The 72,089-nt window shown below is 36.1% G+C and overlaps 3 protein-coding genes across 3 annotated transcripts; 2 read left to right on the forward strand and 1 right to left on the reverse strand.

The window, feature by feature from the left end:
- The first annotated feature begins 12,593 nt into the window (after positions 1 to 12,593).
- LOC131593730 (uncharacterized) lies at positions 12,594 to 13,991 on the forward strand. Its single transcript, XM_058866201.1, has one exon. The coding sequence runs from the start codon at positions 12,594 to 12,596 to the stop codon at positions 13,989 to 13,991; it is 1,398 nt and encodes a 465-aa protein (XP_058722184.1).
- Positions 13,992 to 45,486: 31,495 nt separating this feature from the next.
- On the forward strand, positions 45,487 to 46,425 carry LOC131622112 (EPIDERMAL PATTERNING FACTOR-like protein 6). The gene is made up of 3 exons (XM_058893163.1): positions 45,487 to 45,614; positions 45,905 to 45,948; positions 46,191 to 46,425. The coding sequence occupies exons 1-3, from the start codon at positions 45,506 to 45,508 to the stop codon at positions 46,416 to 46,418; spliced, it is 381 nt and encodes a 126-aa protein (XP_058749146.1). The 5' UTR covers positions 45,487 to 45,505; the 3' UTR covers positions 46,419 to 46,425.
- Positions 46,426 to 59,714: 13,289 nt separating this feature from the next.
- On the reverse strand, positions 59,715 to 60,095 carry LOC131593746 (uncharacterized mitochondrial protein AtMg00860-like). The gene has a single exon (XM_058866202.1). The coding sequence runs from the start codon at positions 60,093 to 60,095 to the stop codon at positions 59,715 to 59,717; it is 381 nt and encodes a 126-aa protein (XP_058722185.1).
- Between the last annotated feature and the right edge of the window lie 11,994 nt (positions 60,096 to 72,089).

Genomic DNA, 72,089 nt, shown 5'->3' on the forward strand with positions numbered 1-72,089 from the left:
TCTCTCCCTCGCCAGTTGTGCTAGATCAAGTATGTCATTGGTAATATGGAAAACATAAAATATGTATAAAACAAAAAAAATTGAATTGAATTTAAAACCCAGTCAACGAGTGGGTCCCAGTTCCGCGCATTAGCCAATAACAAGAAAGGGAGATGGGAAGACCTTTTGACTACCCAATGCTTGCACGCCGCGTGTGGAGAGAGAGGTCATAGGAATTGACCGTCCAATGGAACGTAGCCACACTTGGGGTCAAATGGTCTCTGTGTACTGTTCATCACCTTCCCTATCTCACTTGCGGAATCACACGCGAAATCTCCTGCGATTTTACCTGCGGATTTTTCCGCAGGTTTTCCTTCCTCCATAGCAGCAACTTTAAACCTGCGAAACAAATCGAAAACAAAAAATGATGCCGAAAGAGCCTGAAAAGCATGATACGAATAGATGCAACCTTATGCCCTTACAATGGCACTTTACTATTCTTGCGAGAAAAGCTTGAAACAATGGCTCTATCTAATCCTAAATATGATCACAAACACGTTAAAAGCACCAAATTATATTGAAACGCAAGAGATAGCAAGAAACGGAATTACAACTTTGAACAAATAAGAACAACACAGGTTATAGTATCTACGTGACATGGGATTCATGCATTAGTCCATACTAACTCTAAATTACCTCAGGGAGAGAAGTATGATGCTGGTTTCGATTGAAGGAGGCTGCTGAGAAGAATTACTCATGCCCTAGCTTTTTTGAGTTTGAAACCCTTATTCCTCACTCAATTTTTCGTCCTCCCAGCCAACCCCTTTATTCTGAATATATTCTTCTATTTATAAAGGTCACATTAGGGTTAATATGTGGGCTTGGGTATCTTTGGTTTTGTTAACTTAAACTCTTGAAAATATATCATACAAGTTCCTATTTTAAGAGATTTTCTTCACAGCCTAACTTTACACGTTTTTGTCCTTCATAGTGTTAATTGGGCTGCAAATATGACCCAATACCAAAGCCATAGATCTTATCCATCTATTTTATATTTTTATTTAATTTATTTGCATTTTATTTTGACTAAAATTCAAATAAATATAAATAAAAATGATGAAAATATGGGGATGGATTTAGAGGTCTTTATTTGGATCATGAATATGTTTGAATTGAAAATTTTAGGCCCATTAGCTCAAAAACCAAGTTTTGGGTAATTAGGGTTTCGTGCATATCTTGAAAATTGCCTAACTTCAACCATGTGTATCTCTCTCAATTTTCATCACATGAATGCATTCTCGGACTTTTTAGAAAGCTAAAAGAGTCCTTTAAATGACCTTTTTGGTTTCATCTCAATTGAAGCTGCCATGCTCAAGTTATGAGCTTTGACTCAAAAGGTGTTTTTATTGACTTTTGAAAGGGACCTGTAATGTTTTTGTCCATATCTCCTAAAAGGTGCATTTCTTGATCTTGGGCCCAACATCAAAGTTGTAGAGGATGAAATTTCCTTGAGAATAGGCTTTGGTTGGAGAATTTCTGATGCTCCATGTGGAAGTTATGCCCAATCAAAGTTGTGTTGACTTTCTCCTATAAAAAACCCTAATTTGAACCTTTAAATTTGTTCATCTCTGAGTTTTTATTAATGGATCATGATCAACCTTTGATCAATTGATGGATATAGCCTCACATACCTGATGTTGACCAAAAATCTTGATGCTTGACTGTATTTTGACTATAGTTGACTTTTAGGTCAACATAGTCGATCATTGATCATCGGAGCCATTGAATGAGCAATCCTTGGAATATAAGCTTGAATTTTGACATGGAGGTGCCTTGATACATGTGAGGCACCTTGGGATCCATTTGAGACTTTAGACACTCGAATTCCTTTGATAACCTGCAAACCCTAGTTTTGAGACCCTCGGTTAGGAGAGAGTTGCTTAAGAAGAACCCCTGAGCCTTGAGTTATTGGAGATGAAAAGAGGAGGGTAAATTTTGGGGTATGACAGCTATAAACCTCAATACTTAGCCATTAACCTTTACTTTAAACATAAAACCTTAGGAAAGGGTTGAGGGTGCCTAACACCTTCCATCGACCTGATTATAATAATCTTACCCCGACCTCTTAACTGCGTAGGGTTTCCTATTCGCCCATCAGAATAGGTGGCGACTCTAAAAGCTTAATTTTTAGGGCAGGTTGCTACAGCTGGCGACTCTGCTGGGGACTATAGTGATAACAAAACTGTAAATTATTATGCTCCTATAAGTTTTAGCAGAGTTTAGGTTTTTGGCAAAACATTTAGGTTTTTGGCAAATTTTTTAGGGTTTGGCTAATTCGCCATGTTAGGGTTGTTTAATTTTCATAAATATTTAAATTTTTATTTTTATTTATTTATTTACCTTTCCATCTATCTACGTAAATTAAATAAATATATATTTTTAAATATTTGTTGCCCTAATGCAATGTCTGAATTATAAGCGGCCGTATTTCGAGGTTAGTTTTTAAATATTTAAATTTAAATTTATTTATTTATTTACAGCTTTAAATTACAGTAATTTAAATTCTTATTTAATTACTGTCGTACTATATTTTTTAATTATAAGCGGTCGGATTTCGAGGTTAGTTTTTAAATATTTAAATTTAAATTTATTTATTTATTTACAGCTTTAAATTACAGTAATTTAAATTCTTATTTAATTACTGTCGTACTATATTTTTAATTATAAGCGGCCGGATTTCGAGGTTAGTTTTTAAATATTTAAATTTAAATTTATTTATTTATTTACAGCCTTAAATAACAGTAATTTAAATTTTTATTTAATTGTTGTCGTACTATATTTTTAAATTATAAGCAGACGGACTTCGAGGTTAGTTTTAAATATTTAAATTTAAATTCATTTATTTATTTACAGTCTCAAGATACAATATTTTTACAATAATTTAAATATATATTGTTGTAATTACTTATTTATTCCTATTGCCTTTTTATTCTAAATTGTTGTCTTTTATATATCTTTGGGATATATATATATATATATATATATATATATATATATATATATATATATATATATATATATATATATATATATATATATATATGTTGTTGTTAAAACCTAAATGTGGAAGTTATCCTTAAGATCAGGTTGTCTTTTATATATCTTTGGGATATATATATATATATATATATATATATATATATATATATATATATATATATATATATATATATATATATATATGTTGTTGTTAAAACCTAAATGTGGAAGTTATCCTTAAGATCAGGGGGGACTTGAATCGCCTACGAGTCTCATTGATGACTCCACTCCGAGTGGGTTGAATATTCGGAAATATCCAAAACGAGGTTTGACTTTGTTGAGGGCAGGACTGAATATTTAGCTGATCTCTCCGAGAACCTACCCCAAAAATTCGAACCTCATGGATAAAATGAGTTGTTCTAAAATCCGAAGAGACAAAAAGTCTCGGAGGCTACGAACGATCCCATGAGACCCGTGTCTAGGACATGCCAATGGAAAGGGTAGGCTCCCTAAAGCCGCTACGCCAAACCTATGAACCTAGGACTTTTGTGCCTCTGTGCTCATTATATGTTTGCAATTTATATACTTCGAATATCTAGGCGTTTCAATTTTGCAGGTACCCCTACGTGTTCCCTAGCCTGTAGGAACTCTAATTTCTAAGACCGTGTCTTTCCCATGAAGGCGTCACCATCTATGCATTCCCTAGCCTGTAGGGATTTTATTTTTATATCCTTGTATTCTTGCAACTACGTGTCATTCCCACGAAGGACATATTCGCTTACGCACGTCGATTGGCCTCTCGATGGCCATGAGACTTAGTGACGATCATGAACGGTCACCCCGCGCCTGCATATACGCACCCCCTAGCCCGTAGGGATTTTCTTTTTACATCTTTGTATTTTTACAACTACGTGTCCTTCCCGCGAGGGACATCTCCATTTACGCACGTCGATTGGTCTCTCAATGGCCATGAGATTTAGTGACTGTCTCGAACGGTCCCCTCGTGCTTCAATCTACGCATTCCCTAGCCTGTAGGGATTCAATTTCTAAAATCGCATCCTTCGCACGAAGGACATTTCCATTCATGCACGTCGATTGGCTTCCCGATGGCCATGAGATCAAATGATCTTCTCGAATGGTCACCCCGTGCTTATTCCCGCGCACCCTCTAACTTGTAGGGTTTGAGTCTCCATCTATACATTTTTCATCCCTAGCTTGTAGGGATTTCTATTTATCCAATATCGTCCTTAGATAGGTTGTGTTCCGCGTAGAGAACCTTCCCACGAGGGACAACTTCGTAAGTACACGTCAAACGACCTCTCGAAGGTCATGAGACTTGGTGACTGTCTTGAACGGTCATCAGCTGCTACTAAGGGATTCCCATTAACGTGTCATAATATCTAGCTTGCAAGTAATTCATTAGAGTCTAATGTCATCCCTAAATCCTCATAAGCTATCCTTAGGATTATATATGTTGTGCATTTGCATTACATGTAAGGAGCCACCATGCATAAGTCTCCTGCATACGCATGCATTTGCATTCCCATACATTTACATTTGCATTTCTATCTCCGCCCGCATCCTAACTTGCTGTGCTAGCCGGTTTCCTACAACTATGGAGAAAGCAGAATAAAAGATCTTGGTCTTGCTAAAAAAGAGGATGTCTTCCACTATGCCAACCACGTGTTCATGCCTTTTTCGAAACAAGATTATAAATACAACAAAGGTTATCGTCGAGCAAGGGTTAGTTAAACAAAGAAGTTCCCTCATTGATACACTCAAGGGATATCTAGTCATAAGGGGTTCATCTACGAACAGAGCAAACTTGCAAGAACGCTCTACAATAACCTGAGGGCAAGGATTAGTCCAGCTGGGGCAATATCCCGAACAAAGATGCATAACTACGATGGAGGGAGGTCGACATATGTTAACTCCACACCAAGGGGCAAAAGGGTCATAAATTTTATTTATCAATTTACAAACGCTGAAGGTTGCAAACGGTGTGATACTATCGTGAGAAAAAGCAAAAGAGGTTCAGTCAAAGGAGACTCATGAAGTTCCGATACGACGAAATCCCACCGCTAACAATTTATTCCCGACAGGTTTGACGTGCCAAAAGAAAGTTCGAGATTACCCTTTACTTCTACAAGTTCACGAATTAAGGAGTAAAACAAAGTCAACAGATTCACAAAGGAGATTGCCCTTAGGATTAATAGGTTTATCACTTCAAGTTGTAACTTCTACGATCACAGAATGTTATTTGATGTAAAGCGTTGTACCTTTTGAATAGTAATTCAATAAAATAATCATGCATGTTTTGAAATCAATTCATTCGCTCACTACTAGGACTTTCCACTCACACCCTTCTATTCTATTTCAATTTCGACTTTCAATTATTAACAAACTTAAGGGAGAATGACGAATACAAATAACTAAATCTCGCTAAATATATGCTTTCAAGGTAAGACCGAACCAACGATGTATAGGCATTGTTTCAATTCCCAAACAGCGGAGACATAAGGATGTTAATCCCTTGTCACCCCCTAGAGCCAGGAGTTGGAGTTTGTTTCTACTTTTCAAATAAACCTTGATTTCAACCAGGGGCAGGGTAGATTTCGATTAATTCAATGGCGTACTTTGGTTGTCAAGAGAATCAACCAATCCGAGTAAGGATCCAAGTACAGTTCAAGCATAAAAGGTTCAAGCATATCTTCTTCCTCGCATTCATCCAAGATTCAGGAAGCAATGAAGGTAACATTCACAACATCTTCTTCCTCAATATATCATTCAAGATCGAGGATGTATCAAAATCGAAGCTTACAAGTCAAAGTCAACATGGCAGTCAAAACATTCAATATCCAAGGATCAATATTTCCAAAGGAGTATTCAAAAGAAAAACACCCGCTAAGTCAAAATGGAAAATTCCATGAAAACAAACCAAATGACTTAGGTAAAATTTAGGGCATCCCGATGGATCAAATTCAAAGGAATTGGTTCATGCAAAAATAAGGGATAAAAACAAAACAAAGGCAAAATACAAAGTACAATCTTTTGACTGCAAAATCATCGAAGTTTCTCATCTATGCTTGGATCTTTACAACTTTTTTTTTCTTTCTTCATCGATGCTTGGATCTTTACTAAGGCTTTCTGCTTAACATCGAAACTAAAATGATTCTCTTACAAGCAAAGCACATTCATTGGCTTAAGCGAATTTTTAGGATTTGGAGAACATCGAGGAGAAATGGGTGGGTTATATAAATATTGAGCCTTATATCCATTGTTTCTTTAAACCATGAACCAAGCCAAGATACAACATTCAAAAGTCCTAATTGAGGCGAGGTTAACAATGAAAGCATACTAAGCAGGGTTTGTTATACTGACTCCTAGGTTTGTTAAAACTCTTTCTAATCACTATGCTTCTTCAAGCATTCATTTCTAATCATCCAGTCCTAATTCATAACGGACTTCGATTTCAAAACTTGCATACGCATCACATTGGATTTACTTCTCAAAAGGTACAACGTCATCTACGAACAAACACTTAGCACTCAAGGAAATCTCGAAATTGGTTTAAACAAAGGAGATCATTTCCAATAAAGACTCTTGAATGGGGAGACCACGTCCAGAGGGTTTTTCTAAACAGGGGCAAAATTTCAAGAATTACAGGAGCATACAATCAAAGATCCTACTAACTAGGGGCATTCATCCTAACTTTCAATCGACCTAGGTCACATCTCGAAGCAATAACAATCAGGGGCATGTCAAACACGGGAGAAATTTATAAGGATAGAACACCATGGATAACCCTTCATATCCTGGAAATCAAGGGCATACCCTTCAATCTAAACGTCGAAGCATATGACAAGGTTATTTCCTGGGGCACTTCCCTCATAAGCATCTTTTTACACGAAAATAATGGGGGCAATGGATACCAAATCCATAAGACGCACAACAAAAGGAAATGCGTCTTCATACTTTACAACCTCGAACTAATATTTCTCCTAAGTACGATCATCAAAGTTCAAAAGCAAGTATTTGAAAATCACGCTTGCATCTAACAATCATCCGAGATTAGCAGGCTATATATGCTTTGGTTATCAACAACCTATCATGGGAGCATCATGAAAATACATATAAATCATGCATTACATACATTGGTTGATACATTACACCATACCTCTCCAGGTAGTCTTCTTTAAGACATTCTAAGAACCTTTTTAGGTGGCCTTTTTCTAAGACATCCATTATCCTTTCAAAGGACCTTTTTAGGTAGTCTTTTTAAGACATATCTTTCAGCCTTTCCAGGAAGTCTTCTTTAAGACATTCCTTATCCTTCGCTCAGAACCTTTTCAGGTATTCTTCTTTAAGACAAATTGCGTCCTTTGCTAAGAACCTTTTCAGGTAGTCTTCTTTAGGACAGATGATCATATCCATTCTGGAAACCTTATCAGGTAGTCTTATAGAAGACATTACTTCATTCCACTCATTTCCTCAATCAAACATATGCATGAGCATAAGCATTATCCCATACATCAGAACATCCGAGCCATTACTCTGGTGCTAAATCACATTGTCCACCTGCTTCCCGGTAACCTTACCGATGCCAGTAACCCTACTGAGATATTCTTCCCAATCTCCTGATTGATGCTTTCCGGTAACCTTACCGATGCTAGTAACCTTACTGAGATATTCTTCCAATCACCTGATTGATGCTTTGCGGTAACCTTACTGATGCCAGTAACCTTACTGTGGGCTTATTTCCAATCACCTGATTGATGTATCCTGGTAACCTTAGCGATGCTAGCAATCTTGCTGTACATTTCATAAAACATATACATACGCATTAGCATATACATATCATTTAGTGCATTCAAATACTACAAAAATGCAGTTTTCGACCCACGAGTCGTGAGTTGCCAACTCTCGTGTTGTGATCGATCTGTTCCGACCCACGTATCATAAATTTCCAACCCTCATGTTATGATCGATCTACTCTCCGACTCTCGAGTCGCGAGTTTCTAACCCTCGTGTTGATAGGTATTTTCTCCGACCCACGAGTCGTAAAACATTTGACATGCTATTGTCTCCGACCCACGAGTCGTAAAACATTTGACATGCTATTGTCTCTGACCCGCGAGTCGTAAAACATTTGACGCGCTATTTTCTCCGACCCACGAGTCGTAAAAAATTTGACGTACTATTTTATCCGACCCGCGAGTCGTAAAACGTTTGACGTGCTATTTGCTCCGACCCTCAAGTCGTAAAACATTTGACGTGCCATTTTCTCCGACCCTCGAGTCGTGAGTCTCCAAACAAGTGATGTGTCCCAACTACTATTCCCAACTTTGACGACAAGGAAGTGGTCTTTACCACAAAACCTGTTTCCCAACTGCTACTCCAAATTGATGACAAGGAAGTGGTCCTTACCACGTAACTTGTTTCCCAACTGCTACTCCAAATTGATGACAAGGTGTCGCACCCTAAATTTTGACCTAAGTTTTTTCATCTGATTCATTCACATTAGCATCGATCAATTCATCTACATCCATATTAAATTTCGACTTCGCGCGTTGCGTTTATTTTATTTTATTTTATTAGTGTTGAAATTCACAATTAATTTGTCATCATTTCAATTAACAATTTATTTTCGCGTTGAATTCATTCACAATCATATTTTGCATATTGAGTTCGATTTTTGCATCTTGAATTCAATTTTATCATGACATGTTTTATATACTTTTTAATAAATTAACTTGTTTTTTTCCCTTTTTTGAATTCTATTTAGATTAGTTAATGATTAAATTATCATTTAATTGTTATCATCAATTTGAATTAGAAATAAAAAAGAGACTATATGATTCATTGATTTAGAATAGGGATAATTGTTACAGTTTTTTATTAAGTGAGGCCCATTACAACAAATACAATATGGCCCATCACATAAAAAAAAAATAAAACAAAAACAAAATCAAAAAACTCTGATGCATCTCACGTGATACCCCACCGAACTTTCTTATTTTCCTCTGCTGCATCTCCATCCCATGTGATACCTGCTACACAAAACAAAAACCCTGCCCCATTACTTGTAGCAACGGTCCAATACTTGCACAAAAATGGACAATCACAAATATGCAACATAAAGCATAGATCAGTATTCCATAATTGTTCAAAATTCAACAACATTTCCCCCCAATTTTCATCTCAAATTCTCATCAAAACCCTAAACTCCCATCTATATAAACAGCCATTCATCATTCACACAGGGGAGGAACGAACAACTCTGTAAAATTCTCACTCAAACCACAAACCTGCCCAGAAATCTCTCACACCAATTCATTAACCTCTCACGAAAAACTCACGCATCCCTCAAAACTTAGTTTCATAACCATCAAACCCTCCATACCTCACCATAACCAACGAATCACTTAACTGAACCACATACCACCATCATAAATCGCAAACGCACACACACCACACTCAAGCCAAGCCGCATCGACAACAACAAAAAGCCGACCTCACCTCACTCTCAGCGCACAACCGAACCTCCATCAACACACACATTCAGAAACAACAACGCCGCCCTCACGACCTCACAAACCCGCAAACCGTCATCACACAACCTCACAATACTGACGCACAACATAATGCTTACACCACAAATGTAACAACGTGTTTCCAAAGGCAAACCGTAGAACAGAAGACGAAATAGAAGAAGAGGCACAGTCGCAGCATATCAGAAGCTCAGAAAGAAGATTTGAGAAGAGTAACAAGTATTTACCTTTATTTTGCTTTAAGTTCATGCTTGCAACACCATGTAATATCTCTGTAATCATCACTGATTTAATGGATTGGGGTTATTGTGGGATGAATGCGGATTAGGTTTTCTTGATTGTTTGATTATTTGCCTGCACGATTTTGTCTAGTGTTTGAATCAAGTACGAATTCGAGAGAAAGAGAGTGGGGAGTCTTACTCAATTTTCGTGAGAGAGAAGGGATTTTCACGTGATGTTTTTTTTCCAGAAAATAACAAAGAGGCAGCGGCGCCTCATGCTCATTAGGTTTTTTTTCTCTAAAATCTGATGTTGGTTTTGGGCCAAAGGATTGGGCCCTAATCCGGTTTCCAGTTCACTCTTATTTACACCATCAGCGAATTTCACACCCCCTCTGGCCCAAGTTGCATCTTTTTATCTTTTGTGTTTTCTTTAATTTTTTCTAGTTTGTTTTATAAAAGTAAGAAACTTTGCATGAAAAAAATAAAATAAAGTCCTTAGGTTCTTCTCTAAAAAAAACAAAAATCCAAAAATCATTTTTGTTTAGAATTTAATTTAGGTTATTGTTCTATTCTTTAAAAAAATTCATATTAAATCCTAAAAAAACATTTTCATTCACTAATACTCGATTCAATGTCGAGATCACTTCAAACAATTTCACAATAAATTTTGGTCAACACTAAGTTTCTTTTTCATAATCAAAAATGCTTTTAATAATTGAATTGAATTTTGTCAATAATGGATGAAAGGAAGGGTTTGTACGTACTTGTACAAGTTGTTCTAAAGCATTTGGGCGATGGCCGTTAAGCCTTTGTTTGAATGCTTAGATTCTATTAAGGACTCATTCAAACTCGATTTGCCTCTTTCTTTTATAAAAACTCTAAAAAATAATTTCAACTCATCAAATCATTCCTTTCCTCGCCCAAGTGCGAACCTTTTCATAACAAATCTTGGTCAATACCAAGTTCCTTTTTTCAATCAAAATGCTTTTACAATTGAATTGAGTCGAGTCCACAATGGATGAAATTAGAAGGGTTTGTACGTACTTGTACAAGTGGTTCTAAAACATTTAGGCGATGGCAGTTAAGCCTTTGTTTGAATGTTTGTGTCTCATTAAGGACTTCTCAAAACTCGCGTCGTTTCAATCTCTTTCACCACCCAAGAGGGGTTTGTACGTACTTGTACAAGTTGCTCTTTCAAGCATTTAGGCGATGGCCGTTAAGCTTTTGTTTGAATGCTTGTATCCCATTAAAAAAACTTCATAAAACTCAATTTAGCAAATGCTCTTTCAAGTATTCTAGGCGATGGCCGTTAAGCCATTGTTTACGTACTCGAATTCCATTTTTTCATAAAAACACCTATTTCAAACTCATCTTTTGTTTCCCCAAGCGCATATTTCGCCCAAGTGCGAACATTTCAAACAAAGTCTTTTTTCGCCCAAGTGCGATTAGACCCATCAAAATTTACCAACAAATTCGTAGTTCTTCCGAACTACATTCGCTCTGATTCTTCCATTGAATATATGTAGGCACAAGACTCAAATGTCTTGGCGAGCACACTAAATAAAAAACATAATTTCGTAGCCTCGAACTACGAACGCTCTGACTTTCCCCATTGGGAATACGTAGGCACAAGACTCAAATGTCTTGGCAAGCAGAATAATATAAAAAACCCAAATCCCGTTTCTTTCTTGTCCATATAATAATTAGGATGCAAGTAGATAATAAGCTAACAATCAATCACAAGACTAACTAAATGGGTCCCATCGAGTACGATGGAGGTAAGGGGTGCTAATACCTTCCCCTTGCCTAACCGACTCCCGAACCTAAATTTGGTTGCGAAAACCATCTTTGTCCATATCATTTGTGGGTTTTATCAATATTTTCCCTTTCCCATTGGAATAAATAAAATTTGGTGGCGACTCTGTTTGTTACAATTTCGTGGCGATGATTTTTTGACCCGCGACAGCTGGCGACTCTGCTGGGGACTTCCAAGAGAGTCAACCTTAATTTAGTTTCTTTTGCGATTTTGTTTTCATTTATTTACTTGCTTCTTTATTGCCTTTATTATATCATTGTTTGATTTCTCATCATTATGGTTGGAATCTTTCTATTGTTTGCACTTTATGGACAAAGCTCTACGCCCGAGCTCAAGAAACACATAAGATAAGATGGTGGTTTAGTATTAAACTTGCTTGACGTAGTGTCGAGTAGGAGATACTAATACCCCGCCTAGAGTAGGTCCTTTGAGAAGATGTCTTTGGTTGAGTAAGTTATTTACTTGAGCGATGATGTTTTCAATTTGGATCGTTAACTCTGGGGACCTTTAGAAAAACCCTAAAACCATGACTTTTAGGAAATGGTGGTTTCGCACCCAACTTGCGTAACGTAACTATTACTGTGGGTAAGTGTGAAAACCACACTCAGAATAGGCTTCGTTTCAAAACACAGTTGGATGGTAAGTTATTTGCTAGATGACTGAGTTTTCAAAAGGAGCTTGTAACTCTGAGAACCGCGTCTAGAAGCTTTTCAAGATAAAAACCTTAGAACGATCCTGTGGTGAGCCAGTGTGTGCCAAGTAATTTGAATCTTTCTGTATACAGTTGATTGGAAATTCATTATTTGTGAATCATACATGATATGACATTGCATTCATTTTTGCATTAAAAACAAACAAAAAATCTTCATGCATCTGCATTCATTTGCATCTCAATCCAGTACTCATACATCTATTCCTCCAACAGTTTAACAAGGCAAGCTGATTCCCCGACATCCTTATTAGACACGTAGTGTTTCTCGAAAAAGAATGGCTGACCAAGAGCAACACAACATGGAAGTTAGGATGGAAATCGACGAGCTGAAGGGAAGCATCACCAAGCTCACTGAGATGATGCAAGTGATAATAGCTAGGGATGCTGAACCCCAAAGAACTATCATAGCTGAAGTCTCCGAAGCTGTTGAGGATCTCATTCCCGTTCAGAGGCCACCTTCTACCTGGCCAAAATTTTGTTTACCACCTGGTTATACTCCCCCATTTTTGAGTACTTTGGGAGTAGGACTTTCTGCGCAACAAATTGCACCAATACCAGTCGTCGCTGAACAGTCACCGATTGTTCACATTACTGTTCAACCTACTTTTAACAATCCTCCTTTTGTCTATCATGTTGATGATTCCGAACGTGGTGATCAAGAACACAACCACGAGGTGGAGGAAGTGAAAGAAAAGTACAATGTCCTCGAGAAAAGTTTGAAAGTCGTTGAAGGAAATGACATTTTTGGATTTGATACCATGGACCTCTGTTTAGTTTCTGACTTGATTGTGCCTGCAAAGTTCAAAGTCCCTGAGTTCGAGAAATACAAGGGGCACACTTGTCCTAAAGATCATCTGACTATGTACTTTCGCAAAATGGCTGCCTATGCCAACAATGACAAATTGCTCGTCCACATCTTTCAAGATAGCTTAGCTGGAGCTTCTCTGAAATGGTACATGAGTTTGAAGAGGGATCATATCCAAACATGGAGAGACTTAGGCGAAGCTTTCCTGAAACAATACCAGTACAACATGGACTTAACCCCTGATCGCAGACAACTTCAGACTATGACCATGAGAGATAGGGAAACTTTCAAAATGTATGCCCAACGCTGGAGAGAGCTAGCTGCTCAAGTCGAACCTCCTCTTGCTGAAAAAGAGCTTACTGGTATGTTTATGGATACCTTGCAGCCAGTCTTCTATGAGAAAATGATTGGAAGTGTATCTTCTAGCTTTGCTGACCTGGTCACCATTGGAGAAAGGGTCGAAGAACGTTTGAAGAATGGCAAGATTGTCAACGCTGCTGAATCTTCCAATAACAACCAAACAAAGAGATTCCCTGGAAACTTCCATAGAAGGAAAGAAGGAGAAACTAATGCTATTGTGACTGGTGGTGAAGGAACTCAAAATCCACAACCTTACCAAGTTCCAACTTATCCACAAGCACCATTCATGCCTTACTATCAATATCCACATGTTGCAAGTGCTCAACATCAACAACCATACTTCCCAATGCCATCGCATCAACAACCATGGAACGCTTCTCATCAGAATGCATCACAAAGTGCTCCTCATAATTCTCAACAAAATCAGAATAGGCAGCAGAATCAGAATAGGCCTCAGAAAGATCCACCAAAGGAGCCTCGCCGCATCGACCCAATTCCAATGACTTAAACTAAATTGTGGCCTGCATTAATCCATAAGTCGTTGATAGCTCCTAGGCCAACTAAAGCTCCAACGCCACCATTCTCTAAAGGATATAATCCTAATGCTAAGTGTGCTTTTCATAGTGGAGTAGTTGGTCATTCCATTGAAGACTGTTGGGTTCTGAAGGAGAAGGTTCAAGACCTGATCGAAAGCAAGATGCTCACCTTTCGAGATATTAATCCGAATGTGGTCACTAATCCCCTACCTCGGTGAATGCCAAGTCAAAAGGGATGTTCCTAAAGCCAGATATCAGACGGGAAAGCTTATCCTTGTTGCTGATAGTTACTAGGCCTTTGTCATTTTTATTCTTTCAATTCTCCTTGTTTGTATTGTGCTTTGTTGCATTTGAATTCTGTAATCTTTAATCATAATTTTAATGAAATGAGCATTGCATTTGTTTTGAATCAATCATAATGTGTTTTTCTTGCTTTAATTCCGTATCACTTACACAAAATCAAAATTCAAAAAAATATTTTGCTTTTCCACTTCACTTTCTTTGTCAGCTTTCTGTCTAAGCAAGATTTGAGGGAGAATGATGAAAAACGAATACCCAATTTGCATCAATATGCTTTCAAATAAAACTTTGTTGATGATGTACAGGCATTCTTTCAAATCCTCAAACGCTGGAGATATAAGGAAGATAATCCCTAGTCAACCCCTTTGAGCCTTAGAAGTAGGTGTTTTCTTTTTGCACGAAATTTAAACCCTTAATCAAAAACCTGGGGCAGGGTAGTTGTTCAGTTAAAATGACTAATGCATCTGATTTCCAAGAGAATCATTTCATGGGAACCATTCCCGACCAAAGGTTCAACCGCATCCTCTCTTCGTACACAATGTCGAAGTAGTAGTGAAAATTCAAAACCTACAATAGTTGTTTCTCTTAAACCATCAATATGGCAATCACAACGCTCCAATTCTCATATCGTTGAACGAATGTCATACAAGTTTGTTAAAAAAAATAAAAAATAAAAATCAAAGAAAACCCCGCTAAGTCAAAACCTAAAAAAGGAGACTTAGGAAAAAAAATAGGGATATAAAAGTCAAAAAAAAAGGGACATCAAAAGATCATTGTCAAAAGCAAGAACAAACTTGTGTGACTTTCAAAGAAGAATAGGTGACTGCCACCTTAGAACTCATTGGTTCTCAAACATCTTCTGCAAATTCTCTTGGAAGTCGAATACTTGTAAGAGTTAACTGAACTTAGGACTGGAGTACATCACGAAGAATGCGTGGGTTAAAAATAAATTTTTTGAGCCTATATCCTTTGTTTCTTAAACCGTGAACCTGACCACGTTACAACCTCCAAAAGTCCTAATTGAAGCAAGGTTTCTTTTGAAAGCATAACTAGAGCAAGGTTGCGTTAACCTGACTCCTGAATATTTGCTAATCATTTGTTTTGATACCACGATATCACGCCATCTTTCACAACTTGAATTTCAAACTCCCATTGCATCCTCATTGGGATCTGTTCATCGTATACCGCAGTTTCATTTCAATAAATGATTTGTTTTTAAAACTTGCATGCACGTCGCATTAAAATTACCATTTTGAATATAATAGTTTCATTTGTAAATAAGCACTTTCCATTCAAGGAAGTTCCAACAATGGAAATCATTCGAAGAGCCTAAAGTGGCATCAGCAAAGTCACATCACTTCAAAAGTCCATCATTCAGGGGCATTTCATTTCAAAGTTCCCAAGGACTGGGGCATGTCATCTCAGGATCATCAGTTTGAATCAAAAACTTCGTTGAAGCAAAATTCTCCATAGACTCAGCATTCTGGGGGAAATCAAGGCCAAGACATTTCCTTCAAACAATCCAAGCAGACTATGCCATATCAAGTAGTCCTCAAACTCAGAATTGGTGTCGGGAATTATGCTTGCGCAAACCTTCTACCAAAAGACCTTTTCCACCTCATAAAAAAATTATTGCCCTCCACTGGGGCATCCCTTCAAATATTTCAAACCACAAAATTCATTCATAGCATGCATTCATCGATCATGCATATCATTCATGGGGCAATCTCCCACAATATCAAATCAAAATTTCAATCTTGCTCGGTTTCTTCCATTGAAAATCAAGCCCGGTCCTCATAAACATACAAAAAATGCATTGCCCGATGGCAGACATCCAGTAAATTCATTACTTGCATTGATCAACCATCATGCATCATTACACGTGCATCAATTTGCACAAAGAGAAAGAAAAACAAAAATGTCTCATACATAAACACAAAGAATGCATAGGGGATCATTATCTTCTTATTAACTTGAGCCAACCCATTGGTTGAAATCAATCATCAATTCTCTTGTCTTTTGAATCAACCCATTGGTTGAGAATAATCCTTCCCTTGTTGTCATCCCATTGGTTGAAATTTATCATTTACCCCCTCAACTCATTGGTTGAAATTTCATTCTTGTTTTCTGGCTAACATAAGTCAACTCATTGGTTGAGATCAATTTCTTTATAATTTCATCAGCTCATTGGTTGATAACGAATTGTTGTTTACCTACATTAACTTAGTGGTTGATGTTAGTTATGTCTTTTTTCACCTCATTGGTTGAGAACAAATTGTTGTTTACCTTCATTAACTCGTTGGTTGATGTTGGCGTTTCCTATTTTAATCGTACTCGACTCATTGGTTGAGAACGATGTGTCGACTTTCATCAGCTTAGTGGTTGATGTTAGTTTTGTGTTTTTAATCAACTCATTGGTTGATAACGAATTGTTGTTTACCTACATTAACTTAGTGGTTGATGTTAGTTATGTATTTTTTCAACTCATTAGTTGAGAACGAATTGGTGTTTACCTTCATTAACTCGTTGGTTGATGTTGGCGTTTCCTGTTTTAATCGTGCTCGACTCATTGGTCGAGAACGATGTGTCGACTTTCATCAACTTAATGATTGATGTTAGTTTTGTGTTTTAATCAACTCATTGGTTGATAACGAATTGTTGTTTACCTACATTAGCTCGTTGGTCGATGTTGGTTGTTTCCTTGTTTTAATCAACTCATTGGTTGATAACGAATTGTTGTTTACTTACATTAACTCATTAGTTGATGTTGGCATCTATCTGTTTTAAATCGTACTCAACTCGTTGGTTGTGGACGACGTGTCGATTTTCATCAGCTCATTGGTTGATGTCAGTTATGTCTTTTAAAGTCAACTCATTGGTTGAGAATGATTTTTGGCACCATTGCCTTTCCCCAGCAGGTGTTCTCATTGGAACTCCTTGACAAGTCATTTCATAATCCCCACAGAATTTACTTTTTCGTCTTCATATCCTCAACAAGAATTCATGCATCCATGCATTCATGACATTTCATTGCATCAAGGGCCAAAATTCAGGTCACTTAGTATTTAATTACCTTTCGCCTTTGATATCCCTAAGATCGAAGTCGTTCGAGCTATCTGGCAAAAGATAATTAAATAGGGGCATCTGTCGCACCCTAAATTTTGACCTAAGTTTTTTCATCTGATTCATTCACATTAGCATCAATCAATTCATCTGCATCCATATTAAGTTTCGACTTCGCGTGTTGCGTTTATTTTATTTTATTTTATTAGTGTTGAAATTCACAATTAGTTTGTCATCATTTCAATTAACAATTTATTTTCGCGTTGAATTCATTCATAATCATATTTTGCATATTGAGTTCGATTTTTGCATCTTGAATTCAATTTTATCATGACATGTTTTATATACTTTTTAATAAATTAACTTGTTTTTTTTTCCTTTTTTGAATTCTATTTAGATTAGTTAATGATTAAATTATCATTTAATTGTTATCATCAATTTGAATTAGAAATTAAAAAGAGACTATATGATTCATTGATTTAGAATAGGGATAATTGTCACAGTTTTTTATTAAGTGAGGCCCATTACAACAAATACAATATGGCCCATCACATAAAAAAAAAAAAAACAAAAACAAAATCAAAAAACTCTGTTGCATCTCACGTGATACCCCACCGAACTTTCTTGTTTTCCTCTGCTGCATCTCCATTCCATCCCATGTGATTAGGGGTGATCAAAACCAAACCAACCCAATAGAAAACCGCAAACCAAACCGAAACCGCAAAAAACCGCATTTGGTTCGGATTAGTTTGGGTCATCTTTTAACAAAACCGCATGGTTCGGTTTGGTTTGCGGTTTGTATTTTATAAACCGAACCAAACCGAATCAAACCGCATTATGTTACAACCTAACTTTTACTTAACTCACATCCAACCCAAAATTAAATCTATAATACCTTAACCTTATGATTACAAACAATTTTCTCATCCTTATACATGATTTTAGTCCCGATCTTCTCAAATCTCTAATAGCATTATCGCGTCTTCTTTGCCACATACATCTTCCCTCTTTTTCAATAATCTCTACTCTCTTATATTCTTTCTTTTTCACCTTCTCATTTTTAGTCAAATGTTCCCTATTTCAGTTTCGTTTTTATCGCACATCTTCTTCTCTAATCTCTCAACTCTTTTGTTTTTTCTTTTTCACCTTCACTAATCTCTCGTATCTTTTTCTTTTTTTTTCATTCTAATAATTTTTATATTGTTTTATACTATTATTTTATGTTTATTATTCCACTTTTGTCTAATTTAATTTTTACATATTAAATAGAAAGTTATTGTCAAAATATGACGGGTTTTGTTATTATTTAATAGTGTATGAATGTCTAAATACCAAGTTATGTTATCATCTATATGTATATGAATGGTTCAATAAAATATTTCTAAAAAACCGAACCAACCGCACCGAACCAAACCGCATTAAGTTGGTTTGGTTTGGTTCGCCCAAGTGTGAACATTTCAAACAAAGTCTTTTTTCGCCCAAGTGCGATTAGACCCATCAAAATTTACCAACAAATTCGTAGTTCTTCTGAACTACATTCACTCTGATTCTTCCATTGAAGATATGTAGGCACAAGACTCAAATGTCTTGGCGAGCACACTAAATAAAAAACATAATTTCGTAGCCTCGAACTACGAACGCACTTTCCCCATTGGGAATACGTAGGCACAAGACTCAAATGTCTTGGCGAGCACAATAATAGAAAACCCAAATCCCGTTTCTTTCTTGTCCATATAATAATTAGGATGCAAGTAGATAATAAGCTAACAATCAATCACAAGACTAACTAAATGGGTCCCATCGAGTATGATGGAGGTAAGGGGTGCTAATACCTTCCCCTTGCCTAACCGACTCCCGAACCTAAATTTGGTTGCGAAGACCATCTTTGTCCATTTCATTTGTGGGTTTTATCAATATTTTCCCTTTCCCACTGGAATAAATAAAATTTGGTGGCGACTCTGTTTGTTACAATTTCGTGGCGATGATTTTTTGACCCGCGACACAAGGAACTTGTTCTTACCACGCAACTTGTTTCCCAACTTCTATTCCAAACTGATAACAAGGAAGTGGTCCATACCATAGAACTTGTTTCCGAACTGCTATTCCAAACCGATGACAAGGAAAGTGGTTTTTACCACAAAACTTATTTCCCAACTGCTATTCCAATTTTGATGACAAGAGAGTGGCCGCACCACAAACTTGTTTTCCAACTACGACTTATTACGTTAGTCCCCGAGCAGTAATAAGTTATGTCTTATCACGTTAGTCCCGTGGCGATGATATGAAGCTACGTTTCTTTGGTACGTTAGTCCCCTAGCAGTAATCGAGATCTATTTCTATCATGTTATTTCCCCGGCAATGATACACAACTACGACTTATTACGTTAGTCCCCGAGCAGTAATGAGTTATGTCTTATCACGTTAGTCCCCTAGCAGTGACATGAAGCTACGTCTCTTTGGTACGTTAGTCCCCTGGCAGTAACCAAGATCTATTTCTATCATGTTAGTCCCCTGGCAATGATACACAGCTACGACTTATTACGTTAGTCCCCGAGTAGTAATGAGTTATGTTTTATCACGTTAGTCCTGGCAGTGATATGAAGCTACGTCTCTTTGGTACGTTAGTCCCCTGGCAGTAACCAAGATCTATTTCTATCATGTTAGTCCCTTGGCAATGATACACAACTACGACTTATTACGTTAGTCCCCGAGCAGTAATGAGTTATTTCTTATCACGTTAGTCCCCTGGCGGTGATATGAAGCTACGTCTCTTTGTTACGTTAGTCCCCTGACAGTAACCAAGATCTATTTCTATCATGTTAGCCCCCTGGCAATGATACACAACTACGACTTATTACGTTAGTCCTCGAGCAGTAAGGAGTTATGTCTCATCACGTTAGTCCCTTTGCAGTGATCTCCTTGAAATCTTCTCGCTGATTAGTATCACGTTAGTCCCTTGGCAGTGATATAAAGTTACGTCTCCTTGCAAATAGGGATTTATTTTCCCTGTTTCTAAAACAGTTCTTCAATTGGGTTTATCACATTAGTCCCTCGACAGTGATCTTCTCCAAAATTCCATCAATAACAAACAAGCTCAATACATCGCATGAATCAGGACATGGCGTAAAATTCAAGTTTCCCTTTCAGGCCGTACTACAACCAAAGCACAGTGGTCCCTTTCAAAAGCATCTGCTCCACATTCTAGGAAAAAGAGGAGGGGTATTCACCTTGGGTGACATCTATAATCCCATCTCCCACAGAACTCTTTCCCGACCCAAGCAAATTTCAGGGCATTTTCAGTGTTCAATCATCTTCCACCTTTAGATCACGATGGGCCGACTGCCTATCTAATTCTTCAGGTTTAAGAAGATTGAACAGGGGCAGCTGTCATACCCCAAAATTTGCCTTCCATATTCCATTCATAATGATTCAAACAACTCAAAGATTCACAATCAACTGGTTTGACCTAAAAGTCAACCATAATCAAAGCATAGTCCAAACCTCTGATATTTTAATAACATCAAGTATGGGAGAATTTATTCATCATTTGATCAAAGGTTGATCATGATCCATCAATAGAAACTCAGAAATGAACAAATGCATAAAAGGTTCAAATTAGGGTTTCTTTAGGAGAAAGTGAACTCAACTTTGACTAGCCATAACTTTCACATGGAACTTCATAAATTCCTCACTCGAAGCCTATTTGGAAGGAAATTGGATTCTCTACAATTTTGTCTCTCACAAGTCAATGCCAGAATTACTTCATTTGGGAAATATGATACTAAAGATTACAGGTCCTTTTCAAGCATCATTCAAAAGCAATTTTTTGTCAAAGAGGATATGTTCAAGATAAAAGATCCAAATGAAAAATATGTTCCAAAGTGGCTTATAGAGCAAAAAGTACTAGAACTCCTTCATAGCTTAAAAATTGAGTGAGATATGCTTGGTCAAAGTTGGGTAATTTTGGAGGATAAAATGTGAAATAAAGGAGGTCAAATTGGATTTCTTGCAAATGGGCCTATAATTTTATGACTTAAACTTGGTCCACAAGTCATTTAGTTTATCCAAACCATGTGCCACAAAATTGAGCTTATTATTTGATTTTATATGATTTTTATTTCATTTAAAATTATTTAATTAAAGGGAAAAATCAAATATTTTGTTAAGAGGTGCATATTGATTGATTCCAATCAGTATTAATGACAAGTTACAATATAATTTTCGTGCATAAGTAATTGGGGGAAGATTGGTACAAGATTGGCCAAGAATAGCAACTTACCATTCAAGAATAAAATCAAATCTTTCAAACCTTGCAAGAGTGGATTCAAAGAACATTGGGCCTCAAATTCTTAACCTAATTCAACACCTATAAGTAGATGAGAGAGGGCACACGAACAAGGGTTGGAAAATCTGGGCAGTAGTGCACTTGCAAGAACTCCAAAAGACACCAAAGAACTTGAATTCGGTTTTGGAGAATTTGAGAATTTCAAAGAGATTCAGAGATTGCAAAAGCTTCCTCAAGTGATTCTGAACGTGTCTGGATCATTACTCTACTTCAGCACCCCCAGAATTTTTCCATATAAGCCCAGGTATGTTGTTCTGAACTTTGCGTCGATTAGGCTAATTCATGCATCTTTATGTGAATTTGTTTGTATGATATGCTTTGTTTACATGTTGTGAACTTGTCTGGATTGTTAGTTTGAAGGTTGCATGGTTAAAACTCGTTTTGCCATTAACGTCCGAATTAGGGTTCTTGTAGGGAATTTGGGGGTTTCTTGTAGAGGTAAAATTAAGTCAAAGTAGGAGCATGGTTAGGTTCGCGTGAGGGAGACGAAGGTGTCTGGTAGGTCGCGAAACATTTATATGCATGTATGCTCGATTCTCTATTTTCCAGGTTTTGTTTGCTACGAAGAAAGACATAGCTATTTCGTAGCTATTGGTTCTGAAAATTACAGGTTGAATGAAGAAGATGATGGTGTGGCATCATGGTATTGGTTGTTTTAAATCTTCGCGCGCGTTTTATCCAGTCATGGTGTTTATTTTTTATATATTGTTTAGTGTGCGTGTATATTTCAAATGGCGATGATGGCTCTGTTGGTAAGAGGCGCATATGTTGGTCCCCAGGGTCCAGGGTTCGACCCTTGGCCCTTTAAAATTTTTTCTCTAATTTCTTAAGCATGATCCCATGCGCCTCTGACTGCACACCTCACCATGTACCCTTAGATCGAACAATAGAATTCACCACCCAGCCAGATCTAACGCCCCAGATCTGATCCCCATATTATGAGCCCTCAAACCAACTATATTCAATCAAAATCCCTAATTAACTAATTTATTTTAATTAATTTTTATATTTTAGCTAATTCTTTTTATTTATTTATAATAAATTAATATATGTTTTAAATGTTAAAATTCCAATTTATTGTTCGTTCCGATTAAATCAATTAATCGTGATGGGCAATAATCGATTTGATGTAAAATACTTATTAAACTAAAATAAGTAGTTATTTGATTAAATGGTTTCAACTATTTTTATTGGTTGTGATGATTAACCTACTTTTTTCCCACTTTAATTCATTGTTCTTTTTAATCAAATTAATCGATTACGACGGATAACGATACAAATTAATTATAAAAATCAATAAAAAATACCTTTATCCGTTATTAGTGATAATTGAATCTATCAATTAAAATCGGTAATGATTAAACTACTCATCTTTTAACTATGGTGATCGAACCTATCGATCATTGCGGTTAATAGTATAAACTAAAATCAGGGTTGTACGCCCAAATCCTAAAACACTTCCCAAACACTAAAAACACACTAAACCAGGAAACTACAAAATTCATCTCTTCAAAACCGCGATGTTCAAATCTACGATAAGGTAATTCAAACTACCTTTGAACTTCACATTTAAAAACTACGATAGGCCATTCAAAAAGCCTTTAAAACAACTTCCAACCATATCAAATCAAATTATAATCCTAAAGCGTACAACCATGTGCCCGAACTACGTTGACTTTGATTCTCCATAAGGAGATACGTAGGCACTTGGATAACCAAGGCGAGTCCCCTTCCCTAAAATCTCTTTTTTTCCCTATTCACTTCCTTAGCTATAAACCTCAATATTTTGCCATTAACCTTTACTTTGAACATAAAACCTTAGGAATGGGTTGAGGGTGCCTAACACCTTCCCTCGACCTGATTATAATAATCTTACCCCGATCTCTTAACTGCGTAGGGTTTCCTATTCGCCCTTCAGAATAGGTGGCGACTCTAAAAGGTTAATTTTTAGGGAAGGTTGCTACAACATCTCTAAGCCCATCACAAGCAACTTCCTGTTAACATCCTGATGGCAGACGTAAGCCCATCCCCGCTAAAAGTCCCTACATCCGCAAGGGAAAATTTTTTGGTATTCTAGTGTTCAATCCTCTTCCATCTTTAGATTCCGACTCGCATACAAACCACTCTACATCCTCAGATTTATGAAGATTGAACAGGGGCAACTGTCATACCCCAAAAGTTTCCCATTATATTTTAAGATAGTTGGGCTCAGATAGTTTCCACAGGCTCATGTAATCTCTGACTGAAAGCATGTTCATTCTCCTCTTAAGCAATAAAAGCCAAAACTAGGGTTTGGATTTTCTCAAGGTTAAATAAAATTCTAAGATCTCAAATGGGCTCCGTGTCCTCTCATATGCCTCAAAGGACCCTCATGCCAAATTTCAAGCCTTGATTCACAGGATTGCTCATTCAATTGCTCAAATGATCAACAATCGACTAGTTTGACCTAAAAGTCAACCATGGTCAAAACACAGTGAAAACTCCTAATTTTTGGGAAACATCAACATTTTTATGTTATATTCATCATTTGATCAAAATTTGATCATGATTCATCAGGAAAAAGGTCCAAAATAATCAAAAGAGGAAGTTGCTAAATTAGGTTTTTAAGGTGAAAGTCAACTGAACTTTGATTGATCATAACTCTCACATGGTTCATCAGAAATTGCCCAACTAAAGCCTATTCTAAAGGAAATTTCATTATCTACAACTTTGATGTTTGGTCCAAAGTCAATAAATGCACCAGTTGAAAGATACAAGCTAATACATTGTAGGTCTTTTTGAAAGTCAACAAAAAGACATTTTTTCTCAAAGGATGATAAATGAACATGGTAAACACAATGAAGGTGAAACCAAAAGAATATTTTAGAAGACTCTTTTAGCTTTCTAAAATGTACAAGAACACCTTCATATGATAAAAAATGAGGGAGATATGATTGGTACAAGTTGGTCGATTTTCAAGAAAAGTGTGAAAACCTAAATGGTCAAATTCAAAGTTTTGAGTAATGGGCCATAATTTTTGAATCACCCACAAAATTCCAAGCTTGTTAAAGGCCCATATTTCATTTGGATATTTATTTTATAATTTTATTTATTCATTTTTGGATTTATTCATTTAAATTCAATATAAATCAAATAAAATCAAAATTAAATTAAATTAAATCCTATAAAATATGCCATGGAATATTCTTTTTATTATTTAGATCCAAATCATCAATCCAAGAGCCAAGGGATCGTGAAAATAGTCCATGAATAGGATTCAACCAAAAAAGGAAGGTTTTCATACATATTAAAAGCAAAATATTTTTTCAATCAAATCTCTTGATCTTTCTTTAATCTTTTGACCTAGTTTTGTTCCCTATATAAACATAATATTGCAGCCTTACAAAGACACGGACCCTAGCCGCAAAACAACTCCTCCATACTTGCAAAAAATCACAAAAAAGATACAAATCGTATTCACTATAGCAGGCCCTCCCAAGTCAAAAAAACGTTTCCAATCATCTCTCCAAACATCATAGAGTAAGTATGGATCCTTATTGAAGCCCCAGGACGTGTAAAACGCATGCATTATATTTAACTTTTTTATACAATTTTTGAATTTTTAGTTGGTTCTATTTTGACATATTTCCCTTGAATCTAACAATGTATATGAGTTCCTGATATTGTTTAGGAGATGATTGATCCCTTGTAACTAAGTTTTAGCGCCACAAATGTGATCGACCATTTCTAGGGCAAGAAGTTCTCTTGGTTCGGTTTCGTTGATACAGGCCCCTATTGATTAAAATAATCCCATATTCGTGTTCAGGGGACATTTTTATGTGGATCTGGGTCATTGCTGTTTTTGTTTGCGTTGATTTTTGCAGGAAATTCCATAAAGAAATCCGCAGGTATGGTGAATGAAGAAGACGATCGCGTGGCATGACACGATTGGCCAGTTTCAAATTTTGTTTGGCGCGTGGTCCTGATGCTTGCCGCCTACAAGTGTACGGTGTACCTTCAGTCCCTGGGCCTTTGGATCGTCCTACATTGAGATTCAATGTTTCTGGAAGCGCAGTCCCACTGTGGACTCTCAGGTTCACATCACACTGGATCCAACGCTGTTTTAATTTTTTTCTTTTTCTTTTACAATTCCCTTTAAAACCAATTTCCTTATTATTTTTTTTAATTAATTAAATTATTAATCACGTTATTTAATTAATAATAATAGAATCACTAATTAAAAATTAAAATCAAGTTTTTTTTAGTTTTTATAATTTTCTTAATCAATTAATTTTATTCTTATAAAAATACAAAAAAAAATTGTTTTTTTATTTCTATCTATTAAAAAAATAAATTTTTTAGGTTAATTAAAAATTAGTACTTAACTTACTTTTAGGGTAAAATAATTAGATTAACATATTTTTCTCTCTCTTAAATTTTATTTTTTATAATTAATTAAATAATTTATTAGAATTAATTTAATTAAATATTTAATTAATAATTAGAGGTTGTAATAGTTTGCAAAATTCTAATTTTTATTTGTGACTTTGTTTCTTTCCCTTCTCATCCCCACTTCTCGACTTCTCGATCGCATTATTATTTAATTAATTTTATGTATTTGAGGTTGTAATAGTTTCTAATTAGATTTATTTTCTGCATTTTTATAATCATGTATTTGCTAAGGAATGTAATAGTTTAATTTAGGGCTTTAATTTCCGCACTTCCGATTTTTTATGGAACCCCTCCCTGAAGCCATGTAATAGTTAGGACCCTTTATTTTTCTGCCCTTTATTTTCCTGCAATATTTATCTGCGTGTGATAGTAAACTAGGGTGTGAAAATAAATTAATCTCAATCGTAGATCACTAACTAAAAGATTAAATATTCGAATCCAATACACATGCTTGGTGCACACACTCACCCCTAAGGTACGCCTCTCTTGGTTGTCTTTGAATATAAGGTCGCGTCCCTCCAATGTGGAGGTACCTACTAGCAAAAGTCCCAACGGTTAAGAAATCATCGTAAAGATCATAAGTCCCTCGATAACCCTCAAAAATGCCTCAAAAATATATGATCTAGTTCCTCGAATGGTTTCCTACAAAACGATGATTGTCCCTTTAAATATTGCTAAAGGTACCTCTACCTGTTGCCTTCAATGACCTCGATGACCCTTCGATGACCCGCACGTTCAATATAAACAAGGACTACCTACTTCCATATAGTATGGATAGTCCTAGGAACTTTAAAAAGCATAGAAAAAGACCAACTATTTAGGGTAGTGCTCTTAATGTGCCTAGCTCAATTAAAAACATCTTTTCAATATTCTTTCAAAAAAAACTAAGGCTACGCATTTACGCTAAAGTCCTTATGCCTCTTTTCAAAACAAACAAACATGAGCTAAGCAAATAAAGAGCCCGTAGATAACTACAGATGAAAAGGGTGCTTGCACCTTCCCTTTTCATAACCTACCCCCCGAGCCCGTTTTCTTTTTTATAAAAAAAGGTCTTTTTCTGTACTATTTACCTTTCCTAGAATTGGACAAAATAAAAGTCGGTGGCGACTCTTGCTCACCGCAACATTGGTTGCTTACAAAAATAAAAGTCAGTTCACCGAGTTACAAAAGGGTCTGGTTGAATTAGGGAAACAAAATCTGCTTGGTGGAGACAAAGTCGAAAAGCTGAAGTTTTGTGAACCCTGTGTACTTGGAAAATCTTGCAGAGTGAAGTTCAACAAAGGCAAACAAAGAACACATGGATCCCTTGATTACATCCATGTTGATCTTTGGGGGCCTGCAAGGTGTCCATCACATTCAGGAGCAAGATATTTTCTATCCATAGTTGGAGATTATTCTAGAAACTTATGGGTATTCATCCAGAAGACTAAGGATGAAACTTTTAAGAATTTCAAAAGTTGGAAGACTCTGGTCGAAAACAGACTGGCAGGAAGGTCAAGAAGTTGAGAATCGATAATGGCCTTGAATTTTACAATGAGGTGTTCAACAGTTTTTGTGCTGCCTCTAGTATTGCAAGGCATAGAACTACTGCAGGTACTCCACATCAAAATGAAGTAATCGAGCGTGGAGAAGTCCAAGTGCTGAAGGTTTCGACTGAGGACAATGCTGCTGATATGATCACAAAGACATTGCCAAGTTGCAAGTTTTTTCCACTATATGCAGTTGATAAAGCTCCATGAAGAAAGCTAGTTTGTTCCCTTGACGTTGTAGATTTAGGTCCAAGGTGGAGATTTGTGGTCGAAGGGTAGATTATTGGTTCGACAGGATTAAGCATGAAGTCGAAGGTTGTTCACATGCTTGTGTCGAAGATGCTAGGGTTGTAAGCATGTTAAATTAGGTTTTAGTGTTTAAACCCTAATTTCTTAAGTTAGCTTGTTTATTAAGTTGGCTTGTGTAATGTGTAACGCCCGTAAATGTGTTTTTCTGATTAATTGTGATGTTTGCTACATTTTCCTAATTTTACCGTTTTCGAGTCGAGTCAGTCGGTAAATATTAAGTATGTTAATATTTTACTTATTTTCCATGTGTGTAATTATTATGTTTTGGGTGTTAATTGGTTAGAATTAATGTTTAGTGACATTTGGGCCAAAATTAGAAATTATGAAAGTTGAGTGGGGGAAAATGAGAAGTAGAGAAATAGAAAGAGATATTTTGATAAAGAGAGAAAAAGAGATATTTTGAGATAGTAAGAAAGAAAGAGAACTTAGGAAGAGAAGAGAAAGAAGAGAAAAACAAAGAGAAGAAGAGAGTTGTAGAATCCAAACCAAGCTAGAGCCAAGGATCCAACCAAGGTAAGGGGGATGAATATAGTTTATCTTGATTGTATGGTTCTTGTAGTTTTGTATGCTTTGTTCTTGTTCTTCCTCTTTTCCAAGCTTGTTCAACAATGGCAACTTGTGTGTTTTGTGAGTTTTGAAGATATAAACTTGATTTTATGGTGTGTATGTGTGCTATGATGATAGATATTCCCATGGATCATGTTTGTTTTTCATTTCACCATATTTTCTTGCTTATGAAGAAATTTAGGTCAAAGATGATATGTGATGATCCAACCATATGATAATCATGGATTAGGTGTATATATAGCATGTTTGTGTTGTATTGGTGTTGGGATGAAGGTTTAAATGGGTTTTGAATGGTTTAGAGGGGGCTGAGACGGTCTGTTGCAGAACTGGTTTTTCTGGGTTTACGCAGGTCCGCTGAGCGGAGGGGGCCCGCTGAGCGGAGGTTCTTTTGCAGGAAATCTCTGTCTGGGTCCGCTGAGCGGAGGTTCTGTATTTTTGTTTGGTGATTCCCTGTCTGGGTCCGCTGAGCGGAGCTCAAGCGGACTGTGTGAAATTTTGTTTTCCAAACTTTGTTTTGTTGTATCTTTTGAACCGTAGGTCGTTTCTACGCGCCGTTTGAAGTATTATGAGAACCCTTGAGTATGCTTTATGATAAAGAGGAGTGTGTTGGTGGTTGAATGATTTTTCATAAATGTATTTTGTGAAATGATATTTGCTAATCAAGTATGTTTTGGCGGTATACGTGTGCTATGTGAATATGAACGCCTGAGTGGCAATTTGGATGATGTATCCGTGTAGAATAATATAACCGGTGTGATGTAGATATGTGACCGAGTTATATTGTTGTTGTTGTTGTTATGTAATTGAGTCGTTTGTATGCACAGCATGACATTTCATTACGTTAATGGCAGAATGCTATTAACAGGTGGCCTGAATTGGCAATTATTACCAGTGGGAGCTTAATGCTCGGTAAAAAGGTGTATTTGCCCGAGTGGCAAGAGGTCATCAGTGGGGGCTAGATGCTCGATGACGGTTAGTCGTAGCTTACTGCTCGACAAAGGTGTATTTTCCTGAGGGAAAGAAGTCCCAGCATAATGCTCGGCAAAGGTGTATTTGTCATAATGACAAGGGGAGTTTTACTCCGGATTTGGTACCACATGCATACGCATAGTCGAGTCTCATTCATCATCGTCAGTCTTTATAATTTATGTTATCATTCATGTACCGCATTACTTATATATTGATTGTGGTTGACTTATTGGATTATCTTATTATATGATTCTTAATGATAATTGTGGGCATTACTATATTGATCATGCTTTCATTATGAATTGTATTCTCACCCTTCTGCCTTAATGTTACCTACTCGTGGGTAATGTGCAGGTGATCCGCAAGTGTAGGTGCTCTCTTTGTAGTCGTCCGTTTTGGTGTCGTCCGCTCGTGATACGTAACACCTAGGGGGGGATCGAACACTTATTTTGTAGATAATGCTTATAGGATCCTTTTGATGTATATTTGATCCTTTTTATGTATTCGTATTATGTATTTTGGATACCTTCTCATGCGATGTATTTTGGAAGGATGTTGTGGATATTTTGTTTACCGATGCATTTATATAAGTATGAATACATTCAGGTGTTTATGTGTATCTGTCCTCTTGATTATTTGTGTTACGCATCTTTTGCGAGTATGTTATGTTTGGTTATGTGGTTACTTAAGTGTAACGCCCTAATTGTTTTTATGAATTTAATTTTTATACTCTGATATTTGTACCTATATGCCTGGGTAGAATTGGGGTGTTACATAATGAGTTAGTATGGTAGGTTTTATTGTAAATAGCATACTAGTCTCTTATCATTGTACACAACAAATCCTAATTTAGGGTTAGAGAGGTTATTTGTAATTCTTGTAAACTTGTAATCTTATTTTCTAATTCCTTGTTTTATACTTTGTTCTTCTTATTCCTTGTTCCTTATTCATCCCTTGTTTTATACTTTGTTCTTGGCATTGAATTCACAACAACTCTTATTAAAAAATGCAATAAATCAAAGAAGCCTTGCACAAAGAGATTAAAATCAAAAACCTTGGAAAGCCTAAATACTTTCTAAGCATGGAATTTCAATGTAACAAAGGAAATTCTATATCTAAAGACAATTTTCACACCATCAGACCCATCCCTGCTCATAGAAGATTAGTTTGACAAACTTCTATATCTTAATTCTATTGGGCCTGACATCAGTTGAATGCATTTAAACAATTGTTCATTAGTGTGATAACCAAAGTGTTCTTTCCACAACAAATCTAATTTTTCATAAAAGAACAAAGTACCTAGAAATTGATTCACACTATTGGAGAGAAGATGCTAGCTGGCCTAATGAAGTTGTTACCATGTTCTTCCAAGAAGCAATTGACAATTTTTTCCCCAAAACATCATACTTTCTCTGCCCTTTAAGATATTGTTATCTGAATCTATGATGTTTGACACATATCAGTCATCAATCAACTTGTGAGAGAGTGTTACAAGATAAAACAATTGTTTCAAATGTAAGTAACATTAAAATGAAAGCTTGTGAGCCAAGTAGGGGTGTTCAAAAATATGGTTAATTGCATTGTATACTTGAACTGGATTGCATTGCACCATAAAAAACCTGAACCGCTTAAATGGTTAATGAATTGAACCATTTAATTTAAACAATTCAATTTCAATTTAAAACCGGTTCAGAACCAATTTTGATTTATAAATTGGTTTAATTATATAATTAATTTCTCATAAAAAAAATAATAAAATCAATTGAAAGTAAAAATATAATTCTGAAAATAAAAAAATATTTTTTTTTCAAAATGTAAAAAAAAAAAAAGAAATCATTTTTTAAATTAATTTTTTTCACTATAAACACAAATTAATTTTTGTGTTAACTTAGTACATTCAAGCGTCCTATTAGTATACTATTTCCTTATATAACTATCAGGAAAAAAAAAAGTAATTATCAAAAATTAAGATATAAAGCAAAGTAAAGTTTTATATTTTGTGGCATTAGGCTTGTATTCTGAATCGTAATATTAGTAGAAGAAAAGATATAAACAAAAGCATCACTAAAGTCCAAAAAAAAGTAATGAAACATTAGGTTATATCAGTAATTTGGATATGTCAAAGGGGAGTATTCATTATGTGCAGGTGCACCTAATGTGAGGAAGAAAGAAGAAAGCAAGCACCGAGAAAATACCGAATAAAGAACAAGGGCAATTACTGAAAAAAGAACACTATAGTTATGAAAAGAACAAAAAAAATCTAAAATTTTTCGTTAATATTTTTAATCGAAAATAACTTTTTACTGATAATTTAAAAAAACAATTGCAAAATGTTTTTTTGAAAAAACAATTTCCTGAAATAATTTTTTTCTGGAAATACAAAAAAAAAATCTTTTTAAAATAAATATTCTGAAAATGTAATTTTTTTATGAAATTAAAAAATTTGGTTTTAAAATAGTTCAAATTATAAAATTGGTTTAAACTTACAAATTGAATATAAAGTGGTTTATAAATATAAACCAGTTTTAAACTAGTTTTAAATTGAATTGAAACCATTTTAACAATTAAATGCATTTTTACTAAACTGGTTATTGTAAACTGAACCAAACCATAAATATGATTTGGTTCAGTGCAGTTCATGAACCATGAACACCCCTAGAGCCAAGTAACAAGTATCGAAACATGACTAATTTTTTCTAACTGTGTAACTAACTAATTTTAATTTTTTTTAGGACAGTTGGAAATTTCTTTTGTGATTTTCTGAATAAAAAGTGCTATAATATAGTTGATTGTATGCTCATTAGTTTGTTCTATAAGTAACCATGTAATCTTTCATTGAAAGTTAATGAAGTTTTCTTCTTTCTAACGACTTTTTCAACTTTCAACTTCTTTCTAACGACTTTTTCAACTTTCATAATATGGCTAAAAGTATCTTGAAATTAAACTGAATCTAAACTCACAAACTATAGATTTAAGTTTTAAGAAAATTCAACTTTAAATATCATGATCAAAAGTAAATCAAACACTTCAAAATTTATTCTTTGCTTCATGAACGGTGACAATCAACCTTTTCTATTATGAACATGTTTTGCAGTTTTTTTAAGAAAAAAAAAACTTCAACCTATTCTATAAGACTTTAACCATCTAAATTAAAAATGTATAGTAAAAAAAGTTATAGACATTTTATTATTTTAAGGGACAACTTCTCTACCCATCACAAACATAAATCAAACTAAAGAAACAATTTTTTATTTTTTTTCTCCAATTATAAATTTACAAATAATTACACAACCGAACACACCCTTATCATTCATAGAAAACTGTCGCAGCAACGTGGGTTATCTCTAGCCTCTCTCACTTGACCACTTCTTCCCGTCTTACATGAAGATCTTCGTTTTGCTTCTACAAGAACTCTGTTATGCAACACACAAGGCCCAATAGAAATAAAAGACAGTCTGTTTTATTAAAGGATTTCGTGCTTAATTAAGGGAGTGCAAAAGTAGTATTTTTAGATATGTTTTATTATTTCAAGTTGAGTTGTATGGCCCATGGCCCAATTAGAAGATGAAACCCTAATATATAATTGTATGATGCCTCCCTTAAAAATAAAGAAGAAAAGTCTATGTAATCTAGATTCCTAATAAAAGTCTATCATTGGTGCTTTCATTTCATTGAACCTTCTCTAACCTCTCATGGCTCCTCCCAAACCTTCCAACCCATCTTCCAAAGAAATTTTGGTAGAAGCTCTCCAAATTTCTATCCTAAATCTCAATAATGCTATGGATGAAAATCAAGATCAAATGGATGAACAATTTGCTCAGATTTCGGAAATATTTTTAATAAAAGTGGATGAAATCCATTTGCGGCTGGATAAGGAAAAAGATGTTGAGGATTCTCGGTTTGATGCTCTCATGGCTACTCTCCAAAAAGCGCTACAACCTGAACCTCCTCCAAAAACCATGGTTGCTGCCACCCTCACAGCCAGCTCTTCAGGTACTAATCCTTCTTCATCCTCCATTTCTTTCGGCTCACCTACTTTCACTCATGTGTTCACACCTACCAACTCCCCTTTAAAACCATCCACCACTTCTACCATTCAAACAGCCGCACAAATTAGCACCCAACTGGTTTTCCCTCCCATTCCCTCATCGACACACTCTGCTGTACCCACCCCTGCCGTCCTAACAACCACACAAACCCCGCAAGTTACTCACCAAGCTTCCTACACTATTCCCGTTGCCCGGTCAGCAGCACACCCAGCTACACATCTACCACATGTTACAACCCAAGTTGCCTACACTATTCCCGCTGGTTTGTCGGCAGCACACCCATCTATCCCATTTAAATCGTACCCACACTATATTCAGCCCCAATCTGCTTTTATTCCAACTCAGCATTTTAAGAACCTTTTTCCACACACAGATCTGTTTCACCCACCCCAACAGATTCCTCCCTTACCCCCATTAAGAACTCCCAAATTAGAACTACCCTTATTTGATGGTTCCAATCCATTGGAATGGTTATTCCAAGCTGAACAATTTTTTAGGTTTTATAATCTCCCACCTGAAAATCGGTAATCTCTTACCTCATTTTATATGAAGGGGATGGTTTAAGGTGGTTTAAATGGATGTACCAGAATCATTTATTAACTGATTGGGGTTCATTTACAAGAGCTTTAGAATTGAGATTTGGTCCTTCCACTTTTGAGAACCATCAAGCAGAATTGATTAAGTTAAAACAAATGGGTTCTATTATGGAAGCAGAATAAACAGAAGTTTCAATTGAACCTAATTTGGTTGACACCTATTTTCAACTCACACCACAAGCGGTCACCGACCAATTTCCCCCCCAAACACTTAAATTCCAAGGGTCAATCGTAGGTCTTCAAGTAATGGTACTTGTAGACACGGGCAGCACCCACAATATTATACAGCCACGACTTGCTCATCATTTAAATCTCAAAACAACATGTATCAATCCATTTTCAGTAATGGTGGGTAACAGGTCTCATTTGCAGTGTAAAGGTTTTTGTGATAATGTGGAGATCATGCTTCAAGATAAACCTTTTACTTTACCATTTTACCTACTACCTATTGAAGGAGCAGACATTGTATTGGGCATGGCTTGGCTAAGAACGTTAGGCCAAATTCAGGCTGACTTTTCTATTCCATCTCTTACCTTTCAACATCATACAAAACCTATCACTCTAACAGGTGACACAAATTCATTCCCAACCCACACCTCCTTCCATTAACTAAAACAGCTCATTCATACTGATGTAGTTTCTTCTTTCCATATCTTACTTATGGAACCCATCGACAGTCCCCAACTACAAAAAAATTCCAACCAGAACCCTATGAATCAACAACATTACCAAAACAGATTACCAAATTGTTGACAGATTTTCAAACCATTTTCCAATCACCGAAAGGCCTTCCCCCGCAACGCACACATGACCATCATATTACCTTTATACCAAACACTCCCCCAATCAATGTCAAACCTTACCGTTATCCTCACTCAAACAAAGATGCCATGACTACCCTAATACAACAAATGCTCAAAGATGGGACCATTATTCCTAGTACTAGCCCTTTCTCCTCACCCGTTTTACTAGTCAAAAAGAAGGATGGGACTTGGCGCTTTTGTGTGGATTACCGTGCATTAAATGCAGTGACTATTAAAGATAGATTTCCCATTCCCACTATTGATTAACTATTAGACGAGTTGGGATTAGCGACCATTTTTACCAAGATAGACTTGTGTTCAGGTTATCATCAGATCAGAGTTCCATCGAAAGACACATATAAAACAGCTTTTCGCACTTTTGATGGACACTACGAATTCTTAGTGATGCCCTTTGGGCTAACTAACGGTCCTTCTACTTTTCAATCAGCAATGAACGATCTCTTAAGGCCTTTTCTTAGACACTTCGTCCTAGTTTTTTTTATGACATTTTAATTTACAGTCCAAGTTTTAATGAACATATTAAACACTTGCAGGTTATTTTCCAGTTATTAGCTGATAACAATTTTTTGTGAACTTGTCTAAGTGTGTGTTTGCAGCTTGTCAGATTGACTTCTTAGGACACGTGATTTCAGCGAGTGGTGTTGCACCCGATTCAGAAAAAGAAAAAGCTATTCTAGAATGGCCACAACCATGTTCTCACTCAGCATTTTATGGTTTTTTGGGCCTCACCATATTTTATCGTCAATTTGTTCAGAATTACGCCACTCTCGCCGCTTTTCTCACCGATTTGCTGCGTTCCACTAAGTTTACATGGAGTACATAGGCTAATTTAGCCTTTAGAAAGCTCAAAAATAAAATGACCGACATGCTGGTCTTGGCTCTACCTAACTTTACAAAGCATTTCAATATAGACACAGACGCGTCAGGGGTTGCAATTGGTGCAGTTTTATCTCAGGAAGGTCACCCCATTGCATTCTTCAGTAAGAATTTATGTCCTCGAATGCAGGCAGCTTTGGTGTATGTTCGTGAGATGCTTGCAATCATAGAATATGTAAAGAAATGGTGTTAGTACCTCATCGGCCACAAGTTTCACATCTACATAGATCAGAAAAGTCTACGAGACTTATTATTGCAAAGAATACAGACTCCAGAACAACAATGATGGACAGCTAAACTACAGGGTTTCGACTTTGAGATTTTTTACAAACCTGGTAAAGTGAATTTGGTTGCAGGTGCTTTGAGCCGGAAATTTGAAAAAGATGAACCCTTGTTGCTTGCGATTTCTTCCCCAGTCCCGAATCTATTCACTACTCTGAAAAAGTTTTACAAGTATGATAAAGTCGGTCAAAATATGCTCACAATGGCCTCACAAAACAATATAGATTACTCAGTTTCTCAAGGTTTGCTACATTATAGAAATAGAGTGTACATACCCGATCTGCAAGATCTTCGTTTGAACATTCTGAAAGAATACCACAATACACCGGAAGGTGGACATTCTGGAGTCAAAGCCACCTTAGCATGCATAAGTTCTTCTTTTTGTTGGCCAGGAGTGTCCCTTGCAGTTAAGAAAATGGTTAAACATTGCCCTAATTTCCAATACAACAAATATGATACACAAAAGAGAAAAGGTTTACTACAACCACTTCCAGTTCCAGGCAGAGTATGGGAAGATATAACCATGGATTTTATAACAAACTTACCTAACTCGTATGGACACACTATCGTATGGGTACTCTGTGATCGCTTGAGTAAGTTTGTCCATTTCATCCCTATGCCCACACACTTTACTGCAAAAGACTTAGCTGCTCATTTTATTGTGGACATCTTTCGTCTCCATGGTATTCTACGTTCTATTATTTTTGACCGCGACCCGATCTTTCTCAGCAAAGTTTGGAAGCATTTCTTTAAACTCCAAGGCACACACCTGAAATATTCAAGAGCTTATCACCCAGAAACAAATGGGCAAAAAGAAGTTATAAACCGTTCATTAGAAACTTATCTGCGATGTCTGGCTGACGATCACCTCCTGTCATACCAAAAAATTTGCCCATTATATTCAAGCTTCGATTCACAAAATAGCCCAAACAATCAATAATCGACTGGTTGACCTAAAAGTCAAACTATGGTCAAACCATAGACAAAACTTCTGATTTTTGGTCAACATCGTCATTATGAAGTATCATTCACCATTTGATAAAGGATTGATCATGTTTCATCAAGAAAAGATCAGAAATCAAAAACTTAAGTTTCTAAATTAGGGTTTTTAAGGAGAAAGTCAACCCAACTTTGACCAATCATAACTTTCACATGGAACATCATAAATTTCCCATCCCAAGCTCATTTTGAAGGAAATTAAATTCTATACAACTTTGCCTCTCTAAAGCCAAGTCCAAAAATGCTTCATTTGGGAGATATGAGCAAAAACATTACTGGTCCTTCTAGAAGCTCGCAAAAAAGCAGTTTGCTCCCAGAAGCCATATCATCGAGATAAAATCTCCAAATGAAAATATGTTCCAAAGTGTCTTGTAGAGGACATCTTGGGCTTTCCAAAAAGTCCTAGATCATATCCATTTGATTAGTATTGAATGGGTTATGGCTTGCACAAGTTGGTCGATTTTTGAGAATCGCATGTGCCCTGAGTGACGAGATTTATACCTTTGAGTATTGGGCCCATGAATTTGTATTATCCACGTGATTCCAAGCTCAATAAAGGCCCATTGGTCATATAAAGTTTATTTCATGATTTTATTTTATTTACATTTGATTTTATTCATTTAAATTCAAATAAAATCAAATAAAATCACTTTTTAATGAAATAAATTTTAGAGTGAAGACCCATTTTGGTCCTTCACAAATATTACACGAGTCAAATTAGTCCTTCACAATAAAATAGACTCAATTTAATCCCTTATAAAATTTAACCGGGTCATATAAGTCCATCTGTTAATATTTTTTTCAAATCAGTTTTTTCTTAGTTTTAAACCGTGACTGGACTGCCACGTGCCACGTTGAATTTTATTTATTTTTCATTTTTTAAATACTAAATTGTTTTTCATTTTTAATTTCATTTTTAAACAATTATAAATTAATAATATAAAAAAGCCAAAATTGTTTCTTACAAGGAGTTGAACTCAGGCACATGTGCTTAATCTTAAAAAATTCTAAATATAAAATAAAAAATACAAAATTTGTATTAATATGGTCTCGAAGCTAAGACTCTTTAGATTAAATGACAGTCAATTCAATACAATAGAAATTGATTTGTCTGTCACTAAACTAACAATGGAAATTGATTTGTCTAGTTGTTATTGATAGTCACTTTACTAACCGTAGAAATCGATTTGTCTAGTTGTAAATGATAATCACTTTATTAACAATAGAAATTGATTTATCTAGTTGTAAATGATAGTCACTTTACTAACAATAAAAATATTTCTCTAGTTGTAAATGATAGTCACTTTATTAACGATAGAAATTGATTTGTCTAGTTGTAAAGTGAAAATCATTTAACTTGAAAGGACTTGGATTTGAGACCTCATAGGTAAGCATTTATGTATAGAATTTGTTAATATTAATATAAATCATGGAAATTACTTGTTTAAAAATTAAGAAATAATTTTGGCTTTTTTGATATTATTCATTGATAACTGTTTAAAAATGAAATTAAAAATAAAATTTAATTTAGTATTTAAAAATTAAAAATAAAAAATCCAACGTGTCAGTCCAGTCACGATTTAAAAGTATGAAAAGAACCGGTTTAGAAGTAGAAAAAAACCGATTTGAGAAAAATATTAGCAGAAGGGCTAATATGATCCGGTTAAATTTTGTAAGGGATTAAGTTGGGTCAATTATTTTGTGAGGGACTAATTTGACTCATGTAATATTTGTGAGGGACCAAAATGGGTCTTCACTCTAAATTTTATTATTCATGTTCCAAATATTTAATCTATCAAAATACCATCCAATGGCCAAGAATAGATGGAAAATAAGCAAAAAATATATTTGAACTCAAAATAGTAAGTTTTGGTATGAGAATCAAAATCCAATTTTTTTCCAATCAAATCATTGATTTTTTTCTTAAACTAAAACCCTACTATTCTCTCCTATATATATCTAAGATTATTCAATCTCTAGGGATCACGAAAACCTAGCCTCCATATCACTCTCTAAACCCACAAAAATATTAAGAAAATTCTCAAAGTTAGGGCACAAGATAGTTTCTCCCCCAGCCAGTTCCAAACGATTTCGTGCATTGCTTCACGTCCCAAAGGTTACCAAGATCCGGTCTCAACCATTTTTTAGGGCTGCAACGTACCAGGCCGTCACCACCATTGTACCATCGTGGTAAAATTTTTTTGCTCCACAAATTGTTACTGTAAGCATTATGGACTCTTCCTTTACATACATACATGTTCATGATAGTATTTAGGGTTGTTTTGAACCTTTATTTTTGAGCTTATGCGCAGGAATAATAAAGTGCCATTGTTAGGGCACAAAAGTTGTATCTGTTTGTATCGCTATTTGTAGAACTTTTCAGATCAAAAGGATCTCACCATTGGATTCGTGAGGTCCAAATTAGTGGCCAAGGGTATCTTTTGCTTTCATTTTGTCCCTGTTTTGCAGGTCTAAAAATTCTCCCATTAGAGAAGATGGCGGAAACCGCTGTGCATGGTGGCCTGGGAACAGTGGACTGCAGGCGTGGCTTTCTGTCGCGACACCATTGGCTGTTCAGCAATCCAAATTCCTCTCTCCTTATCCAATAGGCTGGTCAATAAGTCTTCCTCCTCTTTCCAAACCTGATTGGTCCCTGAGTACGTGTGTGGGGCCAAGATGAGTTATCTTTGACCTTCCCTATTACTACTTTGTTTTATATTTATGTTCTTTTGGTTAAAATGTTAACATCAAAACGCGCATAGCTGGAATGCTTGAAGGTTTGGTTGGTCACTTACAAGTCCTGGGTTCCAACCCAAACTTTGTACAAAGTTATTTTTATGAGTTGGTTTATCTCCAGATCTAGTATTACACGTCAACGCGCGAGCCCCGTGCGTCCTCAAATCCTAACCGCTGGATCAATATGGAGCCATATCAAGCGCCCCGGAAGCGCATGCCTATGATACACCTTCAGGAGGCGCCCACACCTGATCCAAAGCTAAGTCTCTTAATTCTTTTTCTTTTTTCTTTTATTCTATTTAATAATTGTTTCTTTTCTTTATTTCTTTAATTTATTATTTTCTAAAATTTGTTTTTTCATTAAAGAAATAATATTATGAGGTGGTAATTATTTAATCGAAAACTCGATTTTTTTCGTGATATCAAAATTTCTTTTACTGTAATAATTAAACTAAGGTTTTTAGTTAATAGTTATTTTTGGGCTAATTAAATGTTTTATGCCTTAAACCCTGATTTCATCATGATCATTAATCACTGTTATTGGTAGGTGTTGTCCATTAACCTTAGTCTAGGTTTTTTTTTTTACATATTAACTTCTGTCCTCTTTCAGGGTTTGTTTTTGCCTTAGCCTTTTTTGTTTGCCTCAATTGTTACTGTTTTAACTTTTGATCTGCCACATTATAATTGTTGAGAACTTCAAATGCACTAACGCATTTTTCTTCTTTATTCCCAATTTTCAGGGTTAATCAAAGATCTTTCAGCCACGTGCCTCACCCGATCAAAAAGCTAAGTTTTCTAATTTCTTTGTTTAAATAATATTTTTATTTTATTTTGCCTTATAAAATATAAATTAGGGTTTACTTTCAAATGTCGATGAATCTCTCCTACACTCACCCCTATTATTGTCCGTTTAAATTCTCAGATGTTCAGAGTCAATCGAAGGTTCGAGGAAGATCAAGGCTGAAGATGTGTAAATTAATTGTCGTTCTTTCTTACACTCACCCCTATAAGGGTTTTATTGTAATAGGTTAGGTTTTATGTTTCGCCTTTTAATTGCCCCCATCCTCGCAGGTGTTTATTGTAATAGTGTAGGATTTTGAATGTTTTATTTTATGCCATGGTTAGTAATCCTAGGGAGTGCAAGCTTGCTAAATAATATAGATCACTAATTATAAGATAAATGTCCTTCAAAGGTTTTTTCTATTCACACCCTACTTTTCAAACAATTCAAACATTTTGAAAATAAAGTGAGCTAAGCAATTAAGATCCCATGGATAACCATGGATGCAAAGGGTGCCTTAAACCTTCCCTTTGTATAACCTACCCCCCGAACTCAAAATCTTTAAAAAGGTCTTTTCCTGTTCATTTAGCCTTTCTATATATTGGATAAAATAAAAGTCGGTGGCAACTCTTGCTATCCGCACATTTCAAATAAGTTCAGTTCACCGTATTATAGAACTGGCGACTCTGCTGGGAATACTTAAAATAAAAGAGGGGTTACCTTAGAGCTAGGATCACTCTAATTGTCTGCTTTGTTAACTTTATCTTTGTGGGCCTGTTTGGGTTTACTTGTGTGAAAGATCCTAACCTGGATCTGAGTACCTTAGGTAAATGGCATGAGACTAAGGAGACTGCACAGCGTATACTGATGTGGTTGATATGGTGGCCATCGTTAGTGTGACACATTGGTTTGTCCTGGTGTTCCTTGGGATCCGACTTGAGGAAACACTTGGCTGCTGCGTGGTGTCATTAAGCACTAATTCGCCCTTAGAACCCTAGTTGAACTTGACGTTGGCCTGAGTGTATGAATTTAATTCATATTCACTAGGGCTAATTGGGATGCAGCTAGCTGTTTAAAAAGTACTTTCATTTGAGCTAGTAATTTTATGTTCAATCAACTGCAAGAATACCTTTTTCTGTTCCACTTGAGCAATATTCATTATGAAACATAATTTCAATTAGCATTGATACCTCATCTTGATTATTCATTCTCAATGTACCTCCAACTGAGGCATCAAGAAGCATTCTTGTTGGTGTTTTTCAGCTTGTTATTAAAGTGTGTCGTCTGTTCCATATCACTCATATTATGGAAATTTTGAAACGTCTTGATCCTTTCCCATGACTCAGACACTAACTCGGAATCTTCTTGGTCATAATTGGGAATTACATATATCTTTTCCATGAATAGAGCATTTGAGTAATACCTTTTAATAAAATTGTCTTTTGGTTCTTACCATGGATAAAATAATTATTCTCCACAGGGATTGCAAATATGAACAAGGTAATAATAATGCAATTCAAAATAAACAATATGGGGTCTTTAATTATGACCAGTTCGAAAAACAAGCACAATAAGAGTTTTAGAGTAAAATTTTCGATAAAGAAAAGCGATTATATCTTTATTTTGAAGCCCCTAATTATATCAGCTTGATGAATGTGTATTAGATCAATAGTAACTACGCTATAATTTTATGACAAATTAACAAGACCAATGCACTAAATTCTTTTGTGTACAACCCAATAATTTAGATAGTAATTCCCTAATTCCATAGGAAAATTAAAACTTAAACTAGGTGTTTCTAAGATCATTAAATCTAAAGCCACAACTTATAATTACCTATTCCTAGTTGATTACTGAGTGGAAAAATTTCTCTTGTTCATATCGGTAGATTTACGGTCAATAATCCTAACTCATCTAGAATCACTTTGCACCCTCATCAAAACACAAAGAGCGGTAAGAACAAGAACAATTAATTAAAAATTATAACACAAAAGTATCCAAATAATCTCAAACATTCATATGATCCAACAAAGTATAATCAGGTTCATCTCTAAATACCTAATAAAAATAGCTTAACTCCCCATCTTGAAATTTATAGCTACCATGAGTTGATAAGAAGAATTCATGAAAATTAATGGAAAATAAGCTCTTCAATGACTCTAATGCTTTCCAAAATTGATGCCAAATGCCCCAAGCAGTCACTTTTCTTCCTAGAATTCGTAACACTTGAAAAGTTTCCAAAATTTTCTATTTAAAGTGCAAAAGGCATTTTGGCAAAATTTGTCATCGCGACCCCACTTAGTTCACATTGTGATCGTGATATTATCGTATCGAGCCCACAGTGACAGCATAGAGGTCGCGATAAAACCAGAGGTGAAAATTGCTTGGATTTGTTCACCTTTTTCTAAGTCCCACTTACTACCGTAGTGACAACATAGAGGTCACGAGAAAACTAGAGGAGAAAAGTTTCCACCTTTTTCTAAGTCCCACCTACTACCACTTTTTTATTTTTTCACATTTTTTCTTCATATTTGCTTGGATTTTGCTCATAATTCCACCGATTCCTTCGAAAATACTAACAAATATTACGTAATATTAGAGTGTCGTCATTTTCCTTAGCCTTAGTTGGCGAATTTTCTGCCACAATGACTTAGTGAGCATATCTTCTACTAGTGGAGCTATATTCTCCTCCGCCGATAAACTCTCCCTCTATAGTCTTAAAGTCTGGTGGTATGGAATGTGCCACTCTGTCCACTCTAGTTCCTTGTCTTTTTTGGCCTCGCGCTTCTGGGTTAATCTCACCCCTTACTCCTATAACCTCCTCCTGTTTTGTGAGATCCTTCTCTAAAATAATTTTTAGGTGGCCTTCTCAGATAAGAAACTCAATTTCTCTTTTGAGTGGGTAGAAGTAATTAGTGTGATGATTTTTCACCTAGTGGTATTTGAATGGCCTATTAAGTTTGGGTTCCATCGTATCTAATTAGGGAGTTGGTGTAGGCTGAAATTTGTGAGAGTGGAGTACTTCATGCCAGATTTTCTCCTTGCTTGTATTAAGGGTAATGCATTTATCTGTGGGCCTCCCGTTAGGCTTAAAATTTGCGGGCCTCCCATTATCTTGTGTTGCTCATGCGATGAGTCAGATTTGCTAGTGGCACGCTCTTTGATATATATGGACTTCTTGTTAGCATTGCTCTCTTCTCCCTCAACGTGGCATTCAACATTTGCCATGATTTCAGTCATGGATATATGGGATTTTGGATGAGATACCCGTTGAAATTCCATACTCTTAAACCACTTTGAAATGCTTCGAAAAATATCTCCTATTTTGGATGTATCACTTTGATGGTTTCCTCATTGAAATGAGTGAAGTACTCCCTTAACGACTTGGTGTGGTCGTGGTGGACATCGAAAAAGCGGGTCATCGAAACCTTTAAATTCTTCATCGACAAAAATAGATGGACTAGTTCCCTCGAGAGGTCTTGATATTTCGTCAACCAAAAAATGTGCGAGGTTTGTGAACCACCTAAGGGTCGCCTTCCTAAACATGTGGAAAACAACTTGCATTTCAAGGGGTAAGAGGCACCTATGATCTTCATCTAAAAAGCACCTATGATCTAGGATGTTCTCATGCAAATCTTTGTTAAAACGAAACAACTCTTTCATAGCAACATGCATCTTTGCTAAGGCCTCATTGTCACTATGACCAATGTTGCTAGTTGTTGTAAAGCCTCATCGAGTCACCAAGTTGAAGAGGATGACTGAGATTGTTGGAAATCGAATGTAAGCGTGATCTAGGTTAGTTTTACATTGACCCCGTGGTGGGCGTCAATTGTATTAGTAAAATACAATAAGGATGGTCACCCTGCTCATGTCTATGATCACAAGAGGGTGTGTACGCTCTAATTGTGTAAAAATTAGTGAATTCCCCCTCTAATTATTGGGGAACGACTATTAATAGATTGTTTTCTAGGTAAAATATTAGGAAAGAAACAATTTATGCCTACTTTCACAACAAGTACGCGGAGGTAGGGAGAGAACCAACTTTTCCTCCTAATTTGGAGGGATGATTTCCTCTTTAACTGAAAAACCAGAACAACCTTCTTTTAGGAACCCCTTTTCCACGTAATGGCAAGATGATTAGGCGATACATATGGGTTGGGATTACACGACCCAAGTCGCGATCGAGGGATCCGAGGTCGCGCCCTCCTGGTTCTTCTAATGACCTTTCACAACTTCTTTGAGCTGTTTGGGCTGAGTTACGAGTCTTTAGGCCTAATGAAATTATTCTATAGTATATATATTATATGTAAATGAAATTTTTTATCATTGAAATAAAATCTTTATGTTACATAAAAATTAAAAATAAAGTTAATATTCAATCATATTTTTGATCTTTTTTATAAAAAATTTACTTTTATTTAATATAATTTTAAATGTTTCTTTCAAAAAAGCTATTTTATTAATTTATAATTAAAATTATTTTTTTTTTTGTATTTAAATTTTATTAAATCTCGACTTATTATTTTTAAATTAACTTACCTTAAAGATAAACATAAATGATTAATTTATTTTCGTAGCCTAATATTTTACCCCGCTTAAATTAGAGATAAAGATTTGATTGAAAGAATCTTATAGTCAATATTCTCATTTTCTAGAAAGTTAAAACAAGAAATTCACAGTAAATATATTCATGTTCTAGAAAGTCAAAACACCAAATTCTTAGTCAATATCATATCATATTACATAAGTTACGAGGTGTGCTTATAAATATAAATGCCCTTCTTTTTCAACAATAACAAAAAAGAGTAGAGTTTTGTATTTACAATTAGGATGAGAAGTATTACTATGTTAATGAACAAGACCCATGTTACTTATGTAACATTTTTCATGCTCTCACTAATCTTAGCAACTACGATTGCTTCATCCATTACATCTAGAGGTATCAATTATATGACATTACTTCTCTAATTATTTCTAACAATATATTTTTTTATATAGATTTATTTCATATAGATTAAGAGTTTAAATATATTGTATATTTTTATTTAATCATAGTAATTAGTTTTTCTTAAATACTTTGTTTTTATTTTAATTACCTTTAGTTAAATCACATAAAAATTAAATTCTTTTTATATTAATCCTCATTTTACTAATCAATAATACATATTATTATTATTAAAAATTGTTATTGCATCATTATTTTATTAACACCTTCTAATTTTTTTTTAGATGTTAGGCGTCCTGTGATTTTCAAAAATGAGATAGATATTCAGGTAAAGCCAATCAATCTCCTTATGTCTATTTCACAATGTTTTTGGTTTTTGGAATATTTATTACTTGTATTATATTTTTATATATTTTCAAGTTAAAAATTATTAAACCATAGTAAATTTTTGAGATTAATGAATAAAAACTTCATTGTTATTATATGAAATTACATTTGATAATATAAAAATGATAATTGTAATTACATTAACTTATTAATGATTTATGGTTAACTTTCATATTTTTACAGCATATTGAGAAAACTGAAGAAAAGTTTGTGCCTCAAACAAAATCAGATAAATTTAAGGGTTTGTTATCAAAAAAGGTTATTAGTGAAATTGGATCGCATCCTCCAAGTTGCGTAAATGGTTGTGATAATTGTACTCCTTGTACACCTACCCTTGTGTCAGGCTCGCCACAAGAAGAATCGTGGAAATGCAAATGCGGTGATAAGTTATATGATCCACCCAAAAAATAATTATCATTATGTGTTTGTATCTTTCATTAAAAAAAATAGTAAAGATCCTTCCTAATAAATTAAGAGTTTCTCTTTGCGATATCTTTGAAATTTGTTTGTCTAAGAATGTTTGATTATCTACGTTTTTCGTTTATTTTTCTCCTTAGAATAGTTTTAGATTTTTTCTTTACCCACCTTCCTATGGGGTCACCCCAGCGAAAACCCCAATTTACCCCCAGCGAAAACCCCAATTTACCCCCTGCAAAAACCCCAGTTTACACCTGCTTCGGAAATGAACTTCCGAAGTTTTTTTTTTTAAAAATTTTCTCAGACTTCGGAAGTTCATCTCCGAAAACACCAAATGGGGGGTGTTTTCGGAGATGAACTTCCGAAAACACCTTTTTTTCAGATTTTTGGGGGTTTCGGAAATGAACTTCCGAATTATGCAGAAACTGTGTTTTTTTTTATGATTTTGGAAACATCCTCATATTTTTAATTAAAGAAAGACGGCAAATAAAATAAACGATATATAAACAGAAAATACTAATATACTAATATGATAAGAATAATGATATATACCAACCGATCCGATCCAAATCCAAATAATAATAGTGTACGAAAGATACAATCCGGAAACAAACAAAAAAACCCGACTGCTACTGGGTATGCCTAACCCTTTCACCCTGAGCCCTCCTCTGACGCCTGTATGCCGCCGCACGAACCGCATCAGTGACGATCATCTCCATCACGGTGACTGCCTCTGGACTGCCCTGATGAACGACACCTCGATCCAATGCGTCCCGTCCAAGCATCTCTATCCGCTGGCAGATCGGTAGGAGATCAATGGCGTGGTCATCCTCGGCTTGCTGGTTCTCCAGGATCTCCTCGTGTGCTGGCCTAGGAGCGCCGGGAGCGTCGGGTGTCAGTAGAGGATGTGACACCCGGTAGAACCATGTGACATACCCCTCCACACTGTGCCAGTCCTGGGTGACCCGCATGCGACGATACTCCTCCGGTACCACATGATGCTCCCAATCCTCAAACATGGCAGTGAGATGCACTTTGGTCACCGTGTCGGGAGCAACCTCAAAAGGTGACCTGAGTATCATCAGCACGAATCCGAACTGCCGCATGCACCGCTAAGGGAGATACCGGACCATGATGGTTGTCCCGCATGCCAACCAGCCAGAATATAGAGATATGTTGTCAAAGGGGACTACCTGAGTGTAGTCGCTGAACGGCCTGCAAGTGACGTCATCGTGCATCGTGCGGTCCAGGTACCCACGGTATGGTCCCACCGCATTGTTCCCCCTCTGAGAACGTATTTGGCGGCCCTGGACATGGCGTCAATGTACTGAGGATCAATGTGAAAGCCGTGGATCCGGGAGAAGTAAGAGATGATCCAGCTCTGAAACATAAATAAATACGAAACATAAGTAAATACGAAACACAAATACGAAACATAAATAAATACGAAACAATTAAAATGAAACGTACCGTGAGTAGTGTGCAGGATCCGGTCAACTGCCTCGTCCTCTAGTTGGAGGCCTCATTCAGCTTCTGGTATAGGAATGCCAGAGTAGCTGCCCCCCAGTTCCACTGGTGAACGGTGGTCAAGTCCATGAAGTAGCGGAGGTAGGTCACGTCCACGTACCTCACACTCTTGTCCACAAAGATCACAGCGCCTACCGCATGCATGTACCAGCACCGGAGAGCGCAGACACAGTGATACTGTGTAAATAGCTCGTCACCCGCCTGCTCGGCATCGGCCGCCGCCACCAGGTGGTGCTCGAAGTAGCGGCTCAGTGTGGTGAACCGAATATGAGGCCCAGATGTCGTGCCGCACTCAAAGTCAGCAACTTCAGGCTCCATACCCAAATAGAGCGCCATCCACTCAGTGGCTTCGACCCTCTTGATCCGGGAGTGGGTCAACAGTGGCCCCCTGATCGGCAGGTGGAGAAGACACTGCACATCATGCAAGGTGATCGTCATCTCCTCAACCGGCAAGTGGAAAGAAGATGTCTCCTTGTGCCACCGCTCCACAAAAGCCCCCTGCATGCCGTGGCTGATGGTGGTGTACCCCTTCATACATAGCCCACTGAGCCCTGAACCTCTCACAGCGTCGTTAAACCACTCGACAGTCGATTTAAACAGACTGAAAATCTTTCGGGCATGGTTCACCATTTTCAACGGCTCTCTCTCTTGTTACAAAAAAAACAAATATAAAAGTATGTTAAATAGACGGTTAATAAAATATTGAATAAACGTGTAAATTATAACGGTTAAATAATGTAGTCGGGCAATATTATAAAAAATACCTCTCCCTCCCAGATCCGCCGAGCGACGTGCTCACGGTAGAATATCAGCACGGAACTGTCTCTAGGCCCTCCCGGGTAGCCCTCTTCCTGCTCATCCTCCTCCCCGAGTGGAGGGTCAACATCCGGTACACCCTTCGCCTCGTGGTATGATATTGCCACCTCCGGTACCTCCACCTCCTCCTCCTCTTGCTGGCGGGAAGAAGATACCCCAGCCAAATGACTCCTCGATCCAGATGCGGACGTACCCTCGTCCATCTCTACGGGAACTCGCACACGTCGTCCCCGTCCCTGCCCCCGTCCACGTGTCGACGCCAGCTGTGCCGCCCGCTCGCGTCTAGACGACGCAGTCTGGGTCTCTCTATCCTGTCTGATGCGTGGTACGTTGTCTGACATGTTCCTGAAAACAATTGAAATCGATTAATATGCGAGACAACATAAAGAACTTAAAAAAATCAAAATTTTGATACAATTCGGAAGTTCATTTCCGAAACTGGGAATGGAGGTGTTTTCGGAAATGAACTTCCGAAACACCCCTGCGAAGAACTTCTCTGCAACCTCCAATGGCAGACCCAAAAATCCTAAAACATAACTAATTTTATTCATTCTAAACAACCTAAATAGCAGTTTAGAGTTTGACTAATTGATCTAAACAACCTAAACAACCCTAATAGAGATATAATAATGGGTCTACAAATCGAAAAAAATGCACTAAACTTACAACTAATAGAGTTTGGGATGATTTAGATTGAGATTGGAATAAGATGTTGGCTATCTTTGATACTTCACACTTGCTTTTTGTAGAAATTTTGAAGAGAGGTTGTGTTTAGAATAGGATTAGGGTAAAATAAATGGGGGAGGGGGGCTGTTTTGCTTAATCTGCAAAATGCCCAGTATTTCGGAAATGAACTTCCGAAATGCTGTTTTCGGAAATGAACTTCCGAAATAAGACAATTTTTTCAAAAAAAAATGGCGCTTTCGGAGATGCATCTCCGAAAACACCTTTTTCTTTCATTTCAGAGATGCATTTCCGAAGTCAGGGGTAGTTTGGGTTTTTCACCAGAGGTGGGCTAGAAGGTTGGGAGGTCTATAAAGAAATTTTCTAGTTTTATCCTCTTGTGTACCAATAAATAAATCTACTATCTAACTAATACTATTAGATTAATAAATCTGACAAAAATACTTTTCTTAAAATATTATTTACACACGAGAAAGGATAATTTAGTAACTAACTAAATCGCACTACTACTTTTCTATTGTTCAATGAAAATCAAGACTTTTGCCAAGTGTCACACTATTACTAACACAATTTCAAATTTCAAATTTCCGTTTTTTCTATTCCCCTCTTTTCAGATCTGTTTTGTGAAAATTGAAATCTTAAAAAAACAAACCTTAAACTTATTTCTCTATCTCTTCCCCTGCTTATCAACTCATTCATCTTCATCTTCTCCAAACCCCAAAAGAAAAGAAATTTCCTTCATTTTTTCCACTTTCGAAACTTTGCCCCTCTTCTCTCTCTTTCGATTTCTGCTTGACCATGCCACAACTCTCTCCCATATTATCTCTCTTTTCCGTGAACAACAACAATCTCTCTTCTCTCTCTCAGGTCCTCAAACCTAGCGCGACAGAAATTTCACCGTTAAATGGAAAACAAAATGAAACCAATCTCATCTTTCCTTTCAATCTCTCTTTCACTCCTCATTTTATTCATTCTCTCATCTCTCACATACATACGGTTTAATCCTTCTCATTCTCAAAACACATGAAAGAAGACGAATAAGGTTTCAGTAATCAGTTTGAGTTTGGTAATCAATTGTGAAAAGTTTGAGTTATCCAGTATTGAACCATCAACCACTTTGTTTGAGTTCTTGCACACTCAAACTCAATTCAAGAGTTTCAAACTCGGTTGTTACGAAGGTATTTTCTATTCTATTTTTCTGCTTGATTTGGATTATGTGTCTCTTTTTTAATCATTTTAATTTTCTCTATGTTTGACTTTATTTTGTTTTGTTAACTTTTAGCAATTTTGATACTGATTTTGATGAATTTTACTTTCTTTCTGTTTCAATAAGATTACTTAGTATAAGAATTTTTCAGATTCATAATGTTGATTTGCTGAAATTAGTAAATTATTCATTTTTAGTGTCAAATTAGTCCTTTTTTCATGTCAACGTAGTGCTTAATCTTATGAATTAAGTCAGGAAATGCAAGTACCTCTTGTCGCTTCAAATAGGATAGGAAGTGAGATAATTGAAACTGAGCATGGTAAAAGTGAGATAAACTTTTATGGAAACTCCTTCATGGCAAGTAATATTGGAGGAAATATTGATTGATGCTTCAACTCGGACTGGTGGAGGAGGAAATATTGAAATATGATTGCATTCGAAGTATATTCATCATGTATACATATACCGATTGGAAGCCTAGAACATTTCTTCTAATTGACATAATGATTTTGTTCATGAAGTTGCTATAAGTGTTTATGTATCATATAGATATTTGCAAAATAAAGCATGGTGGGAGGATAAGAAAGTGAAGAATGTATAGAGAAATAAGAAGAGAGTTATTTAAAATTATTATTGGTATGTAAAAATATTTTGTGTATTAAATTATTTATAAAGTTTTAGATTTTATCATATACCTCCATATTATTATTATCATACATAATTTATATAGGTAAATTTCAAAACCACATTTGCATGTATTCCTTCCAATAATGCTGCAACAACATACACAGTAGAAGACTTAATCACTCACTTTTAAATTTTATGAATGTACTAAAGTGAAATCATTGAACTCTAGCATTTTTCTATAGGCAAAGGCTCATTCCATAAATTTTAATGTCCATTCTTCATACAAATTATTCTTTCCTTTCTTTATAATTTAGTGTCAAAATATTGATACAAAGCTTCTCATGTAAACAGTCCTAATCTATCAAATTTAATTAATATTTTTTTTATGGTTTATACTGCCCATAATTGGATCACAAACAATGAGCATAACTTAAGACAATAACAAGCAATATTTCAAATTCTAAGGATGCGGCAAGGTTATATATCTTTTAACATTTAATTTCATAAAATGTTAAATTTCACGGGTCAGTATAACTATCACCATAATAAAATGTATCTTACAAAATCAAGTATCCTAAACAAAAAGTCTATATTTCACGGGTCACTATCAACATAATATCATATGATGATCTAATAAAAGAAAAGAAGCCTTATTCTTCCTCCAAGATGGAAGGCTTATAGAAAAGGATGCTACCATTGTCAAGTATACAAGAGAGAAGAAAAGGAAGCAAGAAGAAGAAGCACTCACTCCTGAAGCAAATGCATGGAAGAGTATCATTGAGAAACTTGAAAAGGTTAAGGTGAAGAAGAAGAAGACTCACGATGACATGGATACTTCTCATTGAGCTTTGATGATCACTCTAGGATTTTACTAATTTTCTTGTTTCTATCTTGTAACTCTTTAAAGTATTTTATATCTTAGGCATCCCTTGTCCCCTTGTAAACTCTTGAGAAAATTGGTACTTCGATGACCCTCGATGACCCTCGATGACCCTCGATTGTTCCTCGATGACACTTGTCCCTTTATATGTACCAAGGATGCTTTGTCCCTTATTATTAATGGATGAAAATTTCTTCTTCAAGTTCCTATATAGTGTTTATATTTGCAAGTTCTTAAATAAATCCTTACAAGATATTTTGAGATACTTTGAAAAATTAAAAACAAAAAGTATTTTGCATTGCATGCATCATATCACATTCACTTCTAAGTCAAAGTCTTATTCCTCCCTTCTCTCCTAGGAGAAAGTCAAGCTGACGCACGAGTATAATACTCGCGCCAATAGTCGTCGGGGAATGGAAGACAATATAGTTAATGATCAAGAATGGCAATAGGAAGTTGTTGTCTTATGCTCTGGTATTGAATGATTGACATCTATGGTTCAAGACCTGATGGCTGCTCAGAATCAGACATCAACTAAGCTCAAGCTATTGTGATCTCCGAAGTCGAGACTCCTCAGATTCCTGCAATTCCGGTATCGAATCCTACGAGCACTAGGCCATACAGAATAGAGATGGATTTCCAATTGGATGGGCAACAAATTCCTGCTCAACAAACTATAATCCCTCAAGCTGTTATGATCACTGCTCCTGCTGTGATAAACATTGTTCCTCTCCATAACGAACAACTTTTTCATGGTTCACCTTCTGAAGGAATGGGAAGGATGGATCAGTTTGAAGACCAATTCCTAGAAATTGGGGATTCTTTAATTAGGGAAAATTGGCCCAAACCATGGTCACCATTGGATTCAGGGGGAAATTTACAATCGATCCATGTCTTTGGAATTTATTTATTTGTTGTCTTTTGTGAGATTCAAATTTATAGGGGTTATGGAAACATACATAAAACGTTGCCAAAGGTCTTCTAGTTTCAGAAAAAAACACGAGCGAGACAACACGGTAGGGTGCGCTGATTTTATTTTAAAAAAGCATTGACGTCGTTTGAGGGTTTATCTATGATGCACTTCAATTTGTTATCAGCAAGCGAACATGGAGCGAATGGCAAAGGGCATATACGTATCACAATCCAAACAGGGGTTCGATCCCCGCGAGCAACGTGTTATTTTTCTTTATTTTTTGCATTAACAAAGCTTGCAGATCCAGCGCCTCTAATACATGCGTGGTCACGGTGCACTCCCCTCAACAGCCGTTGGATTACAAGCTGCTCAGATCCAATGCATTAGGATTTAAGAACCACCATAGACCCTAAAGGCCAACCACACAGGATAAAAAACCAGGTTTTCTATATTAATATTTTTATTTTATTTATTTATTTTAAATATTAGATAATTAGGTTTAATTTAATTAATTTACTTAATTAGAATTAAAATAGTAAAATTAGGATTAGGTTAATGACTAGGGTTAGGATTTTCCCCGATTATCTCGATTATTCGATTTTAATTTATTTTAATCAACTATAATTATAAAAATCACAAAAAAAGGCCTTAGAGAAATTCATCAATGCATTAGGGTTTTCCCAATCCCACTGGCCATTTGGCCAAAATATTAGGATTTCATTTATTATTCGTTTTGACCATATTAATCGATCGCAACGGTTAATAATCTAATTATTTAATTAATATAATTCAAATAAACTTATTTTGCTAAATGGTTTTAACAAAATCTATTCGTTACGATGATTAGCATATTCAATTCGTTATCAATTAATAATCAAATCTATTAATTATGAGGGGTAACAATAAAATTAATAATATAAATGATTTAAAACACACTCATTTGCTATTCGTGATAACTGAATCTATCGATCAGAATGGTTAGCAATCCTTCATTCAATATGTTAACTATGGTGATCAAACCTATTGATCATCGCAACTAATGGTAACATATTAAATCGGGGTTGTACGCCATTTAAAACACTCTTTCAAACCAAAACTACGGATTTTCATCACTGCAATAAGCTAATTCAAAATACCTTGCAAACTACGGATTTCTAATACTACGATAGGTAATTCAAAATAACTTCAAAACAACTTCATAAACAATTCTAAGGCGTACAACCCTTCCCCAAACTACGTAGACTTTGATCCTCCATAAGGAGGTACGTAGGCACTTGGCAACAAGGCGATTCCCCTTCCTCAAAACCTCAATTCAGTAAAATCTCACTTTTCGCCCTATTCATTTCCTTATCTATTAAACCTTAACATTTAGCCATAAAACCTCTGCCTTAACTCAAAACCTTAGGAAAGGGTTAAGGGTGCCTAACACCTTCCCTTGACCTGATTATAATAACTTACCCAGATTCTCTTAACTGCGTAGGGTTTCCTATTCGCCCTGGTAGAATAGGTGGCGACTCTAAAAGCTAATTTATTTTAGGGAAGGTTGCTACAATAAGAACTTCCCCAAGAAGGTCTAGGGCACAATCATGCCTTACACATATCCATGAAATATGGAGAGGTTACCCTAACGAATGTACTAGTTGATACTGGTTCATCCTTAAATGTCATGCCCAAAAGCACCCTGGGGAGGCTATGTTATTAAGGGGCACCTATAAGGCTGAATGGTATTGTTGTGAAAGCTTTCGATGGTTCAAAATGCATTGTGATTGGAGAGATTGATCTTCCTATCTGCACTGGACTTCATGATTTTGAAATCACTTTTCAGATAATGGATATCTATCCCGCTTACAACTGTTTGTTGGGAAGGCCTTGGATCCACAGTGCTGGAACTATCACATCCACTCTTCACCAAATGTTGAAACTCCCTATGAAAGACAAACTGATTACTGTTTATAGAGAGCAAACTATGTTCTTCAGTCAACTATCTCCTCAGTTCCAGGCATTATAAATTGTCAATCCTGTGCACGAAAAGAAAGCTGGTGCATCTATTTCATCCTGGAAAGATGCCCAAGAGGTAGTTGCCTGGGGATCATATGAAGGCTGGGGGCAAGTCATTAAGCTTCCCACCAACAAGAACAAGAGTGGTCTAGGATTCATATCTCAGAAGTCAAAAGGGAAGGAACCTACATCTGCAAGCTACAACAAGACTCTGCATGAGACCTTTCAAAGTGCTGGCTACATCAATCCATATAATCAATACATAGCCGTTATCATTGAAGATGTTCCAGAATGTTCAAGCTTTGTGACGCGGGGAGGGGCTAACTCCAACTGGACCTCCGTCAACATTTCTTCTGTTGTTCATGATTCTAAGTAATTTTTTGTATTTTTAAAATCATTTCGCTCTGTCCAAGGCGAAAGAGTGTTGTGTCAGGATGTTTTAAATAATTCTTTTTGTTCTACCCAAGAAAAAAGTGAACTTGTGTAGGGCTTTATTTCAAATCATTAATAAAAGAGCAATTTTTTCTTCCACTTTGATTATCGTTTATCTTTTGCAGAAAATGGTAACACCTAAAATTCCTAATAAAAACAATCAAAAAATAGTTTTTCGAAATTTGCACATACACTCTTGCATTTTTATCTGTTCCTAAAAAAAACATAAATCATGCGCATATTATTTCTTGATAAACCCATTGAAAACAATGATCCTAGGCCCTCTCCTAACTTTGAATACCCCATGTATGAAGTTAAGGAAAAAAGTAGTGAAGAAACCCCTGAAGATATCACCCGTCTACTTGAGCACGAGAAAAAGATCTTCGAGCCGCACAAAGAGCCTTAGGAGGTAATCAATCTGGGTACTGAAGAATGGAAAAGAGAAGCGTGTATTAAGGCATTGTTAGAAACAAGCGTCAAGGAGAGAATAGTTTAACTGTTGAAATATTATGTGGATGCCTTTGCTTGGAGCTATCAAGATATGCCTGGGTTGGATACCAATATTGTAGAGCACAAATTACCACTGAAACCAGAATGTCCGCCCGTCAAGCAGAATTTGAGAAGAACTCACCCAGATATGGTAGAAAAAATCAAAGAAGAGGTTCCGAAGCAAATCACTGCCGCTTTCGTCGTCACATCAATGGTTGGCTAACATAGTGTGTGTTCCCAAGAAGGACGAAAAAGTTAGAATGTGTGTTGATTACAGATATTTGAACAAAGCTAGTCCGAAAGATAATTTCCCGTTACCACATATTGATATGTTGGTGGATAACACTGCTAAATTTAATGGCTTCTCATTCATGGATGGATTCTCTGGCTACAATCAAATTATGATAGCGCCCGAAGTTATGGAGAAAAATGCTTTTATCACGCTTTGGCGCACGTTTTGTTACTGTGTGATGCTGTTTAGTTTGAAAAATGCTGGGGAAACTTATGAAAGAGCCATGACAAATTTCTTTCATGATATCATTCACAAAGAAATGGAAGTTTATGTAGACGACATGACTACCAAGTCAGCATCAGAAGAAGAATATGTGGGGCACTTACTGAAGCTGTTCCAATGTTTGAGAAAGTATAAGCTTCGTCTGAATCCAAGCAAGTGTACATTTGGTGTCCGCTCTGGAAAACTCTTGGGTTTCATCATCATCCAAAGAGGTATTGAAGTTGATCCCGAAAAATTCAAGGCTATTCAAGAAATGCCTCCACCAAAAATAGAAAAAAAGGTCAAAGGATTTTGTTGGACGGTTGAACTACATCTCCAGGTTTATCTCTCACATGATTGTAACTTATGGACCAATCTTCAAGCTTCTCCATAAGGACCAAGAATGTAAATGGACGAAAGAATGTCAGAAAGCTTTTGATGATATCAAAGAATACCTGATGTAACCTCCAATTTTGAGCCCTCCGGTGGAAGAAAGACCATTGATCATTTATTTGACTGTGCTTGAAGATTCTATTGGCTATGTCCTGGGTCAGTAAGACAAGTCTGGTAGAAAAGAGTATGCCATTTATTACTTGAGCAAAAACTATACCGACTATGAAACAAGATATTCACTACTCGAGAAAACTTGTTGCACTCTTGTATGGGCTGCTCGGTGGCTAACGAAGTACATGTTGACCCATACGACATATCTCATATCCAAAATGGATCCGATCAAATACCTATTTGAAAATCCTGATTTGACCGGAAGAATTGCCCACTGGCAGATGTTATTATCAGAGGACGACATCCAATATCATGCCCAAAAAGGTATCTAAGGGAGAGTTTTAGCTTATAATTTGGCTTATCAACCCATTGATGACGACGAGTCCTTGCAAGATGACTTCCTAGATGAAGAGATCATGTATTTGAAATCAAAAGATTATGAAGGCTACTACACATACAATCTATTCCACCCTAATTATCATCATACAACCCTTTATCATGAAAGAATCCCACCGTTACCTTGGGTTTAGATTGAAGACAAATCTACTCTTCAACCAAGCTTTCTCCTCTTCTCTTCTCTTCTTCTCTTCTTTCACCAAAATGACTCTAAATTTCTACTCCCCTCAATTCTCATATTTTTTTAAACTCTTACTAACTCTCAAATTTCTAATGGGTTCTAATTAGCACCTCTCAATTAGTAATTCTATCTTAGGCCCAATAACTAATAAAATCACTAACTTATGCTATTTACTAATAATTCCCAATAAGTAACACAAAATCAATTAAACACACAATTAACACATAATCAAATAAATAATTCACATAAAACACATTAAAATAAAACATGTAAATAAAAACGGTGGTTACGACTCTCCCCCACTTAGAATATTTTCGTCGTTGAAAATTTACCTCAATCAAATAACTCAGGATAAGACTCTTGCATCTTGCTTTCCAATTCCCATGTCAAACTCTCTCCGGTAGCTCCTAACCAAACTACCTTCACCAAAACAATCTTTTTTCCTCTAAGTGTCTTCATCTCGAGATCCTCAATCCTCATCGGCATATTCTCCACCTTGATATTATTCCATACTTGCACATCATTCATAGGAATCACATGAGAAGGATGAGAAATATACTTCCAAAGTTGCGACAAATGAAACATGTCTTGCAAATTCGAAAGCTTCGGCGTTAACGCCACTCTATACGCTACATTTCCAACCTTATCTGAAATCTGATACGGTCAAATAAAACGAGGAGTGAGCTTCTTAGACTCCAATGATCGCCCCACACCGGTCATCGGCATGACTCTCAAAAACACATGATCACCCGCTTGAAATTCCAAATCTTCTCACGAATCAACTTAACCTTCTCAGTAGTCTCTTAAACAATCTCTGGTCCAAGAACTACACTCTCACTAGATTCATGCCAAAACAATGGAGTCCTACATCTCCGACCATACAATGCTTCAAACGACGCCATTCCAATACTAGAATGGTAACTATTGTTGTAAGTGAAATCGATCAATGGAAAATATGTATCCCACGTACCTCCCTGCTTAAGAACACAAGCTCTCAACAAGTCCTCCAAAGACAGAATCGTCCCCTTCGTCTGACCATCTATCTGAGGATGATACGCCAAACTCAACCTCAACTTAGAACCTAGTTCTCCTTGCAAACTTTTCCAAAATTCTGAAGTGAACCTCATATATCTATCTAAAACAATACACAAATGAACACCATGCAACGTAACAATCACATTGGTTTAAATCTCCGCCAACTTAGAAACTGGATATGTGATGATAATAGATACAAATGAGACGACTTCGTAAGCCTATCAATGATCACCCAAATCGAATCATGACCTCTCACGGTATTAGGTAAAACCCTCACAAAATCCATTGAAATGCTATCCCATTTCCATTCTAGAAATTCTAACGGTTGCATTAACCCTGCAGGCTTTTGATGTTCAACTTTCGATTTCTGACAAGTCAAACATGCATACACAAACTATGCTATGTATCGCTTCATCCCAGGCCACAAAAACAAATTCTTTAAGTCTTGGTAGATTTTAGTAGCTCTTTGATGAATACTCAAATGACTTCTGTGACTTTCCTTAAGAATCGCTCTCTTTGAATCCACATCATCAGGAATACAAATTCGATTACGGAATCTCAACACACCTTGCACATCAAACTTAGAGTCACTATCCTCAGATTGATCGATTCTAACCATCGAATCTACCAACTTCACATCTAACATTTTAGCCTCCTTGCTACTATCCAGATAATCGTTGTTAATCTCTACCATACCCAACCTAACACTCTTAGGTGTCACTTCACATACCAAACTCATATCTCTGAATTGCTCAATCAATTCCAATTCCTTAACCATCATTGCCGACAAATGCAAGTTCTTTCGGTTTAAAGCATCAGCCATAACATTAGCTTTTCCTGGATGTTAATTCAAACTGAAGTCATAGTCCTTTAACAGCTCTAACCACCTTCGTTTCCTCACATTCTTCTCATTCTGATCAAATGAATACTTTAAACTATTATGGTCACTAAATACTTCAAATCTAGAACCATAAAGATAATGCCTTCAAATCTTCAATACAAACACAACGGCAGCAAGCTCTAAATCATGTGTAGGATAGTTCTTCTCACGAACTCTCAACCGTCTTGACGCACAAGCAATAACTTTTTCATTTTGCATGAGCACACCTCATAAACCCATATTAGAAGCATCACAATAAAGCATAAGTGATTCTTCCGGATTAAGTAATATGAAAATCGGTGCCGACGTCAATCTCTGCTTCAACTCGATAAAACTCTCTTCACATTGAAGATCGCACACAAAAGCCTTACCCTTACAAGTCAACCTAGTCAATGGAAGTGCCAACTTAGAGAATCCTTCACTGAACCTTCTATAATAACCTCCTAATCTCAAAAAGCTTCTACTCTCGGTAGCCGACTTAGGAGTCTGCCATCTCAACACAGCATCAACTTTAGACGGATCCACGACAATACCATCACCTGAAAGGACATGACCAAGAAAACTAACTTCTTTCAACGAAAAATCAGACTTGGACAACTTAGCATACATCTTCTTTTCTTTCAACACTTGCACTACCAACTGCAAATAATGAGCATGATCTGATTCTGATTTAAAATAAATCAAAATATCATCAATGAACACCACCACAAACCGATCCAGATACTCATGAAAAATACGGTTCACGTACTCCATAAATGCTCCCGACGCATTAGTAACACCGAAGGGCATCACGAAATACTCATAATGTCCATAACGTGTTTTGAAAGCCGTCTTTTGCATATCCTCATCTTTCACTTTAATCTGATGGATATCCGACCTTAGATCAATCTTACTTAACACAAAAAACACCAACAAATTGATCCATCAAGTCATCTATTCTTGGAAGTGGATACTTGTTCTTGATTGTTACCTTATTCAATTGCCTGTAATCAATACTGTTGTTGTTTTTATTGGCTGATTGGCATTTATGTTTGGCTAAAATATAATAGTAGCAAAATGTAATAGAATATGTAGCGGGGGAAATCTAAGATCGAAGCCATTATATTGACTCGACTCAATATTGCAGTGAAAGTCCCCACCGCGCTTTAATATTTCCAAAGGAAAAGGGAAAAGAATGAAGAAAACCCAAAGTTTGTTTTTAAAACTAAAAGAGATCTTAGGTATGGGTGTTGATTATACAAGGGGAAGGTTTTAAGCACCCCTCATATCTGTGGTACTCCACAGTGTCATACCCCAAAATTTGCCCGTCTTATTTCATCTTCAAGGGTTCAAGGCTCAATGGTTAAACTCAAGTCATTCTCTCCCAATCAAAGGTTCAAATTAGGGTTTTAACTAAAAAGTCAACTCAACTTTTACCGGTCATAACTCTCACATGGTTTGTCAGAAATTGTCCAACCAAAGTCTATTCTCAAGGAAATTTCATTCTCTACAACTTTGACGTTGGGCCCAAAATCAAGAAAGGAACCATATGGGAGATATGGACAAAAACATTATAGGCCCTCCAAAAAGTCAATAAGAAGTATCTTTTGGGTCAAAGATCATAACTTGAGCTTGGAAGCTTCAATTGAGATGAAATCAAAAAGGTCATTTAGATGACTCTTTACGCTTTCTTAAAAGTCCTAGAAAGCATGCATATGATTAAAATGGAGGGAGATATGATGCGCACATGTTGGTCGAATTCCAAGAAATGCATGAAACTCTAAGTGAACAAAATCCATTTTCCTAAGTATTGGGCCTATAATTTTGAATTGTCCACGTGGTAATAAGCCCAAGAGAGGTCCATTGGTCCAATATATTTGTCCTTGTAATATTATTTTATTTTTATTTGATTTTATTCATTTAATTTGAAATAAAAGTCAAATAAAATCCTAAAATAATTATATGATGATATTTCTTTTTATTAAGTCAAATCAAATCCAAATATGAACCAAGGGCCAAGATTAAATGAAAAAGATGCATGGAATAGCATATTGTTCTAAATTAGAAAGATTTAATACAAAATCTTCTTTCAATTTCCATGGTAATAATTACTTGATAGTTTTTCCAAAAAGATTAAACCCTAATAGAAGTGATATATATTCTAAAGAATTCAGAAGGAACAGGGGGGACGAAAAGGAGGGCCAAGAGAATAAGGTTTTTCAAGAGAGAAAAAAATCCTTCCACACTAGGGCAAGAACTCTAATCGCCTCCAGCAAGTTACAGCGATTTTAGAGCATTCAACCACACTCCTGAGGACTCTGGGAATACGACCATACCATCACTGAAGCACCATGCACGCTCAAATGCCTTCTCCCATCATCTCCGGTTTGCATATCTCCTTAAAACTTGAACTCTGGTTTTCTTGCATCGTTGCTTGATTTTACATACATATTACTTCTTATGATGATGTTTGGGACGATTTAGACTCGTCGTTCAAGAGCTTGGATGCAGGAACGGCGGTGTGCCATGGTTAGGGCGCGTCACCTGTGCAACCTCGTTCTCATAGCTACGACAATTATTGGTGGAAACTAAGCATCCCATTGAACTCGTGGCATGCGATTTAGCGGATCTGGGCAGAGCTTGTTTGTGTTTCGGTGCTATTTTGCAGGGTTCGAAAACCTTCTTGCCGGAGAAGATGAAGCCTCGCTGGAGAGGGAGCCCATGAGTTCAGTTCCTAGGGTATTTGCTGATCAGTGACGTGGCAGGATCCTCAACGCTCATTCGCCAGTCAATTGTGGGGTCCTCTCTCTTTCTCTTTCCAGCGTGCGTGGAACTGTGTAGTTGGTAGGTCAAAGAGACCAAACGCCTTCGCATTCTGATTGGCTGCACATGCGGACGTGGGACCCAGGCAGACAGTTTCTTTGACTTTGCACAACTTTTGATACTTTTAATATTTCTTCAATTTCGTATGGTTATTAAGCAGATGAAAAGCGCAGATAAATTGGTAAAGGAGAGACGCATATATATAAGGCATGGGTTCGAATCCCAGCCAGTCCATTTACATTTATTTTTTTAACAAGAATGCTATCTCTTGATTCAATGCAGCGCGCGCTAGGATAATATAATTAGGGTTAGTCTAATAACTAGGAATAGAATATTTTTCCGATTATTTCGATTATATCGATTTTATCTATTTAATTAATTTTAATTGTTAAAAACAACAAAACCCTAGTCGATCCAGGCATTAGGGTTTGCCCAATCCCATTGCCCAATTGGCAAAGAAAACATTAACCCTTAATTAATGCTCTTCTCGACCCGACTAAATCTATTAGTCGCATTAGACAAGAGATAAAAAAAATATGAAATTTAAAATACATTTTATTTGCTGCCTGCGACGATCGAATCTATCGATCAGAGTAACCAGCAATACCCCATATAATCCGTTAACTATAATGATCAAATCTATTGATCATCACATCTAACAGTGACATATCAAATCAGGGTTGTACGCCCAAATCTTAAAACACTCCTCCAAAACTACGGATTTTCATCCCTGCAATACTGCGAATAAGGCAATTCAAAATGCCTTGCAAACCACAAAACTCAAAACTACGATAGACCATTCAAAAAGCCTTAAAACCATGTCACATCAAATTCAAAGGCGTACAACCCTGTCCCCGAACTAAGTTGACTCTGATTCTCCATAAGGAGATACGTAGGCACTTGGATAACCAAGGCGAGTCCCCTTCCCTAAAACCTCCATTCAGTCCAAATCTCAATATTCACCCTATTCACTTCTTTAGCTATTAAACCTTAATGTTTATCCATAAACCTTTATTTTAAGATCAAACCTTAGGAAAGGATTGAGGGTGCCTAACACCTTCCCTCGGCCTGATTATAATAACTTACCCCGAATCTCTTAACTGCGTAGGGTTTCCTATTCGCCCTTCATAATAGGTGGCGACTCTAAAAGTCTTTATTTTCTGGGCAAGTTGCTACACACAGGAACCTTTTTGAAAATATGTGTCATGTGTGCTTAAAATGGTTTGTTTTATTTTTAAAATAAGCTCGGCAAAGCGTTAAGCTTTGTGCGTACATACCTCCTCGGTGTAAAGGAGAAGTCACACCTTATGTGGTTCCACTATAAAGGGAAACGATTTTTAAAGGGAATAAACACTTTATCATTGTCGGAGAGAATACTGAACCATTGATCTTGAGCATGAGAACAAATGAATTCTTTGCATCGGAAATTAAAGAAGGGCTCCAACTCGGGTGGAAATCAACGAGTATGCCACTAGCTCTCTCATGTGGAAAAGATCTCATTATATCAATAAATTTCAAAATCGTGGGGTAAAAGATATTTTTTTAGAAAAGGTTTTAAAAAAGGTTTTAAAAAAGGTTGCAAACATTGCAAACATAAGAAGGTTTTTGAAAAAGGGAGAAGATTTTGAAAATCTAAGACGGGGAGGAGATGAAGAGGCTATCCTAATTCATAAAATAAAAGCTAAGGAAAGAAACGGTCTAACCGAAATAAGATGCCAACCCTTAACATTAAGAGTCAAGGTATATTTCCCATCCTTTGGACTATCAAAAATATACCAACACATTACCACTTGGGGATCCAGATGAACTTATTATTTTAGCACCACTTTGCATTAAGCACATTAAAATTCTGACGAAAATCGGGCAGAGTAACGGTTGTTTTCGGGTAAAATCCTTATCTCAATGCCTTGGAATTAACCATCAAGGACTGTCAAGGAAATACCTGCACACACAAACAGACAACAATCCAAAACCAACCCGACATAATTACGACAGAGTACCAACAAAATCATAGGGTCCAGAGGTACTAAGTCTATAAGTCCAAATCTCCAAAATGCCCGGGATAGTAACCAATAGTCTATAGGGCCTTAAACGTTTTTTAGATTTTTATTATTTATTAGTGTTTTAGCATAAAAATAGAGTATGGTCCAACTGGACAAAAAAAAAATAGCGGAAACATGAACATAGTGTCCAAATGGACAAAGAGAGAATGGCTGAAACATAAACATGATGAAGTGATAAAATAAAGCAATAAAGCGAGAAATTTAAAGAGCAATATAATAAAGTGAGGAAATTAAAGTCAATTGTTCTTGGATGTTCTTGGAAGTTAACGGAAGTTTATCAGAAGCTTGATAAAATCATAGAGACTACACGACAAACTTCCATAAGTCTTAAATCAAACGCATACAATTCTCTTCCATACTTGATCTTTTTATTCGGGACACGAAATATTGCGCTATGTTAAGCAGATCGCCAAGTGATTTATGTAGAAATCTCCCTTCAACGAGGCCGGTCAAAACTTTATGTGCTAATGCATGTGAGAGAAGTGATATATAGATCACTCTCCAAAAGCAATACCGCACGAAAAGAAAATAGGTAGCGATATAGTCTTTACCAAGAATCCATAAGAATTCTCAAGGTATCAAAGACTTTCATTGATCAAAATAAAAAGAAATAAAAGATGGAACCATATTCAAAAGCTCCTTTCATCCAAAATTTCAATCACTTAATATGGCGGATTTGGATTCTCATACTATCAACGCCCTAAGTCCATTAATATTAGAGAGAAATTAGGCCTCTAACTTGTGATTCAAAGAAAATATAAAAAAATGGAGTAGAAGAAGAGTTAGAACCAAAACAAGCTTTAAAAAGGCAAAAAACAGAATTCTGTCAGCGTGCAATTGATTGTTGTTTTGGTGCAATCGATCGCACTGCCTGAATTTAGAGAAAAAACAGCAAAGCAAAGGGAAAAAACTCGTTTAAACATAAAACCAAACACCTTGTGATCTTGGATCAATTTGTGCACAAAAATGTATCAAGTAAGCAAGCAAAACTCAGCAATGTAGCACCAAAGGTGCATCAAACATTAACCATAATGGATCACATCTTGAATTATGGAAGGAACTGGAATTTTACCAAATCTTTCACAAACTTTGAATCTTCTTCAAGAACACACAACCACAAGCCTTGATCTCTCACAGTTGATGAAGAAAATAGTGTTTAGATGAAGGTTTAGCTCAAAGTTAGTGAGGTTCAAGATGTAACTCACTAACTTTTTTGAAAGAAGAAGAGAGCTTTGAGTGAGGGGTTTGGGAGAGATGAGAAGAGAAAGAGCAAGAGTTTGTTTGGCTTTCAAAGCTTGAGAAATGGAGAGGGGAAAGTCTCTATTTATAGGATTTAGGCTTGGGATTATTGGTGGTTTGGAGTAAGGATTGGAAAATAGATTTAGGTTTGGTAAGTGGATTTGGAGCCAAAATTATGATCCAAGGGTCTTGATGTCATCACATGAGGGCTTATGATAAGATGATGTAGGAAATCAAATATAAGAACTAAGTCATGCTTCCCACACTTGCAAATGATGTCATCAACCTTAAAAGTTGAAATTTGCCTTCATTCTTCAAATTTTAGCATTGGTGCAATTGATTGCGCTGTCTGAAATTAGTGAAAAAACAGTTGGTGCAATTGATTGATGTTTTGGTGCAATCGATTACACAAAAAGCATAATGCAAATCTGGTGCAAATCAAGTTGGTGCAATCGATTGCTCTCTTTGTGCAATCGATTGCTTGCTGAAGAAAGTTGAAAAATGCCTTTTTGATGGATATTTTGACTTGGTACCTGCAAAACACAAACATGCAAAAGCACAAAGCAATATTTTGGTATTTTGGTTAGTAAAACATATACAAACTAAAAAAACATTGGTGTTCGATGATACCCTTACAGATGAATTAAGCACAACACCACAAGCAGCGTTTTAAGTTGAAACTCTTGATTGGTGATTGATATGCAAATGATGTGTGATCTTAGGGTAAAAAATTGGGGTATGACAGATGCCCCTATTTAAGATTCTTCTATCCGGAGATACGAGTATTGGAAATCTTAGTTTCGACGCGATCGAAGAGACTTAAATATATAAAACACAATTTTTGATCCTAAGATGGAATGAATTGTTTTATGAATCCATCTGACATAATAAGGAAACAAGACACCACTGGGGAAAACAAAAGTCTTGCGGGAAGCATTCCACTGGGGAAACACGACTTTGTTAGAGAAATGAGATTTTGCTGGCGAAAGAAACTTTCCAGGGGAAAATATTTTTGCACCAGAGAGGTTAAAACATCACCTTTCACTGGGGATGAGAAAATACACCGAATTTCAAAGAAGGTTGAGAAGGAATGCATCCTCTTTCAATGGGGATGAGAAAATATATCGCCTTTCAATAGAGAATTAAAGATACCAATCCTTCACTAAAAGAAAACACATCTTCATTCCACTGATGATATGAATAGAATTTCATCAACTTAACATTGACGATGAAAATAACAATATACACCAACGTTCCACTGAAGGTGAGCTACCAACGTTCCACTGAGGGTAGAAAAGAGATATACCGTCGTACCACTGACAATAAAATATACCAACATTCCATTGAAGGTATGAAAAAGTACATCGACATACCACTGACGATGAAATATAACAAGATACACCAACGTTCCTGTAATACCGTGAACTGACTTTATTAGAAATGTGCGGATAGCAAGAGTCGCCGCCGACTTTTATTTTATCCAATTAAGAAAGGCTAAAAGAACAGAAAAGACCTTTTAAAGATTTTGAGTTCGGGGGGTAAGTTATACAAAGGGAAGGTGTAAGGGACCCTTTGCATCATTGATTATCCATGGGCTCTTAATTGCTTGCCTCACTTTGTTTTCAAAATGTTTGAATTGTTTGAAAAGTAGGGTGTGAATAGAATTTTGAATAAGAACTTTAGCTTGTAAATAAGTGTAGTCTCTTTAAAAATATTCTTTGAAAAGAAGTGGGAAAAGATTTTGAAATTTTTGAATTTGAATTCGAATAGAGCAAGAAATCAGGAGCACCTACCCTAAGTTTAAAAATGTTCTTTTAGCTTTTCAGGCGAAAGGATCTATCCATGCCATAAGAGGGCAGGAAGTCTTTCAATTGGATGTTTAAGGGTCATCGAGAGTAATCGTTTGCCATAAGACTGTCCCTTGCCATAAAGAGGGCAAGTAGTCTAAGGGAAGGATATAATACTCATTTTATCTTTTTAGGCATCATGCGAGGATACCTTAGCAATAGGGACAATCACTTTTCATAAGGCAACCTCGGGGGAGTTTCAATAGGTTTGAAGGCAACATTGCTTTAGGTATCCTCGGAATCGAGGGACTTGACTATTTTTAGGCAACAAAATTAAGGCAACCATTTAATAAGGCAACAATCAACAAGAGGAATTACCCTAAAGGTGTGTGTGTGCATCAATTGTGTGATTAAGTTCAATTATTTATCTTGTAATTAGTTATCCTAATTCTGTTCAAGGCTTACACTCCCTAAGATTACTAACCACGCAGTTTAAAATTGCAGAAATTAAAGGCAGGAAAATAAAAAATCCTACGCTATTACAATAAACACCTGCGGGGATGGGGGAAATTAAAAGACAAAGGCAGAAGATAAGAGGGACCAATAATCAGCAAAAACATCTTCGAATGCCTTGATCTTCCTTGAACCCTTGGTTGACTCTGATCATCTGAGAATTAAATAGAAAATAAATAAAAGTGAGTGTAGGAGAGATTCATTGACAGTTGAAGCAAATCCAATTTTAAAATTAAAATAAATGAAGAAATGAATAAGAAACTTAGCTTTTTTGATCTGGCATGGCGCGTAGTCGGAGAATCTTTGATTAACCCTGAAAAGTAGGCGCGAAGAAGAGAAGTGTTAGTGCATTAAAGATCTCAACAATTATAATGTAACAGATCAAAAATTAAAATGGTAATATTTTTAGGCAAACAAATAAAAGACAAGGCAAAAGGTAAACCCTGAAAGGTACAAAAGTTAACCAGGGTTAACAGAAGAAATAAATAAGTAAAAACCTAAACTGGGTTAATGGGCAACACCTACCAACAATGGAATTTTTAGGGTTAGGGGAGAACAGTGATCAGTAATCATGGTGAAGAATAGTTGACCAAAATAAAATCAGAATTTAAAACATAAAAATAATTAATTTAATAATAATAAAAAAACTAATTAGAAACCCAACACTAATTAATTTAAAATTATTAATTTAAATTAAATTGGTAAAATTATTTTTGTATGAAAAAAAGAGGTTTTAAAAGAATTGGCTAAAATATCTTTTATTAAAAAAAAGGGTAGAAAACTAAATAATAAAGACAAAACAAATTAATAATAAAATAAAATATATTAAAACACTTAGCTCTGATCAGGTGTTGTTGGTTTCATGGAGGTGTATGGTGGTCATGCGTCTGGGAGCGTCAGATTAAGTTTTAACAATGATCCATTGGTGGAGATGTAGGACATACCATGAGCGCACATTGGCTGAAGGCATTGGATCTGGAGAGGAACTATGGAATAAAAAAGAAATACTAAAACATACATCACCTGGGTATCGAACCCTGGTATGAAGAAACGCACATTGGCTGAAGGCATTGGATCTGGAGAGGAACTATGGAATAAAAAAGAAATACTAAAACATACATCACCTGGGTATCGAACCCTGGTATGAAGAACTTTGCCAACCCATCCAAATTCGCTTGCTGACATTAAGATGATTCATAATTATTAAATATTAAAACTAAATCAAATGGATAGTCAAACTGTGGGGCCCACGCCACTTGAACAATCCAATGGAAACGGAGAGAGAAAACTGCATTCATTGACCGCCCAATGAGAGGGTTGCGCGTGGGATCAACAAGTCCAACCACTGTTCATCATCTTTCACCTCTGAACGTCACATTATTTGCTACGGAATAGACGCGATTCAGCCACGATTTCATCCATATCATCTCCATAGATAAATCTGCGAAATCCAACACCTGCATACAAGAATCAAACGACAACGAGGATAACCCCTATGGACTCGAAACTATCTCCTAAACACGAATATAGCACCGGTTTGGCACTAGGATGTCCACAAACATGAACCCGAAAAGCTTCTTCACCTATGCCCTAACAATGGTGACTTTGATTCATAACGTTAAAGCTTTGTTCCAACGGTATTATCCTGTCCTAAACAATATCAGGAACTCATGCAAATCATTAGATTCAAAGTTAGTACGTTAAAACATGACAAACCGGAATTCAAGAATGGCATGAATAGTATGAATAAGATGCAAGAACTTTACATGTCATGGGACCTTAATAATGGTATACTCGTATTCTATACTACCTTGAGAGACGATTTGAAGGGTTGTTTAGACTTGAGAGGGGCTGCAACTTTGAGTACGAGATTTTCAAGCTTCTTGAGATTTTTGCAAGCTTTGAATCCTTGTTCTCTTGCAATCTCCACGTGCCTCTAGGGTTTGACTATCATGTGGTATTTATAGAGAGTGTATTAGGTCAAGATAGGTGGAAAAAAACACATTGCCTTGAATAGAAAATATTTGATTTTTCAATCTTACACACTTGCATCCAAAGCTTCTATTTTTGTATCAATACCATATCTAATCTCACCAAGCCTGATGTGCACGAAATTTGATAAAAAATATGGAGGTTATTTGATTGGATATGGTTGGGAATTAGATTCAAAACAAATCTCCGTCATAAATCTTTGATTTTTTAATTTCATTGACTTTTAAATGAATAAAAATTCAAAATAAAATTAAACAAACCAAATAATTTCCTGGCAATTGGGTTTTTGGCCCTACTTATCATGAGGATGGAGATTGGATATTAAGAATATGGGCCTATTTGCAAAGAAATTCATTTTGAGGCCTTTTACTTCACATTTTTTCTTTTAAAATCGACCAACTTTGACAAGGCATGTCTCCCTCAAGTTTAAAGATATGGAGGAGTTCTAGGACTTTTTGGAAACCTCGAGATGTCCTCTACAAGCCACTTTGGGAGCATTTTTCCATTTGGATATTTTATCGTGATGATATTCCTCCTGACAAAAAACTATTTTTTTGAGATCTTCTAGAAGGACGTGTAATGTATTAGCTCATATCTCTTAAATGAAGTATTTTTAGCCTTGGCATGTGAGAAACAAAGTTGTAGAGAATTCAATTTCCTTAAGATTGAGCTTTGGATGGGAAATTTCTGATGTTCCATGTGGAAGTTATGGCTGGTCAAAGTTCAGTTGACTTTCTTCTAGAAAACCCTAATTTAGAAACTTTTAGGTTTTGTTGATTTTTGAACTTTTTCTTGATGAATCATGATCAATACTTGATCAAATGATGAATGATACTTCATAATGAGGATGTTGAACAAAAATCAGACGTTTTGAGTGTGGTTTGACCATAGTTTGACTTTTAGGTCAACCATTCGATTATCGATCGTTTGGGCATTGACTGAGCAATCCTTTGAATCAGGGCTTGAAAATTGGCACGAGGATTCTCCGAGGCATATGAGAGACCATGGGATCCTTGAGATATCAGAAACTGATTGTACTTTGAAAAATACAAAACCCTAGTTTGGAGGCTGTTGTTTAGGAGAGAGACACTATGTTTCCTTCTTGTGTATCTTTGAGCGTTTGAAAGACAGATGGACTGAAATATGACTAAATATGGTGGGAAAATTTTGGGGTATAACAGCTGCACCTGTTCAATCTTCTTTTACCAGAAGATGTAGATTGGCTTGTGTGCCTGTCGGAATCTAAGGGTAGAAGAGGATTGAACACTAGAATACCAAGCTATTGATTCCAGGGGAAGGTATACTCTCGCAAGTGTTTTTCAACAACAAGTATTCAAAGATAAGGGGCAATGAAGAATTGAAAATCTCGGGGGACATTCCCCACAGAGCAGTTTTCATAATATATCCCCACATAGCAAGTCATCTTCAAGCAATCTCTTCCTAACAGAGACTTGGTTCCCCAACGGATTTTATATCTCCAACATAATCTTCTTCTCTAGCATGGTTTATTCAAACTTGTTATTTCCATTTAAGTTGCCGCACAGAAATCTGGTCGGATGATATACTCATCTCTCTTGTCCCCAAGATACATCAGGATCAGATCACTCAAGTCACTCTCATCCCCAAGCGAAGACCAAAAATCCCCAGCTGGATATCATCGAACGAAAGACATGAATTCTCTTGTCATTATCTCCAACAGCAAACAGAGATTTATTTTCTCAACTAGCAGCCGCTATACAAAAATTATTAATATGCTACGACTATATACTCCATCCCTGCATCATTCATAAATACATGCATAACATACAGTACTCTCGTTTATTTCGAGAATCTCAATATATGCATCACGACATTGCATAAAACTAATCTTTCCTTTTCAAGTCATTTCATAATCAGAAGAATATTACCATCCAATTGCGGTGCAAATACAATCGTATCAACGATTCAATCTCAACACTCAAGACAAATACAACTCTGAAACTTCATTCCAGGTCTTTCTTCAAAGATAATTCAGAAACAATCAAAGAACTTCTCATCCTTTCTAGGAGCCTTTCTAGGTAGTCTTGACATCGATCATCCTTTCTAGGAACCTTTCTAGGTAATCTTTTCTAAGATGTTTCATATCCTTTCTAGGAGCCTTTCTAGGTAGTCTTCTCTAAGACATTTATCCTTTCTAGGTAATCTTTTCTAACATGATTCATATCCTT

Source organism: Vicia villosa, linkage group LG1 (assembly GCF_029867415.1).
Source record: "Vicia villosa cultivar HV-30 ecotype Madison, WI linkage group LG1, Vvil1.0, whole genome shotgun sequence".
Classification (NCBI taxonomy): Eukaryota; Viridiplantae; Streptophyta; class Magnoliopsida; order Fabales; family Fabaceae; genus Vicia; species Vicia villosa.

What these genes read in the sequence shown, in the direction of transcription:
- LOC131593730 (XM_058866201.1), top strand. Translation starts at nt 12,594, where the DNA reads ATGGCTGACCAAGAGCAACACAACATGGAAGTTAGGATGGAAATCGAC.
- LOC131622112 (XM_058893163.1), top strand. Translation starts at nt 45,506, where the DNA reads ATGAGAAGTATTACTATGTTAATGAACAAGACCCATGTTACTTATGTA. An exon ending in TTCATCCATTACATCTAGAG is followed by an intron (nt 45,615 to 45,904) that starts GTATCAATTATA and finishes ATTTTTTTTTAG; the next exon opens with ATGTTAGGCGTCCTGTGATT. An exon ending in AAAATGAGATAGATATTCAG is followed by an intron (nt 45,949 to 46,190) that starts GTAAAGCCAATC and finishes ATATTTTTACAG; the next exon opens with CATATTGAGAAAACTGAAGA.
- LOC131593746 (XM_058866202.1), bottom strand. Translation starts at nt 60,095, where the DNA reads ATGTATGCTAAGTTGTCCAAGTCTGATTTTTCGTTGAAAGAAGTTAGT.